Genomic DNA, 60948 nt, shown 5'->3' with positions numbered 1-60948 from the left:
CATGCCACTAAAAATGATTAAGGAATACTTTTCTATACCACTTAGATTTGAATAAAAGAGTTAAGATTAACCCACCTAATGAGGAGAGAGAGGGAGAGATGATAATTTAGAATGCGGTTATCATAGTTAAAAATCTGAAGTAATATTGTACCAGTTTGGGAATGGATTAATTTGGTTAAAAAAAGGGAGCGAAGGGATGAACATTTTAAAATACTTTAACTAGGGTATAAAACAGTCATAGAAAGGCAGATTATGCATTGATTGAATGGAGTTATCTAACTTGTACCAAGTGGTTAAGCAATTTATGTACAAAATGAATATGACTGATAATTGAGAAAATTGTGGAGGGGCTTTTGAAATGTTAAATATTTTAGCTCAAGTAAAAAAATAAATACGGCTATGTTTGGGGGCATGTTACCAGAGTATTTGTAGTATAATCAGAGATGGTTATCTAATGTGGTACTCATCTCACGGATTTGGCTATCGTTTGGGAGAAGGAGTTGGAGGGAGTCAACATTTTAGGCTGGGAATCAACCGACTCCAACTCCTTCAAAATACTCATTTGAACTCCTCTTAAAAAGAGGAGATATTGCAACTCCTTGAATCACAATGATTTTGGTGGGTTCCTAAATTCTGATGGTTTAAATTGTTTATCTCATTTGCCTCAATAAATCTTATATTCACCTTATTTTACCTCAATAAACAACAAAATTTTGCCTCAGTAATTTTTAAGTTATATATGTACGCACACATAATATATATGTACATAACGTGTGTATATATATATATACACACAATGTATTTATACATAATATAGCATATATTATATATATATAATATGCATAAATTATATGTATACATAATATATATTATGTACATATACATATATAATATATATTATACATGTATATACACATAATATATACACATACATACTCTCTCTCTCTCTATATATATATATATATAGGCTGAGTTAAGGCCTAATTTATAGGCCCTAGCCCAGCCCAAATATCATGCTACAGATTCCCAAACATGGTGACAAATCATGTGTAGTTATAAGCCTGAATCTTTGAAGGAGTTGTTTATGCTTCCAAGCAAAAAAGAGAATCCACAACTCCTAAATTCATTTCCCTTGAATTCATGTAGTTCTTGTTTCCCAAACTCCTTGCAACTTCATCTCGGGTTTGTCAAACAGAGGGTAAAGGTATTTGAAGTATTGTTTGGACAAAGGCGCAAGTGCAATTTTTTTCTAGAATAACAGTAAGAATTAAACGAATTTCAATTTTCCCAAAATAACTTTTGAAATGTCATGTCATTTTTAAAAGGTTATAAGGTCGATCAATTTTTGGAGAGAGAGATGCCAATTTACAAAAAAGCCTTATTATGATTACTCTAAAGTTTAAGTAAACTTTAGATGAAAAAAGTGCAAAACCACGTCAACTATCCTTCAAACCAAAGCAATTAAAAAACGTCAGTAGATTTCTGATCAACTAAATAGCAAAACTAGTTTTTTAGGGTTTAAAAATAAGTTTTTCTTTGGGTTTTTTCTGAATACAAAGTATTCAAATAACTACTAGTTTTTCCTACATGCCATCTAAAAAAACCTTTATTATTTGGGTGTAGGAAAACTTAATTAGATCTTGAAGCTTGTTCTTATTTTTAAGTTTTTCTACACTAAATTCTAAAATTTGAGACAACTATCATCGTTTTCAGTCTTTTTTAGCACAATTTAAAGCTCAAACCCATGACCAGTATCTTTATTCTTCGAAATTTCCAACAGTGATAAACTGAAGTCCAAGAATTTTGACTTAGATGTTGTTGTTTCTAACATTGGTCATTCAAACAACGTAATGATATTCTCCTTATTTTCCATGTTTTAGATGTTAAATAACATATTGAATAATTTTTGCTCCATCTCACTCAATTATATTATAGAAGGTGAAGATTTGGAGTTGAAATATAATTAAAAGGAGGAGGAGAAAAAAATATGAAGAAAAAGGAGCAGGAAGTGGAGAATAAATAAAAAAGAAGAAATACAAATAAGGGGAAAGGCAGGTGAATGGAAAAAATCAAGTTGCAGTTCACTGCCAACATATCATGCTTTAGAGGTTAGATGTAACGGCAGATCAGGTGGAATCACGTTGCACACTTTAGCTAACTGCTGCACCTGATCAGCCCTCCATCTTCGGTTGGGCCTCATAGCTGACAAACGCTCGTACCCCAAAGATGGAGGGCAATCAGGTGCAGTGACACACTCAAAGTGTACAACGCGATTTCTGTAAAGCCCGAAAAAATTTTTTTGTGTCCGACTCGTGTCAGACACGTGCCCGGCACGTGTCGGACACGAGTCAGGGTCTGACCCCTGTGTCGGGCCCGGATCCGGGCCGGACCCGAGCTTAACCCGGACCCGGGTTCTCGAACTCTCGAGAACCTGCGTCTTTTAAAAAGACGCAGGCGTCTCGGGCGAGGGGCAAACCCCCTCGCCCCTTCTCTCTCTTCTGCGCCGCCCCCATCACGCTCCCGCCGACGATCGGAGATGCCGGCGAGCGTTTCCGACCGACGATCCTCCCTGCGGCCTCCCGACAGTGCGAGCACTCCCCTCTTCGCCTCCCCTTTGAGTTTCGGCGACCCAGTGGCCTTCGAGCGCTGGCGACCTTAGACAGTCGACAGCCTCAGCATCCCCCTTGTTCTGCTCCCTGCGCCGGCCACCGACGGCCTTTTAGCTCCGGCAGAACCCCCCTTTTCGTTCCCTGTGTCGTGGGAGCCGCCGACGACCCCCCGAGCGTCGGTATCCTGCAAGCACAGCCACCACCTCTTCGCCTCTCACCCTTCGAGCGAGGGTTCGTCGCCATCGGTCACCCCTCTGCTATTCCTCCCTGCAGTCGCCGAGTGCCGGCGACTCGCCGCCGCTCGTCCCCTCCTTGTCTGGCCATCGGTGGTGCCAGGGACTCCGTGTGCCGGCGACAGCCTTCCGACTTCGGCAACACCACCACCCTCCGTTCGGTGACCTCAGTCGACGCCAGCCTCCGACGGCCCCGTTTGCTGCGATTTTTCGGAGGTATAACCCTCCCCTTTGTTCTCCTTTGTGCAGGGTGGATCGACAGGGGGGTTGAGCCCCCTGTCGTCACCACTTGTTGGCAGGGGGTTAAAACCCCCTTGCCTCCCTGTTTGCTGATGGTCGACAGGGGGTTGAGCCCCCTGTCGTTAACCCTTCTTGGCAGGGGGTTCCGCCCCCTGTCACTCTTTCCTTGTTCTCGGTAGGGGGCGCCCCCCCCCCCTACCTTTGTGATTGTTTCCCGGTAGGGGGCGAGCCCCCCCTGCACTCCTATCATTTTCTGGTAGGGGGGGGGGCTCCCCCTGCCCTCCGTTGATTCTCGGTAGGGGGATCAGCCCCCTGCCTCTTTTGCTTTGTCGGCAGGGGGCTCCGCTTCCCCCTGCCATCCTTGTTGTGCTGGTAGGGGGTTCCGTCCCCCTGCCATTTGTTTTGTTGACAGGGGGTCCCTCCCCCCCTGTTCCTTTTTGTGTTTGCCTGCAGGGGGCGAGGCCCCCTGCATTTGTTTTCTGGCAGGGGGCGAGCCCCCACTGCTCCCTTGTTGTTTCTGGTAAGGGGAGAGGCTCCTCCCCTGCCTTCTGTTTTTCCTCAGCAGGGGTTGAAGCCCCCTGCTCTTCTGTTGTTTCCCCTGCAGGGGGCGGAGTCCCCCTGCACCCTCTGTTGCTCTTCGGCAGGGGGGTCTGTCCCCCTACCTCCTGCATCATGCCAGTGGGGGGCGAAGCCCCCCTGCTTCCCTGTGTGCATCTTTGTTCTCTGACAAGGGGCTTTGCCCCCTTGCCTTGTTCTTGCTGCCGGCAGGGGGGGTTGCGCCCCTGTCTCGTGTTCTGACAGGGGGTGTCCCCCCCCCCCTGCCTTGTTGTGGCAGGGAGCTTCTGCTCCCTCCCCTGCCTTTCTTTGTGCTGGCAGACAAGGAGCTCCTGCTCCCTGCCTCTGTAGCTTTTGCCAAGCAGGGCTGAGGCCCCTGCCTCTGGCACCCTTGTCTGCAGGATGCAGAGTTTTTGCATCTGCCTCCTGCAGGCAAGGAGGCCTTGTTGCCTTGTGTTGCTTGTTTATTTCGGCATATGCTAACGTTCTAAGATCTCCAGGTTGAACGGTGGATCCAGCTCGCCCTCTGTGGCTCGAGCTCTTGCTTGCCTACGCTGCATGCGTACGAGGACTCGCAACCCCTTAAGGTAGGGGATTCTTGCGTGAAAGGACAATGAACTGATAAATGCTAAAATAAGAAAGATAACTAAAAGAGGATGATATATGTATACGTATGTCTTTACCTTCAAGGACGCAGTTTCACGATCCTTGTCCTCTTTACTTTCTTGCACTTTCCTTTCTGTCGCCGCCGCGCTATATGTGCCTAGGCTTTTCATTCCTGTCTTTACATTCCATGTCTTTTAACTCAAGGACGCAGTTTCACGATCCTTGTCCTCCCTACTTTCTCGCACTTTACTTTCCTGTTGCCCCGCGCTTTGCGCCTTGGCATTTACTTGCTTATGCTTGCCTTGTTCTCCAGGATGCCTGGTCCTTCTTTACGTTCTTGCACTTTACTTCTTGTTTTTACTTGTTGCTCTGCGCTTTATGCGCCATGGCTTTGCTTCTGCTTTACTCTTCATATTTTACTTTCCTGTGCTGTCGTGCTTGCTCTTGCACTTACCTTTTGTATGTATTCGTCTTTACCTTGTTGTTGCGCTTCGTGCATATGCCTTGTTCGTGCATGTATCCTATCTTTGTTGCATGCTCATTTTCTTACTTGCGCTTATTGATCTATCGAGGTGCAACCCCATGCCTCGTGAGTCGTCCTTTACACTCGCGTGGTCAGTATAGGATCTCTTACCTCACGAGTTGCTTACGTGTTTGCCTGCTTGTGCGTTACGATGATCGAGGTATGATCTCATACCTCGTGTGGAGCTTTAGCGTTCTACCCTCACGGTACGGTTTCGCCCACTGAGTCTCGTCCCTCGTTTTGCCTTTGTATTAGTATGTGCATGCGTTTGCCTCTTGTCAGCTTGCACTCCCTGCGTGCAACTTCGAATGTATAGTGTATATCGTTTCACTTGGCTTACAAGCCACGGCACGCACTTATGCACTTCAGTTCTCAAAAGACATCGTCTTAGGTGCGATCCTATTTTCAGGAATGTATAGCTTGTAGAGTGATAGCGGCCAGATCTCCCAAATCGGTGCATTCGGGATAGGTGTGTTACAACCTTAGTTCACCTATTCGATTTGACTCAGATAGCCTGGTTTAGAAGTCTGTGCACGAGTAGGGGCGGGAATCCTGGCGAGGTACTTGCGCCATCGCTAGATCGGCGCTACCTCACCTTTGATGCGAGACCTAGTTTCTAGGCTTTCTGGTTCAACCATGATTGTGGTGCCTTCCTTCGTGAAGGTATTGTTGGATCTCTTACGAAGGATCCATGTCCCTCCTCTTGTAGTTGTACCCTTAGTCACATACGATATGTTTGGGCTACAAGAGCAGAATGAGAGGTCTACAGTAACCTCTAAGCGTGTATTGACACATTAAGCTAATCCTGTTATGTTGCTTTCGCCTAATAGGCGGGTTGCTCGCAGTTGTCTAAAGGACCCGAGCACGATCAGTTGGAACTGGAATGAGTTCACTGCGGGTTTCTATAAAGTAGAAGCTTTGGGATTTCCTGCGAGAGATCCATACCCCTCTTATCGTGGTTGTATTTTTGAACAGGTACGTTGCGTACTATGATGAGTAGGATGAGAGGCCTATGTCTGCCTCGAACATACAATGGCATGTGTTTGAGATCACAAGAGTGATGTTTCTACCCTCACTGAGGATTGACCCCCCCTTTTATCGTGATTATATATGTGAATAGTTACGATGCGTACTGCTGTGAGTAAGATGTGAATTGTGTGCTTGTCTCGAACGCGCAATGGCGCGTATAACTCACCTGAATAATAATCATGCGCCTTCACAGGCAAGATGCTCGATTGGGTTGAAAGACCAGAGCATGAGAATGGGACGGCGGTTAAGAAACCCTCCGTCGTGCTCATTCGGAACGGTTCATCAAGAGAGAGGATGGATGGTACAAAACTCCGATGGACAGTCATATATGGCAATCTCGGACAAAGATCCGACCTTCCCCAGTCATCGGAGGTTAGGGGAAATCCTTTGGGCCACTTCTGCAGAAGTACGGATGCGCATCCATTGGGCCTTTGTTTGCCTTTGAGGATTTACTCTCTTGGTCACAGACCGTCCCCTTAGGAAGCGGACTCAGTCAGTCATTCGGGGTATAATAAAATACATAGCATAATGGACCCCCGAATCGATCTCGGCTGTTTCTACGTTTTGCCTTGTGCGTACCCACAACGGCCTGCTCAGTAATGAGACAAGATATAACTTATGCACATGATCTTGAGATATGCATATTGTGACATGCATTGCTTGCTTGCTTGTTAGCTCGGTAGTTAGGTATGCTACTCGTTAAGCTAGGTACGCCTGTCGAGGCGTTACCCTTGTTGGTTAAACTGCTTACGCAGTTCTGTGCTTGGTGATAACTAGCTTCTCATACTAGTTGATTGCTTATCTTGTGTAGCTTACAAATTGCTTGTGATGCAATAGCTTGTGCCTCACGATTAATGTAGCTGCTGGCCGATAGGCTGAACCATATAATGGTACTTGTATTTATTTCGAATGTTGTTATGAATACCTGTCTTTTGCAATTGCTTTTGCTTGGCTGGTGGATAGAGTTAGTTACTCTTCACCTATTATATTTGTGAGATTGCTATAGTGGTCTGTTCAAGCACTTTGATCCTTCTTGCTTTTTTACGTAGCTGTCTGCTTTACTAGAGCTTTGCTTACTCCACAACACATTTGGTTAGATCTGCTAGTCTTGCTTGTTTTTGCTTGGGCTAACGTTTATCTTACTTATTGCATCTTCTGCTCTTTCTTGTCCTTTGCACCCCTACAAGTCTGTTGTGCGACTGACCTATTTTCATGGGCAGGTGGTGAACAGGTTGAGACAGCTTGCGATGGCATGATGACGCGATGCACTCAAGGTAATGCCCTTTCCTGACGTTGCGCTCCTGGGGATACTTTTGATAGATGCGGTATAAGGTTTCTTTGAAAGCATCTCTTTTGATTATAACTCTGCATTTCTAAAACTGTATTACCAAAATGTGGTTCTTCTTTTCATTTCAATAAAATATATATTTAAACTGTAAATCGGTTTGTAAGGGGGAATCTGCTTTTGGTTGTAATGTGCCCAAGGTCTAGGGACTTGTTGTTTTGAACCTAATCTTCCGCTGAACTTCTGTTTTAAACTCTGATAAATGATCGATTTCAAAGCTTTCAACCTTTTTCATAAAAGGTTTCAAGTCCACGATTTTGGGGCGTTACAATTTCACCTGATTTTCCCTTGTTATTTCACAATTTCTTATGGTAGATTAAGGATTTATAGAATTAATAGAAAATTTATAACCTTATGCAGTGGCAGCATAAGACCTCCTATTCAACATAAGGTTTGGTTTGACCTAGACGCTGTTCACAGTCACTTAGATCATAAATCTTGTAACATATTTGGGTGCCTTTAACTGGTGGGTTCCGTAAGAGCTTGGTTGTTGGCGACTCCACTCGGGGTTTACTTCGCAGGAAGGTGAGTCCGTTAAGTGCCACCGAGGCTGCCATGTGGTAAGCGGAGTCCTGTGCCAAGCCGAAGGCCCATGTTTGAATCCCTCTGCCACGTAGGGCTTAAGAGATATCTGGTAGGGTCTGCCTAACCCTAGCTTGTCTTTTACAAACACCCCCCCCCCCCCCCCCCCAAAAAAAAAAAAAAAACCAGAAAAAAGTGAAACTATTAAGTGTCCTGGTTGTCCGTGAGGGTTCCTTATCATAAAAAAACATACTTTTGGGTGCCTTCAGAAATCTAGGTTAGGGACAAGCCAATCTAAACCAATTGGTACAAGAATCATGTCACACTTAAACAGTCCGACTGGCATGCAAAAAGCAAATTAATTTTCCAAAGTTTATGCCTGCTGCCCTTCTATTTGAAGCATAGTCACAAATATTGCTAGTTTTTTTAAAAATATCACATGTTTTAATAATATCGTGTTTTTAACCAGATATTAACATGATAAAAACACTTTTTATCTACTATTTATATTATTATATATTATATATTTGTATAAACAGATATTTTTCAGAGTTTTTTCAAGAACATGATTTGTGTCTATGATTTCAAGCTATGACACAATCAGATATTATGAAAAAATCATGGCATTTTCAAGGGCCAATATATTTATAAAAAAGTACGATAATTTCAAAATAGCACCCATTTCTTTGTTCTTTACAATTATGTGTATTTTTTTTTGTTTTATATATTTTATAGATAAAGATATTATCATGAGATTTTGCAAACTGCTATTTGTGAATTTATCACGAGATTTTCCTCACGGACAATTTTTTTTCCAAAACTGATATTTGTGACGGTTTCAAGTTCAACCACAGGAACCGATAAGTACCACGGAATCGAGTAACCCACGACCCGATTCCAGTAACCTACGACCCGATTCCACTCTGCCAATTTACCCGATCCAGTCCGACTTCCCTCCCTCACAGGCTCACAGCCACTGACCCAATCAACTCGGTAAAAGTAACGAAAAAGGAAAAAAAAACTTGAAAATTTGCAAACATTACGGAGGGCATTTTCGTAATCTTCTGTCGATAAAGAAGCGGCAAAGCAGCGCAAACTCGAAACCAGATTTGAAAAAAAAAAAAGACGGGAAATAAAAAGGGGGAGAAGAGAAGAGAAGAGGAGAGGAGGAAGAAGAAACCGCCATCACCGGTAGACGGCCATGTCGGCGTCCGGCGAGCAGCGTCCCCAACCCTCTCCTTCCAATTCCAACTCCAACAACCCGAAACCCAACCTCAACAGCCTCAATTCGGCCGCCGGCAACCCCAATTCCGCGCCGAGGGTTTTCGCTTCCCCTGCGACCCCTCCTGTCCCTTCCCCGGCCAGGGCCCCCATCGCCCAACAGCTCCTCCCGAGGATCCAGGAATCGCTCGCCGCCCACGGCTCCGTCTGCCCGTCCCTGTCATCCTCCCGTGTTCTCCCCGGCGCCGCCGGTCGATCCCCGGCCGATCAGGTCGTCACCGTCGTCAATCCCACCTTCTTCAATGGCACCCCAGCCGTCGTTGGCGTGCCCCAGGTTCGGGGGTTCGCTCCTACTTTCGTGACTGCTGCAGCCGTTGACCCTGCCGGCCGCGTCCTGAGGTCTCCTCCGCCGCATCAGCGGCAGGCGGTGCCTGTTCGAGCCGTTCCGAAGAATGCGGGCATCGCTTCTCCGAGGATCGGTGCACCTGTTGTTCACGCTAAGGTTCTGTTCTTCGCCTCAATTCCAATCGCCTTCCTTTTGTTCTTATTAAGATTATGCAAGTTTTGGTTTTCCTTTGCGGAGAACTACATGCGATGCTCTCTGAAAGACTAGAATTGCAGGATTTTGTGAAAGTTTATATCCGTATGCCTTGTATTATTTAGTGAAATCTGATCGAGGTGGTATGGGTTATTCATGATAATCTATGAAATTCATGTGGAAGATGCACATAGTGCGGTTGACATGACATCGGTCTGATGAATTGGTTTTAGTTCCTGAGTAAATCCGCGTGATCTCTTAATCACGTGGTTATCATCTGTAGTAGCTATTAGGTTCTAACTCACTTGGGGCATGCAGTGGAAAAGGAGCTTCTTGGGGGATTGGATGGAAGCGAAATGGCTGGATCCCTACACTTTTGGCAAGTCCCACCAGATTCCTCTGGTTTTTGGGGCATTTGAACTATGGGTCTTTATGAGTGAAGTTTCCTTTGCAAAGTGCACACAACATGCATTGATATAAGGAGTTCAGTTACCTCCGATTTACTATGTAATCGGAAATCACACCTAAAAGTCACACTGTAAACAAGGGAAATCCAGGTGCCTTGTGGCCTTTTAGCCTCTTCTTTGATGTTTTCTGATACATATCTATCCATATGCATTAGGAATAATGGGATCATCCCAGAGCATCCTAACTGGGTGCTGGATCGAGTGTTAAGTGATCAAAGGTTTATGCCAATGAGATGCAGCAAGTGTGGTGCCATTGATCGTATTTATGGTCATCCCCTGTTTGTTATGCTGACACTCTTATTGAAGAGCCTGGCAAGCACTGTAGGGAATGCATTTGCATGACTCCAGTCAAAATAGATGTGTTCCTATCTGTACTTTTTTGGATTTGAGCCTAACACAATGCTACATAGACCATGACAGTTGGATCTTGTGGGCATGTTCCTTTTTTCAATTAATGGGTTTGATGATGTTAAGACATGCCTTCACATCATTGTTTCTTATTGAATAATTTCATTTGTTTATTTCTCGAGTAATTCATGTTCCATAGCTGTCACAGTTCTTAATATAAAAGCACATGGAGATACTAATGAGTAATACAGACAAGTATACAATGTTAATTTCAGGGTTCAAAAACCCAACGACTAAGGACTCAACTTGGCCATGCTTGATTCGTTACTTGGCTGGGTCATGTGAAATCTCTTTATATAAAGAGGCCATTTTCTATCACATGAGAACCATCCATCTCAACATTTCTCAAAATGGACACACAACCTATATTGAGAAATGTCGAGATGGATGGCTATGAGAAGTGCCAATGCATACAATGTGAACTTTTTTATGAATACATACATGCACACACACACACAAACACACAAGAGTTACTTTTTATCATAGTTACAAACATCGGTCTTGGCTATATCTCAGCAAGCCAAATCTTGTGATAATATAGATTTATTTGATCAATCTCAGGAAAATCTTGACACTCTTATCTAAAAAAAAACAGAAATAGCAGAAATAAGAAAAGGTCATGTTTCAATAATAAAATGCATATGTACAAAATATAATAAAAGAAATAAGTAAAAAATGCAAAAGGAAAAAGCAAAAACATATTTAAGACATAGAAAATAAATAAAAAAAGTCAAAATGACTGAAAATATCATGATATTATTGCAATAGGATTAATTTTGAAAACACTGTGATATTTTACCTTTTAAAAAGCTTTTCCAAAAAAAATGAAGCAAATGCTTTCAATTTATGTGCGATATCTGTGAGGATGCTTACTATAGATATCTACATATACATATATGCTTCTATTCTTGCACAAGAAGAAAAACAATAATTATATTTTTGCATATGTATGCGTATATATCATAGTCACCTGTTTTTCTCGGAGATATTTTAAAAAGTGTTTTTTTCCCCAAAAAATCTAGGAAGCTATGAACAATAAAAAAGATAATAAATAATAGGTTTTATAGTATTTTTCTTGCAAAAATATAAAGAAACAATTAGAAAATGTTTTAAAATATAAAAGAAACAAAAATTTGTACTTAAAATATATAAAAAAATGCTTTCTGAAAATCTCGAGAAAATATTGCGATATTTTAGGTTCTGGCATGAAAATATCTGGAAAATCTCAGGAAAATATTAGCTGACCTTGAAAACCAGATAATATCATGATATTTTCAAAATATCGGCAATATCGGTGACTATAGTATATAGACATGAAAATGGGTGGGATTTATGCTGGAATCTGTTATTCTCTGTTAATAAGCAATCGAGCTTTTGCTAGTTAGCTTGTCAAATTTAATCATTAGGATTTTCATTATTATGAATAGATTTAGCATTTTTAAAGGTCTTTTGCAGTTTTCCTGTTTCCATTTTGGATACAAGGTATGGATTCAAGACTTTGAATTCTAGGTAGAAGGCAGGTTTTCTTCTTCTTCTTCTTCTTAAGCTTCCTGTTATGCCAGGTATGCATAGGCATATTTGGCAAATTTTATTGTTAAGACAATCAAAATCTTATGCTATTATTGTTTAACTTTAAGGTACTAGTCCTACTTAGGGTATTTGCCACTGTCGCACTCTCTACTTGAAAATATTTGGCCCTTTTTTGGTGTTATAGGCTTCTTAACCATCAATCCTATGATGCTGTTGCTATTCTTATGTTTACTTCCAAAACCTTCATGCTGGTTGATTTTGTATATAATGAATTGATTCCATTGACATCTTTCACCAGAACTAGCATTTACATGAGAGTATTTTTGTCAACTTCTAATTGCGTTTGAACTTCCTGATCTTTTCCTTCTGCTGACTTTTTCAACCCTTATAATTCAATTTCCATTTTATGAGATTGACTTCTTCTTATTTTGCTGTTATCAGGTTACTCCATTTTCAGCTGTTTTATCCGCATCTGATTTGAATAATTATAAAGATATGAGGTATTCTTCATTATCATATTTTTCTTTCAGGTAGTAATGACCTTTTTATGTTGACAATTTGACATTGTCTGTTGTTTCTCTCAGGGATAAGAGTGGCGAAAATGCTGTAACAGTGGTGATAAATGACAGAAAGGTAATGAAATTATCATATTTCTTTTCCAATTTCTGCAACAAACAAATTTAAATATTTGTAATTTTGTATGTTGTTTGTTTGGTCTTATAACTTGTTTCATTGTGAAGCATTCATCTTATGACTTATTTCTTGTGAAACACATTCTTTCTAGTCCATAGTTTTTGCAGCACAAAGTGGGCTTTCTATATTGCTTAATTTTTGCACTTACACCTGTTTTGTAGGTTAGATTGCTTGATGGTGCATCAACATCTCTCTATGCACTTTGTCGTTCATGGGTTCAGAATGATATGCCTCAAGAAATTCAGGTTTGCTTTGAAGTTTCGTCAAGCCACAAAATGATTCATATGCATGCTCTTCATTGTCATTAGACATGTTTGTAGAATGATGTTCACTACACACCTTTAGGCTGTTGGTACTCATCTTTTGCTACATATTTCACATTTTTGGTGCAGCAATAATATCTTGGTGTTGGAGATGCTTTGTGAATCTATATAGGATTTATGATCAAGTGAAGCTACTCTCAAGCAGCTTGAGCTGAGCTACTAGCTTACAAATTCATTTTCCGAGAACTAGTCTTTCAAGCGGATAGGAACTAGTTTTCGGCCCTGTGAGAGGACTATCCTAGCTCTTGATCCTAATAGAACAAATCTGTCAAGCTTGAGAAACTCTAGATTAAGTTGGTTCAAACTTGAGCTTGTTAATATGCTTATTTGTAGTAACTATGTGACACAATGACAAAATGATATATTGAATATATGTATGTATACAACTATTATCTGTGTGAATAGTAACAAAATTTTCAAAATGTTATAATGTTCCTATAACCTTTTCTATAAGATAATAATGAAGACAATTTATGGGTATATTCAAAATGTAGCAGTTCTCGAAAGTATCAGGAAAAGATCATGTTTTCTGCTATTTGTTCTAAAATTTTCAATTTGCTAAATTTTTTAATGTCATTTAATAACACATTGTTTTTCTTTTTTTGTACGTTCCTAGGTTTTCCCTTTCTTCTAGTGAAGATATTCTATCAAAATTCAAAAGTGATTAATTTTTACGGTCTCCTATAGGTTGTTGTACTGAGTAATTGCCATTACCAATAGTTTTTAATACATTTATGTTCAAAATGAAATTAAAATTTCATTAAAGAATAAAATTCTTCAATTATCACGATAAACTAAAATGTACTGACAAATTATGTTTCTTGCAATAAATTGGAGCTTTTTGAAAACGATACAAGCCTATGTCACATGGACTCGGCAAACTGGGTGCCACACCGGCATCGACTCGATGCGAGTGCACGTGCGGGTGCGGCACCCGGTGTGGTCAATGGGACCTTCAGTGCGGTCAACACACCCAGGGTCATTTGTGTCTAATTTTTGGACAAAAAAATGCTCTCGACTTTACTTTCGGCGAACGCAGAGAGAGAGAGAGAGAGAGAGAGAGAGAGAGAGAGAGAGAGAGAGAGAGAGAGAGAGAGAGAGGACGCGGCAGGGGGCCGCTGACCTTCTGACAAACACAGAGATAAAGGGGGAGGTGTGATCATTGCAAAAAATTTTCCTCTTGGTTCCCTCTTTTTCCTTCTCTTTTTCTTTCTAGCCTCTATTCCCTTTTTGAAGGGGAATGAAAGATAAAAAAGAACAGAGAGGAGAAAAGAAAAGAAAGAGAGAGGAACTCTTTTGCAAATGTCTCACATGATCTTAATTTTGAAAATATTTTGAAATTATTCGCCTTCGTTTTTGAAAATTTGCGAGAAAAATGGAGAGACTGGATTCGCTCGTCGGTACGAGGTTCAACCGTTCTTGGTGCCTTTACTAGGGGTAATCGAACCAAGGATCGAACTTATGCCTTTTGCTTTGCCTAAATATTGTCTAAGAATTTATTCTAAGTGTAGAATGCACAAAAATCATACTTGTGCAAATGCAAAGATGTATGCTCTTTTGAGAACAATTCAATTTTTTTTTGGGATTTTCAAGTAATTTTTGAAATAAATTTTGAAGATGCTTGAAGGAATGATTCAAAAGGTTGAAATTGATTTGAAGAAGTTAGACTTTGAATCTAACTTAGAACTTTGAGCAATGGATTTGGAAGAAGAGACTTTGAAATTCTAAGTCTCGAAATAATCAGAGTTTGAGAAATAAATCTTAGATGAACAGAAAAGGAGAATTGAAATTCGAAATTAGAATTTTGAAGTAAGAATGAAATTTCAAAGTCAAGGTGAACTTTGAATTTGGATCGATTCTCAAAAATCGATTTTGAAAATGGATCTTTGATCTTGAGTTTTAAATTCAGAACCTAAAACAAGAACTGAATTTGGAAGTTAAATTTAGACTTGGGAAAAGTGAATTTCGAAAATAGAATTGGATTTGGAATTGGAATCCGGTTTTGAAAATCAATGTGAGATTTGTAAATGGAATTGAGTTTGGAATTGAAAATCAAATTGGAAAATGAGATTGGATTTGAAAATCTGAATCCAAGATGGAATCAGATTTGAAATCTGAAATCCTAGATGGAATTGGATTTGAACTCTGGAATCCTAGATGAGGTTGGATTCGAAATCTGGAATCTAAGATGGAATTGAGTTTTAAATCTGGAATCTAATATGGAATTGGATTTGAAGTGTGGAGTCTAACATGGAATTAGAAGATGGATCTGGATTCTGGAACCCAGATAGAATTTTGGATTTTGATTCAAGAAATCCAGATAGAACTTGAAGATGAACTTGAATTTAGCACCAATCTTAATCTCAAAGTGATTTGAAGATTAAAAACTCAGAAGATTTAAAAAAGAACTTGGGGATTTGAGAACTTGAAGTGAAGAATAGAAGACTTGATTTTCGAAACCAGGAGATGAAATTCAAAACTGAACTTTGAAATTCGATTTAAATTGATTTCGAAATTGGATTTTGAATCTTGGAAATGAATCTGAAAATTCCAAAGTTTAAATTGAACTTTGAAATTTGGATATTGAAGTTTGAATTTTTGAAAATAAGATGAAATAGAAAGATGAATTGAAATTTACAGATAGGAATTGAAGATTGATTTGAGAAATGAAGAAGATTTTTGAAGAATTATTTTAAAATCACTCGGGTTTTTGAAGAAAATTTGAAATAATTTGAAAATATGATGTAATTCTATCCTAAATGATGAATGAATTGAAAAATTTTGAAAATTGAATATTGAAAAACATATTTCATTCTTTAAATGAATTAAAATAAGATTGAAGATATAATACATTTCTTACTATGGTCATAAAATGTATTATAAAATAATCTGTATTTAAATTCAGATAAAGAATAAAATACATTTTTGTGCCTTTATAGAGTTTGAAATAAAATTAACTCTCAATATATCCTGACTATGACCATTGATATATATTTTGAGTTAATTTCAAGTTAAACTCTGATAAAGGAAAAAAATTCAGAAAATATGATGATTTTTGAAAGAGATCCAGTGTGGATCCAATGTTATTCCATAAAAGATGAAAACCCTAAGTTTTGTTCACATTTTGACTATGACCATTGATATATATTTTGAGTTAATTTCAAGTTAAACTCTGATAAAAGAAGAAAATTCAGAAAATATGATGATTTTTGAAAGAGATCCAGTGTGGATCCAATGTTATTCCATAAAAGATGAAAACCCTAAGTTTTGTTCACATTTTGACTATGGCCATAAATGCAAATCGTCAACTTAGAATTTAATCACCTTTTATTAGAATGGTGCACGTGCCATTCGTGTTCCCATTCGTGAATTTTTGAAATAAAAGAGAAAATGATATGAAATAAGCATTTCTAAAAAATAAGCATGCTCATACATTCTATTGTAATACTGAAAGTAAATGATTCTCATTATCATTTAGCTATTACAACTTTTAAATTGAAATTCAAATTACAAAAGTCCCTAATTTAGGAAGGAAAAGTAGCATTTTCCACCTAATTCCTGCAAAACTCAAGTTAGTACAAGGTAGAGGTAATGAAAGATATTGTATTTACAATGCAAATGCTTATGCTTACTCCTAGTAAAGAATACATACATAATATCTAAATGACATGCCTAAACCAATGGGAAAATGCACATGTGTATTGAGTGAAATGATAGATATTGTGAAACAAGTATGAAAGGATGCCTAACAGATGCTAAGTGGTGAGGAAAGTGTTGTGGAGAAGTGCTGTACAAGGTATAAGTCAAGTGGTATGCAATGGGATGGCTACAACATGTGCAAGAAATAGAAATGATGACATGTAAATGAGCTGAAAAAAAGATTTCTGTGAAGATAAGATGGGTGTCAAGTGCAATGTAAAGATAGTGGGTAATGTGCTGAAATGTGAAGTGTATTGTAGGTAACATATATGTAGCTGTGATGAATATTACAATTAGCAGGAACATGCAAATGGTAAAAAGGGCAATGGTGAATGAAGTGCTGGGGATGTGAATGCATAGGGGAAGATGAGAGTGCAGGGGTGCTGGAGATGAGTGTAGAGAATTGTTGCTGCTGGACCCTTTTGAAGTGATTGAGGCTGGAATGAAGGGCTCAACGAGATGCATGCTGTAGGTAGTGCAGGTGGTGAAGTGGTGTGTGCAGTAAGTGGCACAATGAATGTTGTGGAAGGGGAAATGTGAATACATACACACAGGAAGTGGATGGAGGTGGTGGTTGTGCGAGTGACAGATATGTTAAGTAGTGACGGTATGTGGAGGCCAATGTGAATGAACAATGATGAATCAGATGCACAGGTGTAGTGATATTGTAATGTGAATAGTGATTGCAGAAAAGATGTTTATACGGGGAAGTATTGAGACTATGCATGTGTTAGTGAGTGTTGTGAAGTGAAAGATGATGGTGGGAGATGGAAATAAGTATGCAGCAAGGGTGACTACGGGGGATGTATAATGTGAGTGGGATAGTGTGTTGAATGGTATGGTTAGCATGTGAGGGAAGTGAAGAAGAAAACTAAAGCATGCTGTGAGTGAGGATAAGCAGGTACAACAGTGAGTGTATGCATAGGATAGTGTCCAGGGAGTGCTGTTGAGGCAGGTAGTAAGGTTGTAAGGAGGGGTGAATAAGATGTTAAGTATGCAGCAGGGAAGAGGAGGAAACATGGTGAGAATTGCAAATGTGCAGAGAGCTATTATGATGAAATATCCTAAAATAATGTCTTCACACATCAATGATTTCAAAACTATTGAAAACCCCCACTTACATGTCCTAATAACGTGATCCAAAACCTGTTTCCTGCTAAACCAATGTACAAGGATCCAGTCAATCAAACCTAAGGCCAACCTAGGTTCATAGACACACTATGCACATAAACATAAAACTAACACAAGTACAATCCATCGGTTTATCATACAGATTGAATTGTGAACCAAGCATATTGAATCATGGCCATTTGATCATATATGTTACAATACAGATATACCGATCCCAGAAATTGTGTAACTTATCAAAGTGATCATCCTGGGCTTATAATGCTGTTGGTAAGTAGCAGAATTGAAAAATATCTGAGAAAACAAAGTAAATATCACTTGACAGGCGGCATCACAAACCAGTAAGGTAATAGTTTCAGATGTTCTTTATCTGTAAAATTGGAGGAACTACTGTATTTAAACATGCCTAACAGGGTATATAACAGGGTATTAATCAGTAACTCGTGCATGTGATATATTCAAACCTAGTGAGGTCCATTTATTAACTGGTCTTGGCTTTAAAGAATGGGACTACATTTTATATCAAAGGACTGTACACATACCTTTAAGGTCCTAGCAGGAATGCACCGGCTTCAGCACTGGCTTGGCAAGGCAGTATCTCATGATGTTTCATTGCCTTAACGAATCTAATGAAAGAGAATCATGGCATGTAGTTTTTAATCTGTTAATAACCATCCGAGCTCTCTTTGCGCAGCTTCACTGTATTCTTGAGATAATCTTGACCATAGATAGCTCCAGCAGAATGGCTCAAACATGGAAGCAAAGTAGGACAAATGCCATAAAAGTAGAACTATGTGAGTTAGACGCCAACTCGGAATCTCATATTCGAAATGAAGGCAAGCGAGACTAAGAAAAGGATGCTATTGTATAAAAGCTACTTTCACGTTAATGAAGACTTCCCCTCATACTTGAGAAGGGACGCCATTCGATGCCGAATGCTGTAAATATGATGCAAATGAGTCATGTAGCAGGTAGACTATGAGACAGAAAAATGGGGAAATGATCGAAATGTTACATCCAGCAGAGGAGCGCCATACAGAGAATAAAAGAAAAAAATGTGGAATGGAACAAATCATCTAGACAATCAAAATAAATGCAAAGGATGATGGAATAAACTAAAGTAAAATGAGAAACAAAATGGATTACATCCTAAAATCCTTACAGATGCAGTAAGATACCATTCTAATGAAGGACATGTGAAGTGAGATGGATAATGTGATGCTGCTCTGAATCAAAGCATGCATATGCAGGATGAATCGACAAAACACATGCACTGCACAAAGATGATCGATGCTTCAGACCATGCGACATGGTAATCCGAATAAAATGAAACTGGCGAGACCCCTAGATGTATGGATCAACCAAATATTAAAGTGCACGTAAAATGAACAAAGAAAATGAACTAAAAGCATCTAAAATGCCACTGAATCAAAGTAAAACAGGATGTCTGTTGTAAGTTAGAAATCAGTATAAGCATGAGAAATCAAAAGGGAAAATGAGAAATCACATAGAAACAAATAAAGAAGATGAAGACAGGGGATATTGGAATATGGCCATTCCTTTTAATATCGCACATATGTGGGCCGATCTTGCTATATGTAGATCGACCCCACATGGATGCGTAGACAAACATGAAAAACTATGCTGGATCAGAGAAGATTTTCTAGAAACCTGACCATGTATTAATCTGAAATAACAACAAACGATTGCAAATAAGGAAGACACGACGACAAATCTACAGCAAAAGGAAGAGAATGAACATTGTTAAAACAGGAAATCAAGTATAAACAAGGCATCAGGGTGAACAGGAAACCAAAATCGAAATGTTGAAAGGAAATGAGAAATCGATAATATCAACGAAAAATCAAGATCAAAAGATAATAAAAAGAATGCTGAAATATTAAAATTGCTTAAACACAAAGAAATTTTAAAAGAAAGGAACAAAGCGGGTGTTGGAGTCGAATTGCTCCATTGATGTAGCAACCGATGGGTCGATCCTGCTATATGTAGGTAGATCCCACCATTTTGCCTTTGGGTAAAAGAAAGAAAACGGGAAATGAAATCAAAGCAAAGAAACGATCAAATGAGAAAAAGAAAAACAAAAACAAAATTTCACAGAGAATCAAAAAAGGGGGAGAAAGGTGACTACTTACCTGTAGTTGCTTCTAGAAGCTTAATTTACTTCCTCCGACCAGAGAGGGCCCAAAAAAAATCAGAAGAAGAGGTAAAGGAGGGGAAGAAGGATTGAGAAGAACATCTCGAGGGGTAGAAGGTGGATCATTCGAGAAGAAGGGTGGGGAGATGAAGGTGATGGAGAGAAGGAGACCTTAGGAGCGTTTCAAAGGGGGTCCTTCAATTTTTGGAAATTTTCATAAATGTGGTTTTTGGAAAAGAATTTTCAAAGAGGGGTTTTTGGTTAAAAAGGGATTTAAAAGCTATCTTTTTCCGAGTTTTTGAAAGAAAAACCCCGAAAGCATAAGGGAAACATGAGAATTTTAAAAAACGAGGTATTTGAAGTATTTTTGCAAAAACTTTTATTTTGAGTTATAAGGATTTTTAAAATGAGGTTTTTGAGAAAAGAATTTTAGAAGTAAGGTTTCAAAAAAAATGGTTCTGGGTCTGATATTTTGAGGGAATGTTGAATTTAGACCTTGAATTTGAGATCGGCTCCAGATAAAACCTCTGAGAAAATGTGAAGAAATTGATTTTTTGAAGAATAAGAGATTCAGACTCAGAATCGGATCTGGATATCAGATCTGGATCCAAGATTGGGTCAGATATAGAATTTGAATTCGAATTTCAGTGAATCCGAGAAATAAATGAAATTTTTTCAGAGATTAACCCAATTTATTCAAAAGTTGGAGATCAGGGGAAAAAAGAAAATTTTTGGATTTTTGGGAAAATTTGGGGTGTTCACAGGAGGGCACGGTAGGGAGCCGCCGGCCTCCTGCTGGCCCTTCGGCAAACAGAAGAAGGAGACGAAGAAGAGAAGAAGAAGAAGAAGAGAAGAAGAAGAGAAGAAGGGGAGAAGGAGATGCGTACCTGAGAGAGAGAGCCGACGTCGTCGGGGTTCGGTAGCACATTGGGAGCGAGAGAGAGTGCACAATCGAGAGGGAGAGGAGGAGGAGCGCAGGGGTGAGGGCTTCCCCCTTACTCTTGCGTGATTTAAAGGGCACAGGAGGACGCAAATCGAGAAACCCCAAAGGGGTTTCCCTTATCAGCAGAGGGAATAAAAATGAAGGCCCGCGACTGAGCAGACGTTAACATTTGTTTTTAAAGGGAAAACCCTTAGGGTTTTCCCTGGACTCGTTTTCGGTCCGGCTCCGGGTCCAATTTTTTTTTGTTGTAAAATCATGGGTTTTACACCTACCCTCAACGAGCAAAGCCCTCGAAGAGATGAGACAACTGACCCTGGGTGCGTTGACCACACCTAAGGTCATTTATGTCCAACTTTTGGACTTTATATATATATATATATATATATATATATTGCCGCACTCCTGCACCCAAGTTTTTTGAAAGTGCCGCACCCGCACCCATGTGACATAGATACAAACCTATAAATATGCATGAATGCATGAATGTGTAAATATGAGTTTGCAAATGATGTCCTAGACTTCTGAGTGAGTGGATTTTTTTTGGGTTTAAATGTGTCTTAGAACATTCAAGCTTAGTGATTCTTCTTGTGTTACTCATATTAATATAGTAGTCTGTCAAACCATATTTTCCAGAAGCATCACATAGGGGGGCAAGAGCTCTTCTGAAGCGGGAAGCACCACGCTTCCATCGGAGAGGGGGAAGCATGGGGAAACTTTCCATTTGTGGGAAGTACATTTCCCCCTCGCTTCTCCTCCGGTTCCCCTCTCTTCTCCTTCACTTCTTGTTGCTTCCCCCTCACTCCCTACACATTTCCTTTTTCACTTCTATATGCTTCATAATCAGTTCCAAAACATATCCCTGCATCACGCTTCATGATAATTTTAAGACTCCCTTGCTTCTGCTTCACGCTTTGTCTCTCATATCCATTTTGCGTTCTAGTTATTGTGTCAAACATTTGAAATTTTGAAGTGTTGGACAAATTAAGCTATGTTTGAAATAATCGCAAAACATGCTTGAACATCTCTCTCTCTCTTGCTGACAAAATGCTTGTAGGGATCGTAGATTCTATGGCTTGCACTTCTTCTTTGCTCCCTCATTTCATTTATTCAGTGATTTGTGCTTGTTTTTTAAGATGCCTGCTCATTATGTTCATAGTTTTGGTAAGCATGAGATCCTGATGCCATGGCCTTCCTTATTGTCCATATCCATTTTTCTATCATACGCATGTTTCTTACTACATTTTTATTTTATGCACAGCCACAATTTGGAGAAGGCTTGAAGCTTCTTCCGAGACCACTACCTACAGCCACGGTGAGCAATACCATTCCTAAAAAGGTACAAGGTGATGCTGATGAAGATGATGATTTTTCAAGCAAAAATCAGGTTTATTTCTTTGGAACATGTTTATTATATTGCAAAAGGCTGGCTTTTGATTTCTTTGTGGTTACTTACTGCAACAAAATGGAAAACATCTTGAGAATTTCAGCTATGATAGGATAGGATCATTATGTTAGGAAATGAGGCTTGCAGAAGATGTGAATCAAAAGGCCTTCCATGCATGTCAGAGTGGGAAACTAAACTACAATAATTGGACCTTGTCACATTCAGAACCATTGAAGATCTACAATATGTAGCATTTGGAGACTTGGAGTATTAACAAATATTCATGAAAGAAACACTTATTGATGAGCCTACATTTTAAATTATATTCTAGAGATAGGCTCATGTCCTAATACAAAAGTGCTAAGCTATGAGTACCTATTCAACTTTTTATGGGCTTTGATGATTTTCCTTTGGGGATCATAATAACTTCTCCTGCAATCCCCCTACCCCACCAAAAAGGGTAATGATAATATTTTGATAATTGACTGTATTCTGTTAGGTATTGATGCTGTCATCATCCATTGTTCTTGTTAAATGTTTTTTATTGTTCAGTTCTGGGAAAGTGTGGAAGATGACTTATGTTTATGAGCTATGTAACATAGGTGCGGATGCAGATATCGGAATGGGTGCGGTACTTTAAAAAAACTTGGGTGTGGGGGTGTGGGGAGGGTATATATACATTAACAATTTTAAGTTAGCATTGCTAGTGAAATAAAAATAATGATCATATCATCAATTCATCATGCATAAATTCATGCAATAAATCAAATTAACCACGAAGTACAAGTCAAGCAGATTGCATACCAATCAAACAAGTCAAGCAAAAATGAAGCAAATTATACTAACAAAAGAAGCAAAAAATGCACAATTGCATACCAAAAGTATACCATACACAATGTATATGATGATGAGGTAATGATTCTAATAAATTCGTTCTTCTTCATCAATTTCACTATAAGAAGGAAGAATAGTCTCGGTTAAGTCCATGTTTGCAATGTTGAAATCATGCTCTCCCTCCAAATTACACTCCTTTGAGTTTACATTCCAAAATTTGGATGATACTTAAAACAAAAAAATAACATTTTGTTAAAATAAAATTCATAAAAGTAGCTGGCTAAATTTAGAATAGAATTATAGAACCCAACTCAAACTTTGATTCAATTTTGTTGAACCCTCGCTGGGTTCAAGTTCTGCCGAACCCAGGCTCAGGCTGGGTTTGGTTCTGTCGAACACAGGCTTAGGTTCACGTTTTGCTGAACCCAAGCCTCGGTTCTGTTAAAATATTGATGTAATTTTATATTTCATATATATATATAATGTATGTATTTTTTCTGTTTTATCCAAAATACCTGATAAGAGTATTTTGGTCTTTTCATGATGTAATTTTATTTTATGGTTTTCTTCTTTTTTTATTTTTAATTTCTTTTTTGTATTTTTTACTTTTTTACTTTTGAGACCATTGGGGGCCCCACTTTAATAGACGTTGGGGTCCCCAACGATCACTAATATGACCGTTGGGGCTCCCCAACGTCTATGAGTGGGAGCCCCTATGGCTCCCTGTTTTTGTGCTTTTCCATCTTGTATATATAGGGGTTCTCCCCTCTATTGTTTAGTGGGGTTTTACGCTCTCTCTTAATGGAGATTAATTCTTTTTAGCCTTTTGGTTTCACCCCTTTGTGGGTTTATGAGTTTGCACTTTATGTGCGTATGGTTGCCCCTTAGTGGGTTTGTGTATTTGCTCTTTAAGTGCGTGTATTTATGGGTTCATTATCGAACCTCTTGTGTTCAAGCTCATTTTCTTACATGGTATCAAAGCAAGGTTGTGATCGAGTTGTTCTTTGGTGCATCACGAAGCGTGTTATTCAAGAAATTTTAAGAAAAATGGTGAAGTATTTGTTTTTCTCTCTTTTCATTCTTAAAGTTATTCGGTATGTATTCTTTTTTCTTAAGTATCATGCATTATGAAGAAATATCTACTTCCTTGATCATTTATATGTATATGTTTTCTTTGTCGATATGTTTTTATTAAAAATTAAATCAAAATGTGTTTTGCACATTTAGTGCTTGTGTTATTCGGTTCTTCATTGAGCTTTTGCTTTTTCGCATATCACATTACTTTTGCACATTAAGTGCTTGTGTTATTCGGTTCTTCATTGAACCTTTGCTTTTTCGTATATCACATTACATTTTATCGTATTTTTTGAAAATTTCCAATGATAATTTTTAAATCGGTGAACTTGTTTTTCGAAAAACTAGATATATGATTGCTCAAAACTTGCTTTAATGAGTCGTTAATCATGTTTATCTTTCAAGCATAATTTGATGTCAATCTCACTTGAACTTATGTGTATGGCTTTAGGAGTTTTTGTGATTATATTGTTGACCTCAAGCTTTGCATATGACTTAACCTTGTATTGATGGATATACAATTTTTTGACTCATTGCTTTTTAAAATTTATAACCGTTGGAGCTTTGAATATATATTTTATGCTTAACTTTGTTTGTAAGCATGCCTTTCATATGAATGGTAAGTCTTTAAAGAAAGTTATGTTGAGATTAAATTTTTTGTGATATATGTAGTGTAAAACTATTGATCACGTACTCTTCTACACTCTCATTGTATTTGTTGTTTCGTATTGAAGGTATGTGCTTATCCACTAAAAAGTCTTATATGTGGCTTCTTATAATATTGTGTGTTTTTCGAAAAAAATCTTGACATATATCATCTATGAAAAATTTCTTATTAAGTTTTAATTCCTTTAACAAGGTTTACCTAATGCGTCATTTCATATGAGCAATATTTGTTTGGACAAGTTTTTTTTATGACGCATGTTGATTAAGATTAGTTTTTATTAAAATGAGTAGTAAGGTATTATTATCATATGAAATATGGTTATTTTTTTGCATCTTGATACTCTTAAAGATTCTTCAATTTGATTGTCTTCAAGTGTTTGTCTCATTGTAAAATTTATGATTTTTATTAATGCTTGTTGCATAATTGTTGAATTATGAGTTTGTTCTAACCTTTTAAGTCATATGTTTTTTGATAAACTTATAAGTTTTGAATTTTTCCTCAATAAATATTTGATTTTCTAGATTTGTGCCTTAGTGCATTTTTATGTTGTAGTGCGGTTTTAACAAGTTCATAAACTTATTATCCTTTTGAGTGTGAGTTTCTCCCACTTCAATGAAAGTTATTATTCTTTTTGTATACTCTTTTTGAGTATTTTTATTGAACCTTAGTGGTTCTTGTGAGTATATGCTCTTTGTGAGCTTTCGTGGTTGTTGTGAGAAGATTGTTTGTGAGTATTTTTTGAAGATACATTTATGGATTTCCTTTTTCTTACACGATATTTTTCAAAGATTCGATTGAGAAATTAATATTTGTGAACCTTTGTGGTTCTTTTGAGATTGGTTGTGAGCTTCATTTGAAGTTCCAATTGTGGACTTCATTTCCCTTCATGGTTTTTCACATGCGATTTTTAAACTTCATAATCTTACTACCTTTATTAAGAATGCCTATATTGGCCAAAATTTGTTATCTGCTCATTCAAGATTATTGCCGTTCGACATCTTGTATTGCATAAAATTGTATCTATTATCATTTGGTGTGCATATAATTGCACTTTATATCTATCATAATTAAGGCTTGATTTGATTCTTGGATTATTCCAAATCGGTTCTTACACATGGCGTCACAAGTTATATGATGCATCAATCTTTTTTGGCCTTATTATTATTATATCAGAGATGTTAGTTGGGGTGAGTTATGTGCACCTCAGTTTAAGTCAGTTTTGATTGTCACATGTGGTTTGACTCAAACTGACGGTTGTGTGGTCTCTGATTGTGAGTGTATGGCCATTGATTTTATTTTGGATGCTTTGTATTATGAGTACCTGTGATGGATATCTATTGTTTTTGAAACCATAGTGTTTCAAAATATGTTTAAAATTGTCAATTTTATTTGTATTAGTATTTTTATTACAAGCTTTCTTACCTCGATTGTCTCTCCTTTTATGCTCCTCATCTATGTGTCACCATATGTAGACAAGAGATGTTTGTTCACACCTTTGTGTATGGTTTTTTGCCCATGGTTGGCATTGGACTCTTGCTCTAGTAGATGATACACTTGTTTTTAAGTGTCATGATATGTAGACAAGAGATGTTGGGTCACACCTTTGTGTGTGATTTGTTTTGCCCATTGGTGACTTTATACTCTTGCTCTAGTAGCTGATACACTTCTTTTGAGTGTCATTATATGTAGACAAGAGTTGTTTGTTCACACCGTTATGTGTGATGTTGGCCCATGGTTGGCTTTTGTGCTTTTGTTTTAGTCGCTGATACACTCATTTCAAGTGTCATTATATGTAGACATGATGTTTTATACACACTTTTGTGTGTGTCTTTGGCCTTTTAGTGGTATGTTATTTATGCTCTTGATCTAGTCGCTGATACACTTGATTTGTGGGTTTTGGAGGTCTAATGAGGTGATTGCTTGTAATGGATAAACTAATTTTGAATTTTGCAAATTGTCAAATGCCCGTGCTTTTTCAAATCTGTCGTCACCCAGAGCCTTAATTTGCAAACTCTATGATTAATGAGATTTTCTGACTCATGTTCTCTATGTGGAAAATGGTTGTCAACATGTTTTGTATTATGCATGGTTAATTGTATTGCACAATTTGTATCGTATCAAAGGATATATTCTTGTGTTGTCCCATAAGTGGACTTAAACTTTTGAACCCTTATGTATTTTAAAACTTTGTTTTGGTGTAAGTTTCACACATTTTTATCATGTCTTTTTAGGCATTTCTTTAGTAAAATCTCGTATGCATATGCCCATACTATTATGTACATCTATTTACTCTTGGATACTTGGGCACTTTTATTGTATCTGTGTGAAACCTCATTAGATTCCTTTGTTTTTGCTTATTTTCAAGTATAGGTTCTTGAAAATTGGTCTATATAAAACCTCTTTAATTGTATGATTCAATCATGCATAAATTGTTAGTTTTTATATGGCTTCTAATTAAATCAATGGTTTTAAGTATTTGGGCATCATTATTTCTACATATTAAATCATATGTTCTTTAATGCTCAATGTTATGATCACTTGAAAAATAAGCTGATATATCTTACTTATTTTCAAATTTTATTCGACAAATGTATCCTTTTTGTATACTTTGAGCTCCCTGATTTGTTTCTCAGGATCTTAAAGATGAGATGGAAGATTAATCTTGATATATTATGAAGACCTTTTGAAAAAGTGCTTGAGGAGGCTCACCGTTAAGATCAATTGGAGGAAGACATTTGCAAATTTCACTGATATACTATGAAGATGGCGTTTTTATTGAAGACTCTTGAAGACTTAAAATTCTTCCTCTTGTATTCTTCAAACTTTTCGTTCCCCCACACAAAGTTTGAGGGGGGGTGTTAAAATATTGATGTAATTTTATGTTTCATATATATATATATACATATATATACACATACGTATATATATATATATTTTCTGTTTTATCCAAAATACCTGATAAGGGTATTTTGGTCTTTTCACGATGTAATTTTATTTTAGGGTTTTCTTCTTTTTCTATTTTTTCCTTTTTATTTCTTTTTTGTATTTTTTACTTTTTTACTTTTGAGACCATTGGGGGCCCCACTTTAATACCCGATAAGCTTATTTTCTTACGGGTTCAACAGAGCCAAACCCTGCAAGCTTGGGTTAAGTTGAGACGAACTCAACAAGCCTTGGTTTGGTTCTTCTGATCCCAGGTTTGAGTTCAGGTTTTGCTGAACCCAGCAACCCTAGGTTCAACAGAGCCGAACCCAACAACCTTGGGTTCAGTTTTGCTGAACCCAAGAGCCCAACCTAGCATGCTTGGGTTCGACAAAGCCTGGGTTTAGGTTCTGTTGAAAGCAGTAGAACCGAACCCAACCTTGGGTTCAGCCCTTATGGCAACAAGGGGAGGAGGAGGGAGGAGAAGGAAGAAGAAGAGCAAGAAAGAGGAGAAAGAAGAACAGAGGAGGAGAGAGAGGCTTATTGGTGTCGATACTGTCTGAAGAGGAGAATGCCGCCGCTGCTGTAGGAAGAAGAGGAGTGGGATGGGGGGTGAAAGAGCGGTCGAGAAGGGGGTGGGGGGAGGTTTTCGCAATTGTTCCCTAACCCATCCAAACCACGATTTTGTGGGTTTTTTTACTTGGACCAAAATGGACTCGATCATAGTTGACCGAGTATATTTCTAGACATTTATAACCCTGGGTGCGGGTTGACCGCACTCAGTGTAGTTGATTCTTATGATAGCTGCATCGAGTGCTGCACCTGCACCCGCATTACGTCACGTGGGTGCGGAGACCCTATGGAAGAGTCCATGTGACAGTTTATGAGAGATTGTTTCATCAAATGAGGCTTTGTTCATGTTGTTTTCCTATATGCACTTATTCTAATCATTATGGCCATGTGGTTCTGTTCTAGAAGTACTTGCAAAGCGTTTGCAAATTAGATGTTAATTAACTGTCAAAGTAATCTGGTTGAAACCTTGTTAGTGAAGCCTTTATGAATATTCTAGGGAATGATCACTTCAACCTTACTGCAAGGGAGTTTGTACATATTCTTGCAAACTTTCAAGGATCTTTCTAGATGTATCTATGTGATCACAGTGCTTGTCTATTCATGTGAAACTGAGAAGGATTCAAAAACTAAATCATTAAGGTGCTTGTAGTTTTGGACAAAACTAGCAAAAGCAGTCACAAATTTCTGTTTTAATTTGAAAATGGAAGAGGAAAGTTTAAAGCTAAACATGAAAAGAAGTGCTTATGGATGTTTGCTGATGTTGGAAAACTTGTATGGAATCTTCAGCATTGTTGAAAAATCTTTACTTAACTGGAAACTAAAGGTTGCAAAAGTGTCCCCATGTTGTCACCAAGTGCATGGAATCGACGTGCTTGGCTGGTTGGAATGTTTAACATAGCCATACCTTGACGAGGACTGGCGTTACACTTGACCAAGGAGTTGGTGGATAGGAAGCTATCTGCCTTTTTTTTTTGCCAAGGGAAAACACCCATCAACGACCACACGTGCAGGCTTTTGATTGGTAAAACCTTTGAGGTCCTCCCCGCCCACTTGGGAGTACACCTAGCTTCGACCATATGGCAAGGGATGCCGCTTGTGGGTTTCAAACTCGTGACATCCCTTCACCTTGGTGATGTCCACCAATCTCCCTTACCAGATGAGTGGATCCCTTGTGGGCTATGCGTCAACGTTATCCTAGCTATTATGATTATTTTACTTTATGATTGGATTTATTGTGGTTGTTTGTTGACCGTGCTCAAGCATGACATACATATTGTTAATGACTTAATTCTTTCCAAGTATCATTGATTTATGGTTTGTTTATGCATGCATTCATGTTGACTTTTGAGCGCATCTTGTTAAGACTAAACATGTAGCTTATACATGATGTGTTTGTTAATTACTTTAGAAGGAACAATATTGTGATGCTTGCATAACACAAGGGCATTATTGTAATTGAACATATAAAAAGAATATTATTAATAGATTCAATGACTGGCCCTAAGTTTGACAAGGAGAATTTCTTTCGCTACTATTCCTCTTCTTCATAGGCAACACACTCCTAGGATGTTCTCTCTCTGGAATGCTCCCAGTAAATCAATGACATGATAGGATATTTCAAGTGATTGCATCCTTGCTAAAATTCTCAGTGTGTTCAATACTCATTCATGGAAAGGGTAAAACCCCAAATCCTGAACAATGATGGTGTTGCTTCGGACAAAGTTGCAATAGGTCGGTCATGATGGAAGTCTACTCATGGCCTGTATAGGAAGGAAAGGAAAGAAGGAAGAGAAGAAAGGAAGGAAGGGCAGGGAAGAAGGAAAGGAAAGGAAGAAAGATAAGAAAGGAAGAAGGGAAGGAAGGAAAGGAAAGAAGGAAAGGAAAAGAAGAAAGGGAACGAAGGAAAGGAAAGGAAAGAAAAGAAGGAAGAGAAGGAAATGAAAGGAAAGAAAGGAAGGATGGAAGGAAGGAAGGAAGAAAAGGAAAAGAAGAAAGGGAATGAAGGGAAGAAGAAAGGAAGGGAAGGAAATGCAAAATTTCTATTTTCTGTATTTTTACTTATTTTTTAAAATTTAATTTAATTTTTTATATATTGCTGAGATATTCTCGAGGTTTATCAACTTTTGAAAATCTCTCAGAGAAATACTCTTATCGAGAAATTACCTTTAACTATATAGGTGATTATGATATATATATATATATATTTATATATACAAAACTGAACATATTAGGCCCCATTTCTTGTTCTGCCCCATAGGTTGTAAATGTTTTATGATATATCTGAACCGTTAGATGTGTTCAACATGCTTAATTAAGTAGGAATTGACTCTTGAATCATGTTTTTTGACGAAAAAACATTTTTCTGAGCTGGGAAAAACTGGCTTCATAGCCATTGATTTTGGATCACCGAAAAAACCTGTATACAAGTCAGATTCTGGCGATCCAAAAGCCGGTTCCCACTAAACAAAACCTATAGATCACGTTTACGGTGTTAGACATGAGAAAAAATACTTAAAACTATGATTTTTGAAGAGGCCTAACGAGACCTAATGAAAAAGGGGGCCTAAGGAACACATTACTCATATATATATATTATTAGTATTATTAATATTATTAGTGTTTATGCACCTCAAGTAGGTTTAGATGATTCCATTAAGCATCAATTTTGGGAAGATTTAGATGGAGTAGTACAAGTGATATCTTATGGAGAAAAGCTTTTCATCGGCGGTGACCTTAATAGACATGTAGGCATTAGTAGGGATGGATTTGAGAGTATCCATGGAGGCTATGGTATAGGAGAAAGAAATGAAAGTGGAGAAAGGATTTTAGATTTTTGTTTGTCCTATGATATGATCTTAGCAAACACTTGGTTTAGGAAGAGGGAGTCTCACCTAGTAACATTTAAAAGTGGGGTTAATACGAGTCAGATAGATTTTTTCCTACTTAGAAAGAGAGATAGGGGTTGTTGCATCGATTGTAAGGTTATACCGGGAGAAAGTGTAGCTACACAACATAGAGTCTTAATTTTAGATCTTAGAATTAGACAATGCCGCAAAAGGGATAGACATAGGATAGATCCTAGAATTAAGTGGTGGGCACTGAAAGGAGCTAAACAAGGAATGTTTGTAGAACAGGTAGTTAAGGAAGTTGATTGGTGTCTCGAGGAGAATTCAGAATCAATGTGGAATAAGATAGCGGGTGGCATGAGAAAAGTGGCTAAGGAGGTATTGGGTGAGTCTAAAGGCGGTGCACTACTAGGTAAGGATACATCATGGTAGAACGAGGATGTCAAATTAGCTATTAAGGTTAAAAGAGAGTGTTATAGAAATCTAAGTAAGAGTCGTGATAATGAGAATTTGGAGAAGTATATGATAGCAAAGAAGGAAGCTAAAAAAGTTGTTCGAAACGCGATGGCTAAGGTATATAAGGAGGTTTATGACAAGTTGGATACCAAAGAAGGCGAGAAGGATATTTATAGGCTTGCAAAGATGAGAGATAGAAAATCGAAGGATTTGGGTATTGTTAGATGTATCAAAGATGAAACGCAAAGGGTTTTAGTCAAAGATGAGGAGATTAAGGAGAGATGGAAAGATTATTTTGATAAGCTATTTAATGATAGTCATGTTCAAGATCTTGGAGACTTCTCCATTCCTTCTCATGAGATAAATCGTGACTTCATGCGCAAGATTCAAAAGAAAGAAATTGCAGAGGCTTTGAAGAAAATGAAATCAAGAAGGGCAGTTGGCCCAGATGGTATACCTATCGAGGCTTGGAAATGCTTGGGAGAGAAAGGTTTAGAATGGTTGACAAATCTTTTTAACTTGATTTGGCGAACAAATAAGATGCCTAATGAGTGGAGGAAGAGTACTTTGGTGCCTTTATATAAGAATAAGGGTGATATACAAGATTGCACAAACTATCGTGGTATAAAACTCATGAGTCATACTATGAAACTTTGGAAGAGGGTGATTGAGTCTAGGTTGAGGAAGGTTGTCATGATATCGGAGAATCAGTTTGGTTTTATGCCTGGAAGATCAACTATGGAAGCTATACATCTTCTTAGACAACTTATTGAAAGATATAGAGAGAGGAACAAAGATTTGCATATGGTTTTTATTGATTTAGAAAAGGCATACGATAGAGTACCTAGGGACGTTCTCTGGTGGACAATGATGAAGAAAAGTGTTTCTCTCAAGTACATTAGCATAATTAAAGATATGTATGAAGGAGTAGTAACCAATGTCCGCACTTGTGGAGGGGTGACAACCAATTTTCCGATAACGGTTGGGTTACATCAAGGATCTGCTTTAAGCCCTTTCCTATTTGCGATAGTGATGGATGAGCTTACGAGATCAATTCAAGAAAATGTACCGTGGTGTATGTTGTTTGCTGATGATATTGTTTTGATTGATGAGTCTAGAGCTGGGGTTAATGCTAAGTTAGAATTATGGAGACAGACATTGGAAGCAAGAGGTTTTAAGTTGAGTAAGAGTAAGACTGAATATATGGAATGTCGGTTTAGTAAGCAACGAAGTAGTGATGGGAGTGTAGTGAAGCTTGGTGAGCAAGAAATACCGGTGAATGATTATTTCAAATATTTGGGATCCATCATTCAAAAGTATGGAGAAATTGATGGAGATGTAAATCATAGGAAAAAGGTTGGGTGGATGAAATGAAAAAGTGCAACTGGAGTGCTGTGCGATCGTAGAATGCCATTGCGGTTGAAGGAAAAGTTTTATAGGACGACTATTAGACCCGCTTTACTATATGGTACGAAATGTTGGGCTGCCAAGAGACATCATATTCAAAAAATGAGTGTAGCTGAGATGCAGATGCTTAGATGGATGTGTGGAAATACAATAAAAGATAAGATTCGGAACGAGGAGATACGTAAGAAGGTAGGTGTTGCACCCATTGAAAATAAGATGCGAGAGAATCGTTTACGGTGGTTTGGACATATTCGGCGAAGGCCTAATGATGCTCCAGTTAGAAGGTTGGAGAAATGGGAAAATATATTAGTTAAAAGAGGTCGGGGTAGGCCTAGGAAGACTTGGACAGAGATGATAGGAAAGGATATGAATGCTTTGAACCTCACCGAGGACATGGCATTGGATAGAAATGATTGGAGGAAAAAGATTCATGTGGAAGACCCAAAATGAATTTCTTTTTTGGTTCATATCGCTGACCCCAATTGTTTTGGGATGAAGGCGTAGTAGTTGTTGTTGTATATATATATATATATATATATATATATATAAAGTCTAATATTTGCTACCCTCATGGGTTAGGAACCCCTAGTGAAAAACACTGATATTTTTAAGTTTTTAATGTTTTTGCACATCTAACCCTCCAAGTGTGATCTACCTCTTTGGGTAAATAGAAATCAATGATTGAATCATCTTATTCCAATCTATACATATAAGATTTGTGGGGGTTGAAAAATCAACGGCCTTTAATGTACCAATTTTTCAACCCTCATGAAATTGTATTTTTATGTAAAAAAGATACGAGAGGGAGACAGAGAGGAGGCATAACATCGGACACACTTCTCATTGAGCAAATGTGTCCGTTCATTTTTTTTTTGTGTCCGCACTTGTGGAGGGGTGACAACCAATTTTTCTATAACGTTTGGGTTACATCAATGATCTGCTTTAAGCCCTTTCCTATTTGCTATAGTGATGGATGAACTTACGAGATCAATTCAAGAAAATGTGCCGTGGTGTATGTTGTTTGTTGATGATATTGTTTTGATTGATGAGTCTAGAACTGGGGTTAATGCTAAGTTAGAATTATGGAGACAGACATTGGAAGCAAGAGGTTTTAAGTTGAGTAAGAGTAAGACAGAATACATGGAATGTCGGTTTAGTAAGCAACGAAGTAATGATGAGAGTGTAGTGAAGCTTGGTGAGCAAGAAATATGACTGTTTCAAATATTTGGGATCTATCATTCAAAAGTATGGAGAAATTGATGGAGATCTAAATCATAGGATAAAGGTTGGGTGGATGAAATGGAAAAGTGCAACTGGAGTGTTGTGCGATCGTAGAATGCCATTGCGGTTGAAGGGAAAGTTTTATAGGACGACTATTAGGCCCGCTTTACTATATGGTACGGAATGTTGGGATGCCAAGAGACATCATATTCAAAAAATGAGTGTAGTTGAGATGCGTATGCTTAGATGGATGTGTGAAAATACAATAAATGATAAGATTCAGAACGAGAAGATACGTAAGAAGGTAGGCATTGCACCCATTGAAAATAAGATGAGAGAGAATCATTTACGGTGGTTTGGACATATTCGGCAAAGGCCTAATGATGCTCCAGTTAGAAGGATGGAGAAATGGGAAAATATATTAGTTAAAAGAGGTCGGGGTAGACCTAGGAAGACTTGGATGGAGATGATAGGAAAAGATATGAATGCTGTGAACCTCACTAAGGACATGGCATTTGATAGAAATGATTGGAGGAGAAGGATTCATGTGGAAGACCCATAATGATTTTCTTTTTTGGTTCATATCGCCGACCCCAATTGTTTTGGGATGAGGGCGTAGTTGTTGTTGTTGTGTTTATGACTTTTAGCGGCGGTAATGACCACCGCTGAAGGTCTGGGCAAAAAAGAGCATTTAGTGGCAGTCACGACCGCCGCCAAATGCTCTTTTTAACAAAAGAAATATGTTCTGCAACTTATCTTGCGAGATCAGCGGTGGAAAAGCATTCGATTTTCATCGGACACTTTGTGTTTTGACGATACACTCATCTCTCTCTCTCTCTCTCTCTCTCTCTCTCTATATATATATATATATAAGGTGGTTCTGTACCATGATACCATACCGTGGTATAAACTCTTGTTTTTTATGGATCTAACCACCAAATGGTAGATCTTTTTTTTTGCTTACCAAATGGTAGATCTAACCATGCAGATGTGTTTAGCATAGTTTGTTTGCTAAGTTAGAAGGTTTTATCATGTCTAATACATCATAGGATCCTACTTTTGAGACAGTGAAAATCATCTGCTCACAATTCCTGAAAACAAGGCAGTCTAAAAATGGTGTAAAACATCATATTTGAGTCAACTTTAACACATGAAAATGGTAAATAGAACATGTTAAGCATGATCCAAATGTTAGATTTTGCATTCGGAGCATAGATCTATGTAAATAATTGTTTACCACCGTAAGTTATGGTGGTACAGTACTACCATAGAAGCACCCTATATATATTTATTTATATTTATATTTGCTACAGTCTTTTGAACAAACAATCTAGTAGAAGACAATTTTCAAACTTTTTTTGTGTCTACATAGTTTGCTTAATAGAATATAGTTTTTAGATCACGTATGTGCAACATGTAAGCATGTTTTCCAAGGGTTTCAAAAATCAACGGTCCACAATATGCAAAATTTTCAAGAATCAAAAGATCATATTTTTACATAAAAAATATATCCAAGGTGTGTATCCAAGCAAACAATAATGCTAAATACATCTGTGAGGTCAGATTGTGTGGATGCTTTGCATCTATGATTTCTCAACTGGATTGTATGTACTGTAGATAGTATTATATATATATATATATATATATATATATATATATATATATATATATATAGTTGTGTTATAACATCCATGTGCGTATGGCAAAATCTCTTTTAATCTTTTCACATTTTATGGGGACCCATTTGGGTTTGCGTCTTTGGGATGCTAACCCAAACTTGTGTTAGTGTAACGCCCCAAAATTTCTAACTTGCAAACCTTTCAGAAGAACAGACGAGAGACTAAAAAGAGATCTCTTTAACTCAGAGATGGTTTATGAAATCAACAAAAGACTATTCTTTTTATTAATTTCAGAAAGGCAAGCTGACAACTTTGGGCGCGCTAGCTAAAAGGACCAAAACGCACAACCCATGCTACTTGTATACACTTGGAAAAACCATTTTCATTTAAGAAGTTCTCCAAATAGTACAAAATTCGGATATCCCAAGGAAAATCTGTTACAAAACACCCAAACATCAGGACGCGAGCTAAGAGCAGGAAGAAGAACGTCTTGGAGCCATCTTGCCATCGCGCCATCGTCTGTGGTGTACCTAATCATCACCTGTACCCATAGAATGAGTTAGTTTCGCGAAAAACTAATAGGTGCACAAGAGAGACTGCAGGAAACTGAATTATGTACATTTAATTCAGCAAGTTACGCAGTTTAAAACGAATATGCAGTCAAACAAGTAAGCAATGCACGAGGTAAAATAGTGCAAGCGAGTAAGTAGTGCAAGCGAGTCAGTAGTGCATGCGAATCAGTAGTGCATGTGAATCAATAGTGCAAGCGAATCAGTAGTGCATGCGAATCAGTAGTGCAAGTGAATCAATAGTGCAAGCGAATCAATAGTGCAAGCGAATCAGTAGTGCATGCAAATCAGTAGTGCAAGTGAATCAATAGTGCAAGCGAATCAGTAGTGCAAGCGAATCAGTAGTGCATGCGAATCAGTAGTGCAAGCGAGTCAGTAGTGCAAGCGAATCAGTAGCGCATGCGAGTCAGTAGTGCAAGTGAATCTCACGACTCAACGACCAGTGTGAACAAACCTTATGTTTCGATAATTACGAACCTGCAGGTACGCGCAGGCAAAACGTAGAACCAACTGAGACTAGTTCGGGCGTCTGTTATTCTATGTATTTTCAATAACCCGAATAGCTAATTGAGTTCGCTCCAAAGGGACGACTTTAGCCGAGAGAGGATTCCCCAAAGGAGGCTATGCCACAGACGCATCCAACTTCTGCAGAAGTGTTGAGCTAACTAATGTATCCCCTTTCCCCTAACTCCAATGACTGGGGAGGGCGGATCTTTGCATGTAGGGTAGTTGTTAATAACCTGTCTATTGGAGTTTGTACCGCTCTGTCTTCTCCCTTGACAGACACAAAGAAACAAATAGGTACGTTAGAGGTTGCTTAACTAACGACCCATTCTATGCTGTGGTCTTTAAACCACTCGAGCATCTTGCCTGTGAAGGCGAATGTGAGGCCATTTATGTGATTACAGCATTGTGCGTTTAGCACTGTTGAGGTCGCACGACCGTCTCATCCGATCATCGCAGTACTAGACGTGTCGTGCGCGACTATAAGTACTCTAGTATGAAGGGGGTATAGCTCCTCAATGGAAGCCTCAACATGAGTGTTTCACCAAGGTATAAAGTTTATCAACTTTACTTTATCTTTTGAAACAACAGTACCTTGTGCCAACATTATGCAAAAGCAAGAGCTTGGGCGCAGAGTGCGACGTAAGGTAAAGACGGTAAGCAGAAGTGCAACGCTAAACCTCGACGCGATGCGTGACGACAAGTAACCTGATAGAAGGTAAAGGGTAAGGATTTCAGAACCGCATCTTTGAGTGAAGTGCATACCCGTATAAATATATATATTTGTATATATATTCATTTAATGATTCCTTTTAGTTTAATTGAACTTAATTCAATTATCCAAGTCTTCCGTGCAATATTCCCCTACCTTGGAGAGTTATGAGCTCGCTGGCGTCTGCGGATGTACACGATTGACGGCTCGAGTCGCGGAGCGCGAGTGAGATCCGTCGTAGCTGCAATTATGCGATATTAATATGCAATCCAAACAAAAGCAAAAACAAGGAGAAGACTCGACTTCTCCGATAGATAGGGGCGGGCCAAATGACCCTTGATGCTAAAGAACAGGTGCAGGGGCCATCGGCCCCCACATGTTATTTTTAAAGAGACAGGGGCCTTCGGCCCCTGTTGGAAATCTTAAAAGAAAAGAGAAATAAAAGCAGGGGACCATCGGCCCCTGCTGGTAAAGTACAAAGGCAGGGGATGATGGCCCCTGCTGGAAAAGTACAAGGGCAGGGGCCGATGGCCCCTGCTGAAAATGTACAAAGGCAGGGGCCGATGGCCCTGCTGAAAATGCACAAAGGCAGGGGCCGATGGCCCCTGCTGAAACAACAAAGGCAGGGGCTGATGGCCCCTGCTGGAAAAACACAAAGGCAGGGGCCGATGGCCCCTGCTGAAAATGCACAAAGGCAAGGGCCGATGGCCCCTGCTGAAACAACAAAAAGGGTAGGCAGGGGCCCCTAACCCCCTGCCGAAACCCTCCTCACAGGCGGCAGGTGGGGTTAAAACCCCTGTCGCATGGCCCTTCCCCGTCGTAAACAACCGACGGGAAGGGCTTTGCCCCCTGTCGATGACAGGGAGAAGAGGAGAACGAGGGAGGAGAGGCAGCGAAACGAAAGAGAAGAGGGAGAGCAAGCGTACCTGGTGGTCGCCGGAGGGAACTCGCCGACAGGAAGAGGGTTGATGATGTCGGTGGCGGCGGGCTGTCGAGAGCTGCCGGCGTCGGTGGATGAGCGAGAGCGAGAGAGAGTCGGAGACACCGAGGAAGACAAGAGGGTCGGTGAGGGAGAGAGTCGGGGACGAGAGGGTAAGAGAGAGAGAACAGAGAGCGAGAGGCGGTGAGGGGGGTTTCGTAACCCTCCTCCCGCCTGCCTCGCTGTCTTTTAAAGACAGCGAGTGGCGGTGATCTGGGTCGGGTCCGGTCCGGATCCGGCCCGAATCAAACAAATTTTTTTTTTGCTGTTACAGTTAGTGTTGAAGATTTCGCAATGAATGATACTTAACATTGTTATCTATGATAGTCATGGCAATCGGAGACAAACCTGACCTAAGATCCATGGAGATTACAATACAAGGGTCCGGTTGGTCTGTCATGCATTTGATGCAACAAAGCCCATTTTACCTTGTTAGGTCCTGAAAGCCCACCTAGTCCTTTCATGGTTTTGTTGCAACAATGGCCATGACCTGTTTATTGGTCCACCCATTTGCCAATGGGAGAAAAATGGTTGGGCAAGCAGGTCGTTCAAGCGATTTCGACATATGCTTGTTGATCTATAGATTAGTAAGCCAAAAACTAATTATAAAAGTAGACTCCTATATGAGGTGGAAGAGACTAGCCAAAATTAGGTTATTGGTGGATTTATGGATGAGCGTAACATCATTAAGGGCATGCTTGCTTTTCCCTCAACGAGAATCTCCCTCACAATGGTGAGAGAACAATTCTCATTTGCCACATTTCTTACTTGCAAGCAAATGTAAGAAAATGGGCAGTGAAATTCAAAATCACATTTGGGGCCAGTTTACTCATGTGATTCTCACATTGTCCACTGTATGATTTGGAATTCTATGATTTCAAATCATGAGTTGCGAGCAAATGTGTGCTAAGATCATTATTCAGCATTTAAGGTTTAAAATATCTAAAGCGATCCAATGTGAAATTGCAAGATGCACATTAATGTTTTGTAGATTCTATGAACCCAGAGACTCGAGATTTGTTTGTTGTCTGGTTAACCTGGTGACTCTTCTGGGTTTTGTTAACTTTTACTTCATGTAAAATAATAAAAATACTATGTCACATGGGTGCGAGTGTGGGTGTAGGTGCAGGGGTGCGGCACTTTCAAAAAACTTGGGCGCGGGGGTGTGGCAAAAATATAAAAAATTATATATATATATATATATATATATATATATATATATATATATATATATATATATATATAAAGTCCAAAAGTTGGACATAAATGTGCGTTGACTGCACCCAGGATCAGGTTGACCGCATCGGGTGCGGGCGCGACACCTAGTTGGAGAGTCCCTGTGACATAGTAAAAATATCATATAAACAGAAAAATTCTGTATATTGATAGAAAATGTCAGATACCAAAATATAAGATTTCTAAGTGCATATGTAAGTTGAGTTTGGGCTTTTGGATAAAGAAAAAAATTCTTTAAATTGGCAGAAAATGTCTTTCAACAACAACAACTACGCCTTCATCCCAAAATAATTGGGGTCGGCAATATGAACCAAAAAATAAAATCATTATGGGTCTTCCACATGAATCCTTCTCCTCCAATCATTTCTATCCAATGCGATGTCCTTGGTGAGGTTCAAAGCATTCATATCCTTTCCTATCACCTCCATCCATGTCTTCCTAGGCCTACCCCGACCTCTTTTAACTAATATATTTTCCCATTTCTCCATCCTTCTAACTGGAGCATCATTAGGCCTTTGCCGAATATGTCCAAACCACCGTAAACGGTTCTCTCTCATCTTATTTTCAATGGGTGCAACGCCTACCTTCTTACGTATTTCCTCGTTCCGAATCTTATCTTTTATTGTATTTCCACACATCCATCTCAGCATACGCATCTCAGCTACACTCATTTTTTGAATATGATGTCTCTTGGCAGCCCAACATTTCGTACCATATAGTAAAGCAGACCTAATAGTCGTCCTATAAAACTTTCCCTTCAACTGCAATGGCATTCTACGATCGCACAACACTCCAATTGCACTTTTCCATTTCATCCACCCAACCTTTATCCTATGATTTACATCTCCGTCAATTTCTCCATACTTTTGAATGATAGATCCCAAATATTTGAAACAATCATCCACCAGTATTTCTTGCTCACCAAGCTTCACTACACTCTCATCATTACTTCGTTGCTTACTAAATCGACATTCCATGTATTCTGTCTTACTCTTACTCAACTTAAAACCTCTTGCTTCCAATGTCTGTCTCCATAATTCTAACTTAGCATTAACCCCGACTCTAGACTCATCAATCAAAACAATATCATCAACAAACAACATACACCACGACACATTTTCTTGAATTGATCTCGTAAGCTCATCCATCACTATAGCAAATAGGAAAGGGCTTAAAGCAGATCCTTGATATAACCCAACCGTTATAGGAAAATTGGTTGTCACCCCTCCACAAGTGCGGACATTGGTTACTACTCCTTCATACATATCTTTAATTATTTTAATGTACTTGAGAGAAACACCTTTCTTCATCATTGTCCACCAGAGAACGTCCCTAGGTACTCTATCGTATGCCTTTTCTAAATCAATAAAAACCATATGCAAATCTTTATTCCTCTCTCTATTTCTCTCGATAAGTTGTCTAAGAAGATGTATAGCTTTCATAGTTGATCTTCTAGGCATAAAACCAAATTGATTCTCCGATATCATGACAACCTTCCTCAACCTAGACTCAATCATCCTCTCCCAAAGTTTCATAGTATGACTCATGAGTTTTATACCACGATAGTTTGTGCAATCTTGTATATCACCCTTATTTTTATATAGAGGCACCAAAGTACTCTTCCTCCACTCATTAGGCATCTTATTTGTCCGCCAAATCTTGTTAAAAATATTTGTCAACCATTCTAAACCTTTCTCTCCCAAGCATTTCCAAGCCTCGATAGGAATACCATCTGGGCCAACTGCCCTTCTTGATTTCATTTTCTTCAAAGCCTCTGCAATTTCTTTCTTTTGAATCTTGCGCATGAAGTCACGATTTATCTCATGAGAAGGAATGGAGAAGTCTCCAAGATCTTGAACATGACTATCATTAAATAGCTTATCAAAATAATCTTTCCATCTCTCCTTAATCTCCTCATCTTTGACTAAAACCCTTTGCGTTTCATCTTTGATACATCTAACAATACCCAAATCCCTCGATTTCCTATCTCTCATCTTTGCAAGCCTATAAATATCCTTCTCGCCTTCTTTGGTATCCAACTTTTCATAAACCTCCTTATATACCTTATCCCTCGCGTTCCAAACTACTTTTTTAGCTTCCTTTTTTGCTATCATATACTTCTCCAAATTCTCCTTATCACAACTCTTACTTAGATTTCTATAACACTCTCTTTTAACCTTAATAGCTAATTTGGCAGAAAATGTCTTTGATGTCAAAAATCTAAACATTAAGAGAGAGAGGGAGAGGGAGAGGGAGAGGGAGAGAGAGATTGTGATACTTATTGAGCAAATGCAATATTCAACATAACAACAATATCACAAAACTGAAGCAGGAAATGTAATGACCCCAAATCGGCCCTCGAAAAATATATATATTTTTAAATAGTTATAAAACATTGCGAAAAATATCTTAGGGACCTGGGGTACATTATAGATTTAATATACACAACCCAACAATAATTTTAGACACTGAATAAATCAAATCATAAACTGAAATTTAATTTAATTCAATAGTCCTCATTTAGGGTTCACTTGGTTCTCTAATACAAAAACTCACTAACACCGTCACAACCTGTGCCACCAAATCATAATCCCTCGCTCCTTCCAGTAAGTTGGTCCCTACATCACTATGCCTCAGTACCTGAAAAAATTTCTTAAAAATGGGTAAGAACCGAAGTTCTTGTACGAGACCCTCTCGAAATCCAGCAGTAAAAGAAATTAGCATAGATTAAATCTAACATAAGTTTAAGAGTATACATAAAAAGCATATGAGGTGGTACAAAGATTTTTGCATATGTTTGTTGATCTTGAGATTAGTAAGCCAAAAACTAATTATAAAAGTAGACTCCTATATGAGGTGGAAGAGACTAGCCAAAATTATGTTATTGGTGGATCTATAACATTTATAGATGAGCGTAAGATTATTAAGGGCATGCTTGCTTTTCCCTCAATGAGATTCTCTCTCACAATGGTGAGAGAACAATTCTCATTTGCCATATTTCTTACGGGCAGGCAAATGTAAGAAAATGAGAAGTGAAATTCAAAATCGCATTTGTTGCCATTTTACTCATTATGTAATTCTCACATTGTCCACTCTATGATTTGGAATTATATGGTTTCAAATTACAAGTTGCAATCAAATGTGCACTAAGATCATTACTCAACATTTAAGGTTTAAAAATATCTAAAGCGACCCGATGTGAAATTGCAAGATGCACATTAATGTTTTATAGATTCTCTAAACCCATAAACTCGAGACTTGTTTGTTGTCTTGTTAACCTGGTGACTCTTTGGGTCTTGTTAACTTTTACTTCATGTAAAATAATAAAAATATTATATAAACAGAAAAATTCTGTATATTGATAGAAAATGTTAGACACCAACATATAAGATTTCTAAGTGCATATGTAAGCTGACTCTTGGTTGAAAATGTCTTTGACGTCAAAAATCTAAACATTATGAGAGAGAGAGAGAGAGAGAGAGAGAGAGAGAGAGAGAGCAACAATATCACAAAACTAAAGCAGTAAAATGTAACGACTCCAAACTGACTCTCGAAGAATGCAACTTTTTTTTAAATAGTTGTAAAACATTACGAAAAATATCTCAGGGACGTAGGACACATTATAGATTTAATATACACAACCCAACAATAGTTTTAGACATTGAATAAGTCAAATCAAGATCTGAAATTGAATTTAATTAATTTAATTCAATAGTCCTCATTTAGGGTTCACTTGGTTCTCTAAAACAAAAACTCTCTGACACCGTGAGAACCCGTGCTGCCATATCATAATCCCTCGCTCCCTTCAACAAGTTGGTCCCTGCTTCATTGTGCCTCAGTACCTGAAAAAGATTTTTAAAAATGGGTAATAACCGAAGTTTTCGTACAAGACCTTGTTGAAATCCAACGGTAAGAAAATTTAATATAGGTTAAATCAAACATAAGTTTAAGAAGGCTCTACAAACAATACACATTAAAAAAAAACTTGCAATCCAAGTAGTTTAATTCAAACAACCAACAATTTCATACTAAATTAAACATTTAGGGATGCATGAATCAATTAGGGATGGCAGTGGACCGGGGGAAAGCGGGGCCCCGCCCCGCCTCGCCCCGTTTGGACCGGGGATGAAGGGTATGAAACGGGGATGGAGGCGGGGGTGGAGGATAAAATGCATCCCCGCCGCGGAGGTGGGGCGGGGTGGAAGTGCACTTTTCCCCGCCCCGTCCCCGCCACGATCCCCGCCCCGACCACTTTTCCCCGCAATATCCCCGCCCCGCCCCGCCTCATCCCCGTTTGGACCGGGGATGAAGGGTATGAAACGGGGGTGGAGGATAAAATCCATCCCCGCCGCGGAGGCGGGGCGGGGGTGGAGGATAAAATTTTGAGGCGGGGCGGGGGTGGAAACCTTGTCCCCCGCCCCGCCCCACTTCCATCCCTAGAATCAATGCAACATGTACGAATAATTTTTTAAGTTCAATTATCAATATTGCTTTTGCATGCATGTCTTTCCTTACTGCACAAAATTTAATTCTCGTTTTCTTAAAACCTGCGGATACTAAAAAACGTGTAAAATTCCTAAGGTTTTAGGCAGTTTCCAGTGGTAGATTAATACACAATTTATATTTTATTAACTGGGTTCTACATATGTTCCTCGACCGACGTCAAGAATCATCACCATCAATCGTAATGTTAGGAATCTTCGCCTAATGCCGAGACAACACGAAAATCAACATCGATTGACGTCATTTTCTTGGTATACTAATAACTACAGTTGAGTCTAGCAACATCACTCGCAGGCAAAGTGGAGGAAGTTCCCTCCAATTGTGGTCAGGAACACGAACCACAAATCGAGTTCTTGGGAAAAGAAATGCACGTGGTATTTAATATCCTCACGGTCCCTTATGATTACCATCTAAGGATCCCACCCTTTCAGAGGGCCACCAAGAAAGAAACTTATTACACTGTTTGGTTTCTTTTAGCATTCTTAAAGTTATTTACACAAGAACAATTATTCAATTCATCATACATTAGTAAATTTCAGGCTCTTGCCCTATCAAATTCAACAATGTAATTAATTCCAAAAGCAATACCAAATCAGTCTTGCAATGTATTTTACAATTTATCACAGCCAACTATTAGTCTCTAAGTGGCCCAACAGTGGTTCACATATAACCACTACATAATTAAATAGCATTGCAATTCTTTCAATACAATAATCATCCATAGATGAAAACAATTTAACATTCACAGTTTACAAGACAAGATACCAAGGCATATTCATGGCTAGTGAACAAATGCAAACTTTATAAGCACAATCAGATTTATCATATTGGCCTATAATCTAAACTTTTTAAGACTGACCAATTTTAGCATTCATTAGGTTCAGATTCAGTTAACTATCCATTGAAAAAGTACAGTTCATTTTATTTTTGGGTCTGGACATTATACTAGACCCGGACTCATATTGTATAACCAAATACTATTAATACTATTATTGAAATCGTGACAACCGCAACCCTCATTCTCTTTGCTTTCTCTTTCTCACAAGGCAGGTTCTGAAGAGAAATCTCACATGGTATCAAAGCCATAACTGGGGTTCGAAGGGGCTTCCAAGAAAGGTACGACCAGAACCAGAAAGTTTTGATTTCTTACTTCTCTCGTCTTCTTCACTTTTGTTCCCCTTCTTCACTTTCGTTCCTCCAAAAAAAAAGGGGGTTCGACCAGACTTGTTTCCTGTGTCTCCTTTCTGGTGGATTCACGGCTCACGTGAAGTCCAATACCATCACGTCTAACGTGAATCCCTTAAGTATCAATTTTTTTTTCACGTAACCCTCCTGTTTCATGTGAATCTCCAAAGTTGAACTCCTCAGTCTGATCGTCTGGTATTGGAAATAAATTCGAATATTTTCCAATATTCGATTCTTCCCCTTCTCTTGGTATATCCAGATCTGATCGTGCCTTTGCACCAGATCTGGATCGCTTCCCTTCTGCGCATTCTCCTTCTTCGTCTGGGGCATTCTTTTTTTTTTTTTACAGAAGTCTTCAATTTGATCCTATTTCTATCCATTTGCCCACATCGTATTCATCTACGTTTTGCCTAAACCGCAGTCAGTCAGCATGTGGATCATCCTTATTGCATCAATCTCAAACCTAGGAAAGGAAAATTCTGACATGATTTCTTTGTTTTGGATCTGACATTCTCCGATCGACTGTTTCTTAAGGTTGCTCAGCCGAAAATAATAATAATAATAATAATAATAATAATAATAATAATAATAAAAAGGTAACCAACACTCTTATCGGGAAATAGTTTGAGCACTTAAGTTTTTCTTCTCTCCATTCCTTTCATGGATTCTCATTCTTCTCAATTGAGTTTTTCTTCGACTTTTCTCAATCAACTTGTTTCCGAAAAGCTAACCACCTCAAACTTCTTGATTTGGAAAAGACAAATCATTCCTTTTATAAGGAGCCAAGGTCTCTTAGGTCACCTGGATGGAACCACTCCAGTCCCGCTAGAATTTGTTACGAGAGAAGAGAAAGATGATAAAGGGGCAAGTTCAATTGTGTATGTCAAAAATGCAGAATATCTCAACTGGGAAAGGAAAGACCAATCAGTAGTTGCATACATCACATCTACCTTGTCTCAAGAGGTTCTTGTTGCAATTCCTGACAATTGTACAACTCTGCAACTCTGGGAGAGATTGGTTCAGACGTATTCATAAGTCTCACATGCGAGGATGATTTTCCTCAAGAGGGAATTTCAGATGCTGAAAAAGGACTCCATCACCATCATGGAATATCTAAACAAGATGAAGATTATCACAGATCAACTTGCAGTTATAGGATGTGTAGTGAGTGACAGTGATATGGTGCAACAAACTCTGAGTGAATTGGGATCCGACTATAATATGATCGTCACTTCACTATTGTGTCTGTCTGCTCTTCCTACTTTTGATGAGTTGCAAGCTAAATTGATTCAGTATGAAATGACTCTGAAGGGATCTGCTGAAGAAACCCACGTTCATACAAATTCTCAAGAAGTTTTTGCCACATGGGTGACTTATGGTCGATGAAGGGGGCGAGGGGGACAAGGGCGAAATGGACACGGAGGACGTGGATTGCTTCCCATTCCAAATATGTCGATCCATGCTCAGGGACAAAAATCTATCCCCATATGCTTTCTTTGTAACAAAAGGGGGCATATTAAGGCGAATTGTTGGCACAATCCTGAAAATAAAGGAAAGACTCCACAATCCAAACAAAAAAAAAGTCCAACAACATCAGAGACAGTGGAGAGCTTAGCGATCTGTTGATATCCGCCTTGTCAAAATTGAATTTAAAGTAGAATGATCAAGGAACTTGGTTCGTCGACTCAGGGGCAGCAACTCACGTGACTGGCGATGCAGGTAAACTTTCTAAACCTATTCTTTATTTTGGCAAAAGTAAGATTGTCACTGGAGATGGATCCTATCATTCTGTTTCTCATATTGGAAAATCTGCCATTCCCATGTCACATTCTACTCTTGAACTTTTTGATGTCCTACATGCTCCAAATATCAAGAAAAATAGTCTCTGTTTCTAAACTTGTTGATGATAATCATGCTTCAGTCGAATTCACTCCCTTCTTTGTGCATGTCAAGGACCTTCGTACAAGGGAAATATTCGCTGAAGGAAAGAGACAAGGCAATATGTACGTCTTCCAAGAAGCTCCATGTCATCTCGTCCGCTTTACTCATTTAGATTCGAAGTCTTCATTAAAGTCCTGTTATTTCCCTTCAGCAAATGTTTTTAGTATTTCTGAATGTAATAAGCTTTACTTATGGCACAGTCGGTTAGGACATTGTGGGAGTCATTTTATTGAGAAACTTGTTTCTAATAATCTCATTCCAAAAGAAAGTCTCAATGTGAATGAGAAAAGTCAGAAGTGTTCTAGTTGTCTTTTATGCAAAAGTCATGTATTGCCTTTTCATTCTGTTAATAAGAGAGCTTCAAAGCCTTTTGAGATAATATGTTATGATGTATGGGGACCTGCCCCGGTTGTCTCTGGATCTGGAAGCAGATACTACTTAATTTTTGTTGATAGCTACTCTCGATATACCTGAATATATTTCATGAAGAATAAGTCGGAAGTTTTCCTTTTGTTTCAAAACTTCCTTTCTTTAGTAAAAAATCAATTCTCTGAGTCCATCCAATTCTTTCAATGTGATGGAGGTGGGGAGTTCTCATCTAGTGACTTTATTTCTTTTCTTCAAAATAATGGAATAGGAAGAAGGGTGTCTTGTCCATACACACCTCAACAAAATGAGATTGCTGAGCGAAGACACAGACATATCGTCTAAAGTGCCATGAGTATGCTCCATGACAGTAATCTTCCCATTAATCTATGGACAAAGGCCTTTCATTCTGCCATACATGTGATAAATAGATTGCCTATGGTTGTTTTGGAAAACAAGTCTCCTCACTACTGTCTTTTTGGGGTTCATCCTAGTTATTATGATTTACGTGTCTTCGGATGTGTTTGTTATGTGCACATTGATCGGTCCCTAAGGAACAAGTTTCAGGACAAGGCTAAAAAATGTAGATTTGTGGGATATGCAGATGACTACAAAGGATATAGGTGTTATGATCCCGCCAACAGACGTATCAGAATATCAAGAAATGTTGTCTTTGATGAACAAAATTTTGATCACCAAGCTGGGACAACGAATATGTCCCCTACCACAACCGAAGTTTATTATCCTTGGATGAATTCAGATTTTTTTGCTAGTTCCGATGAAGTCCGTGCTCCAGATTGTGTGCAGTAGGATGGAGAAATGTTCGAGACTATTGGCACATCGAGAGCACAGAATGGGAAAGAAGTACCATCATCGGTATCGGGCAGATACAAGAGCATTTCCTATACTAGACAGAGAACGACAACATCCAGCCCCTTAAATCGCTCCCCAACAACTGCACCTACTTCATCTCATACTCTCGAGGTCAGAAGATCGAATCACATGCGACATCCTATTGATAGGTGGGTCAACTATAACAACTTCCCCTTGGATTTTCAGCTTTTCTTAACTGCCCTTAATAAGAAAGATGAACCTATCATGTACTATCAGGCAACCACTTCTACCAAATGGGTAGAAGCCATGAATGATGAAATGCAGGCCTTACATGAATGTGAAACTTGGGAAATTGTCCCTAGACCACCTCACAAAAACATTGTCGGATGCAAATGGGTCTACAAAATAAAGTATAAACCAGATGGAACCATTGAACGATACAAGGCAAGACTGGTGGCAAAAGGGTTCACCCAAGAAGTAGGGCAAGACTGTGATGAGACCTTTAACCGAGTGGTGAGAATGGGAACAATTCGAATCATCCTTTCTTTGGCTGTTGAACATGGATGAAAGCTAAGTCAACTTGATGTAAAAAATGCATTCTTGCATGGGGATTTGAAGGAGGAAGTCTACATGGAACAACCCCTTGGATATCTCGAGCAAAATTGTAAAACACATGTGTGTAGGCTAAAAAGAGCTATCTATGGCCTAAAACAAGCATTTCGTTCTTGGTTTGACAACTTTTCACTTGAGTTTCAAAAGCATGGATTTTCACGCTCGCTATTGGATCACTTATTGTTCATTTTTAGAAGTCAGAATGTGACCACCCTATTATTAATTTATGTTGATGATATTGTCATCACAGGAAACTTTGAAGATCATATCCAACAAGTAAAAAACCTATTGGGTCAGAGGTTCAAAATGAAAGATCTTGATGCCTTGCAGTATTTTCTTGGTGTAGAAGTCGACAGCCTGACTCATGGCTTGACTCTCACTCAACACAAGTATACGATAGATGTTCTCAGCAAGACAGGTATGAAAGACTGCAAGCCTCTAGGAACTCCAACTGTGCTCCACCAAAAACTAAGTGCTTATGATGGAGATCTGTGTGATGATCCCACCAGGTATCGCAGTCTAATAGGGATGTTACAGTATCTCACGTTCACTCGACCCGATATTGTTTATTCAGTCAATCAAGTATCTCAGTTTATGCATGCGCCACGTACTGACCATATGGAGGCGGTTAAGAGGATACTCAGATATCTGAAAGGGACCATTGGAGATGGGTTGATATACTCTCCATAGTCGTCTGGCAAGGATGTGCGTGAACTTACTGTATATTGTGATGCAGACTGGGCAGGGGACCTTGATGAACGAAGGTCTACATCAGGATATTGTGTCTTTATTGGAAGAAACTTAGTCTTTTGGAGTAGTAGAAAACAAAAGGCTGTCGCTAGATCAAGCACTGAGGCTGAGTATAGATCCATGGTTGCTGATACTGCCGAAGTCACATGGGTCAGGCATTTACTAACCGAAGTAGGCGAAACGATTTCTCGTTCTACCTTGCTGTGTGAGATTCAAAGTGCTCTCAACATGTCATTCAATCCAGTACATCACAGTCGTGCTAAGCATACTGAGATTGGCCAACATTTTGTAAGACAAAAGGTTGAAGAAAATGAGATTGAGCCTGAGTTTGTTAATACTGAGATTGACCAACATTTTGTAAGACAAAAGGTTGAAGAAAAGGATATTGAGCCTGAGTTTGTTAATACTGAAGAACAAGTTGCAGACATATTTACAAAGGGCTTGACAAAAGATCGTTTTTGGATGCTTAAAAGCAAGTTGTTCATGGTTCAAGACCATGATCAACTTGAGGGGGGGGGGGGTGAAAAAGTACGGTTCATTTTATTTTTGGGTCTGGACATTATACCAGACCCGTGTCCATGTTGTGTATAGTATCTAGGTCTGGATATTATACCAGACCCCAACCCATATTGTATAACCAAATACTATTAATACATGTTTTAGGTCACGATTTCATTATTGAAATCGTGACAGCCACAGCCCTCATTCTCTTTGCTTTCTCTTTCTCACAAGGCAGAAGAGAAATCTCACATCCATGACCAGCCGAATTTTATAATTCCAAAAGAGATCGGACTTTCGGGACAGCATAGTAAAATTTCAATTTTCCAAGACCCCTTTAAAAATCTGATTTCTAATCAATTTATCAAATGATTTACTAAGATTTAAACAAACCAATTCCATACATAAAACTATAATAAAATTTCTAAAGCATGACAATCAAAACACTAAAATTTGATTTTTGCAACATAGTAAATCACATGACTGAATTTGTGTATGCTACCTAAACTAAAATAGAAAATTAAATATGGCATGTCACCACAAATTTCAGAATGCACAGTATGCAACACTTAATACCTATATATACACACCTTTAGATGTACACACACACATATATATATATATGCTGATTGTTATATATATATATATATATATATATATATATATATCTTGGTCAATATATGTATTCTGACTTGTATATATATATGCTGGCATAGATTCAGGAAAAAATCACGGGTACATGTATTCAGCCTAATACATGCCTACACTTGTCCAGAAAAATCACTGCTGCATATACACAGTGAAATACGTGAGTGTTCCTGATTAATATATATATGTGCTGGCTGACATATATATCCTGTTTTTTATATATATATATATATATATATATACATATATATACATATATATATATATATACATATATACAGACTGATATATATACATATATATCTTGTTCGATGTTTGATGTTCGATATACATATATACCGACTGATACAAGAATCTGTCTTGAATTCACAAGATCGATTTTTGATTTCCTGAAATTTCAGAAAATACTAGAGTGGTTTTGAAAAAAAAAGAGAAATTATAACTCTGTTTCAGATGTTTTTCAAAGAACAAGATTGTTTCCAAAATTTTCAGAAATAGAGTTTCTGTTTCATAAAATAAAGGGCGCAAAGCTAAATAATCAGAATTAGGGCAGTATGTAATTTGACAACAAAGAGAAATAGTCACGAAGTTGGAGGGTCAAATTTGTAATCGTTAATAGAAAGGAATTTCCAGAAAAAAAAATACAGGGGTGACTTGGTGATCTAACACAGTAATGTTAAATTACTGAAATAATAAAGGCAATAAAAGAGATTATCAACAAAGAATTTGGGTAGTGGAGTAACTGATATATTAACAGGAGGGATTGAGGAAATAATGAAGAGCAATACGAAATTTTAGTTTAAAAATTGACGTAGTCCTTCTCGACCCTTCTTCTTCCCCTTTTTATTTTTCTTCACACACACCGGAAAATATGCTCCTGTTCTGGCTAAACGAAATTAATTAATTGATGCTTAAGCAAAACAGCAATTTAGAATTCATGTATATGCTAACAGAAAATTTTATCTTTGGTAAATACCAGATTCATATTAATTATCAGATTCACATAAACATTAGATTTGTGTGAATCTCGAATTCAAGTGGAGATCCAACAATACAACATATGGGTTTTATGAATCAGATTCAAGTAAAAATCTAAAAATCACACCTGCTGGATACATAACTGAACCGTGTGATTAGTATTTTTTCCAAATAAAAAACCAGTTGAAACGAAAAGATTGATCCATTTTAGAAAAGAAAACCCAGGTTCAGATATTGACATCAACTTAAAAAAACAGCTATAATAAATCTGAACTATATTTAGGATAAAAACGCAGGTTCAACTGAATCCTAACGACCCAAGAGAAACCTATATACAATCCAGCAAAAGTTTAGGCATGAAGAACCAAGGTCTGTGCATGAATACAAATTTTTCTTTTTCTCAAACCTACGCTGGATCTAACCCATGCCGAACTCAACATCGTTTTTGGAGAACGACCCGTACCTTGCTGATTTGAACAACAAAGAAAGAAGGAATTGTTGTTGAAGAGGAACACACTGATGCTGCAACCTCTCTCTATTCTCTTTCTCTCACCCACGGTTCAACCCCTTTTTTTTTCTGTATTCAGCCTTCTCCCTCTCTCTCAAAATCCGCATAGAGAGAGGGCTGCTATTGGATAAAGCACATGGGACTCCACTACGGGGGACGTTCCATGTGTTTCTAGAAATAGAAAGGCTTCTATTTCCTCATGGAAATAGAAGTCTTTCTATACTAGGACTCATATATATATATAGTTGTAGTAAATTAAAAAAAACTTATCTATCCCACTACAAATGGGCCTTGGCCCAAAGGGTCCTAGATCCATATCCAGATCCATCTAACATCATATGTATCTTGAGTCTCAGCCCAAAGGGTCCAAGATCCAATATTAGGATCCATATCACATCAGCCGCATATATATAATATTAAATTGATTTAAAAAATAAAAATACATTTATTTAATAATAATTATATTTATTAAAAATTTAAAATTAGGCAAAATTTGAGAGATATTACAGTAAAGCTTCGACATTAGCAAAGGAATTGCAGTCAGAATGGGATCACAAGGTCATGCACAAATATGACCGATAAAATACTATATCTTCACGATGTCAACTGTATACAACTAGAATTAAAAAGAAAAGGAAATCGGAAATTGAATGTATATGAACTGGGTAATCCAACTGGGTTGGAGAGCTCGCCATTGACTTAGGTGAGTCATCATGTCAACTCATTTTAACTGTGTCCAGAAATAATGTTTCATATCATATATATTCTTCTTCAACTAATATTATGTGGCAGCGAATATTGACATATTCCGATCTGCGTATCATGTTTGTGCCTTTAAAGAAAGTTTGACATGGATCCTCTCACAGTGTAAAGCCCAGAAATGTATTTGATACTAAGTGCTGAATGTTTAAGAAACTGTTGGAAATGGAAAAAAAAGTGAAGAAAAGAACAAGATGGAAATGATTATCTGGAACACTTTAACATGCTCTTCATACTTTTACAGGAAGCAACATGCCATTGGAAATATGTAGACATGAATATATTGTGGTATATTTATGCTAATAATATCAATTATGCAGTCATAAAGATGGGGAGGGTCTTGCGGAAGCTTTCGATTGTGCATCTTCTTCTTCAGAGAATTCCTCATCTGCATCTTCCATAGAATTTGGCTAGCCACCTGGAACCTAGCCTAGTTTCCAACCCATTGACAATCCTTGTTTGCGGTTCACCACCATAAAGAATCACATATTGAAGGCAAATTAAGTCATATCCACTTGGGAAGTATGCTAACCTATGTCACACGGACTCGGCTAGGGGGTTGACGCACCCGCGTCGACACACCCCGACACGGGTGCGGCTTCGGATACGGGGCGGACACGGTCAACCAAGTGTCGGACTCGGTCAATGCACCGGGGCCGAGTCCGTCCATATTTTGGACTCGGTCAACTTTGACCGAGTCTATTTTTGTTCATTTTAGGGCAAAAAACTAAAAAAAATAATATTTTTATATATGTTTTAAATATATGTATAGCCGAGTCTTATTATTATATATATATATATATATATAGTCGTGTCCCCTAATAGGCACAACTTTGATCGAGTCTTATTATTGTTATATATATATTTTTAAAAATATATATACATATATATAGCCGTGTCCCCGTGTCCAAAATTTTTGAAATTGCTCCGTACCCGTTCCCGCACCCATGTGACATAGATGCTAACATGGATATGATGTATTGATTTTTGTGAAAGAGTGGGCATCATGCTAAAATTCTTGTGGTTCCTGCCTATTTGCGAAAATATATGATCATTATAGGAAGTTGCACGCAGTCGATAAGAACAACACTATACCTCATATTTGGAATACTTTGTAATCTATGTAACACAAACTCTTCTAACAGGGCAGCGCACCCGCATCACACCTGCACCCATGTAGGTGCGACACTTGGACACGGCTTCCTTTGTGTCAGATGAAGTCAACTATATTGAGGTCCATTTCTGTCCAAAAGTAGATTCAGTTAACCCTAACCAAGTCTAGTTTTATCTATATTATATATATAAATACATAAATACATAAATGCACACACATACATGTAGTGTTAACTTAAAACTGTTAAAAATGATATATATATATATATATATATATATATATATATATATATATATATATATATATATATATATATATATATGCCTTCCCTGCACCCAGTACCCAAGTTTTTTTAAAGTGCCACATCGCCGCATCCGCACCCGCACTTATGTGACATAGTTTGTAATTGGATTTGGATTACTTTATAATTCTTACAGTGAAGTTGATGATCTTTCTCCTTTCTTACCTGTAATTGTGGTATCAGTCATAATGTTAGTGTGAGTACAAGTCTGTTGTGGAACTTGTTCCTGTTATCAAGGGATAAGTGGCTAAGTTGTATTTAGTTATCTACTATTTTGAGTTGCTTTCGCTTCCCTTGTATATTCAAATTTCAAATTTGTTCTTTTAATAAGTTTGGAGAGCAAAATTTTGTTTACTATAATATGATTATTGGTATGATGCTTGTCAAGTATTGGAGTTTTAGATACTTCAGCTTCAATGAATAGCTTCTCTTGGAGAATGAGGACTTCTGAATACTACAAGTCTCGTATAATAGCCATACTAAATTTTACTCTTTTTCCCGCTCTCACAGAGATTTTATAAAATTATACTGACCCCACTTTAAAGGATATGGTGATCTGTATTTCTTTAGGAATCCGGGAATTTGTTTCAAATACTCATTTTGTGATGAATCTCTTATTTCTTAATATGCTTATCTGCATTTTACAGGCAGAAGGTTCTGTTGATAATTTATCTACACGTGAGATACTGGAGATGCATATAAAGCGTGCTAAAAGAGTTAGGGCACGGTATGGATTTCATATATCCAAGGTTGATTAATTCTTTTAATTGTTTCAAGGGTTAGAATTGTTTTTGTTCATTTTGCTCAGCTTTGTAGCATTTTGATGGGTAATGATGGTTTACATCCACGACTGTGTTTCAACTGATGATGGAACCTATTTATATATACTCTCAATTTCTAGGAAGGACAATTCCCCTCTAATTCATGATCCAATTGCTGATCCTGATATCTGCATGATTTTAAGATCTTGATCTATAAATTTATGAATTAACCACAATAGAGTTGGTAAAGAACCTTTTATCCTTTTAAAATATTAAATAGTAAAATTTGAATTTTACACTTCAGGAGCTTCATAATTGTATGAGTCCATTTGATGGAAGTCAGTCTACAATCATTTTGTTGTACTCTGGGTCTCAAATGAGAATTGATTGTTTGTTTCATGTCTGATAGAAACTTGTGTTCGTATTCTGCTCGAGCTAATCTCCTTACTATGGTTCTCGTGATGTGTTTGTCAGGCCAGGAAAATCTGTCCTTGTTGACTTATTTTATTTTTTATTTTTTTGCAGATTGCGGGAGGAAAGGCTTCAACGCATCGATAGATTCAAACAGAGGCTGGCTCTCCTACTGCCCCCATCACTAGAGCAGAACAAAAATGACATAGGGGCAGGCAGCTGACACTTCCATCCTTGTGAAGTTCTTGCTCACATCTGATCATACTGAGTGCATTATTTAAAGCTACAGCCTGGTTTAAAACAATTCAAGATGAAGGGGAATAAAATAAAGCCATAAAGGTGGAACCAATCATGAAAGCTGAACATGCGATATTCCTTCACCAAGGTGTGTTTTTTGTCACCAGGAAGGTTCATTCTTTTCCAGGAAGATTTCATGCATTCCAGATCTGAAGGTATGGAGGGAGAAAGATGGATTGTTAATTGTATGTTGCCTATCTTGCTTTTCATGCTTCTGTTCCTATAATCTTAACATCTGGGCTTCTTGGCTGTGCAACTTGGTTCTATGACAGCAAATAAAGCATCAAAGACATCTAAGGTTCGGAACTTTTGGTTGGCTAGAATTGCTGATTGTTAAAAATTCTGTGTATGTATTTATTTGAGAGGAAAATTGGTTGTCTTCCGACACATCTTTCCATCTTTGACAATTACTTCTGTTTGTCCTGTTGAGCATTTTATTATTAGTTAGCCAACACATCTATTTTTATCAGTTTCTGGTGTGATCATCCACGAATGCAGACATATCCGTCCTTGTGACTCTTTCCATACCCATCCTGCTTTCTTTTCCTTTTCTGTTTGTTTTTTCCTTTTCATTATGGCACATATATCTTGTACTTTGTGGTGAGGTCTTAATTTATGAGGCAAACAGTTGGGAGTCTGATCGTAATCTTAGGTTAAAGATTTCTCTCAAAAAATAATCTTAGGTTAAAGATATCCCATGTAAGTCATATTGAGACTGACAAGAGCAATGAATTAGAGATATTTCTAGCATCTGATTTGCACTTTAGCCTTTTGATTCATCTATCGCATGTAGCCAATATGTCAGATTCGGATGAGAAGTTGGGTGAATGGTGACAATATGCAAGTGAAACTATCATGTGACCCGTCTCTCTCTCATAAAATTTCTGCAACATGCTATTTATTCTTTTGTTTTTTAGTTGAAATTGTTTTGGTGGGCCTTGACTTGGCCTTGCTCCATCTTCCTTTTCTAATTGTATCGGTCTGAAATGCTGTTCTATTTCATCCGATTTTTCCTGGGCATGCTTGGATACTAGACGAAATAATGGTTCCAAGGCTTTGTTTGGGAGTCTTGTATTGAGATTGAAACACAATTTTCATATGTTGTCAAAACATTTTTTATTAGCAAGCTGGGATTAGTATGACCCCGACTGGGCAAAAACAAAGATAAATATTGTCAAGAAATACATCATAAACAGTTAGGATCAAGGATCCAATCTGGAGGCCTGTGCTTCCAAAATTGGCTTTCCTTCAGTAGACCCATCTCAAAAATATGGTTTTTAGTGAGTAGTGATGATTGGTTAGGATTAAGTGAACAATACGTGTAATTATTTTCTTTAAAAGTGTTTCAGATGGTTTAGACAAGCTATTTATGAGCCACCCATGGCATTGTGTGTGTGTGTGTGTGTATTATGAAGGCGAACTTGATTTCTGTTTGTTTTTTCCATGTTTATCAAGGAGCAAAGGACCATAATGTGCGATGGTTTGTGGTGGGGGTTGGTAGTGTGCTGTCTGGCATCAAAGAGAGTTAAAGCCCGCCACACAAGTTTCTTTGTTAATTAATAAAGCAGAAGAGTGCTGGTCCAAGTGGGTGAGGCCAAGCCAAAAATCCATTATTATGGGAACACAACTATTTAAGAGTGGCCCTCATAACTATAAGGCGCCCTTGCTATATTTTTTTGTTTTGTTGCTTCATTAAGCAAGCTAGGGTTTGATTCGAGACCCTCGACTATTGACGATAGCGAGGCTTTACATCCATCTACTTCATTCAGCCCAATGTCACAAGGATCACGCTACTCGAGTTCAGCACGCAAGTTAATTTTTTTTTTCAATAGGACAAAAGGAGATGTATTTTTTAAAATTTTAATTAATAAAAAAGTTTTATTATTTTTTGTAAAAATATTCTGATTGAATATTATTAAAGAACACTAAAAACTATTAAAATCATTAAAATAGTGCTTGTATGTGTCAGAGTCAGTGTGACATAAGGTTCGGATCAGTCCCTCTTGCCAGATTTCTTTTGGACTAGCATTTTGCTAAGAGGGGTTCCAATGATGTGCCAAATCACCGCTTATCGATGTTTATGGCGTCACCATTCATTGTGTCCACCACCATCATTGTGCAAAGTGTGGGGGCCCAGCATGAAGGCATCACTTGATCTCTTTCAAATTTTTTCCCTATTGGTTTCTGATTTTTGTGTTGAGAAAAGTTATAGTCACAGATTAAGTCCTAGATTTTAATGGTTAAAAAAAAGAGCGCGCTATAAGTTAGAAAATTTTGCTTTTTAGGAAAAGCCAAAACAATATTGGTGTATAGATACTTGAGAATTATAAGAACAAGTGTACATAAAAATAAAAATAACAAAACATAGTTAAAAGCCACGATTTTATAGCAATATATCAGAAACAAATAAAAATCTGAATTTCTTGCAATATTATTGGGATTTCCACACCCCGTAAATGTCTTGCAGTAAGGTCAGAAGAAAGCTTTTGAACCATAGGAAATTAGCAACCAAACCGCATTATACCAAGGGGTGTCAACGGGTTGGGTTGGGTTTGATTCGGACTCATGTGAAACCAGACTTGGATCAGATTTATGGGTATGGTATCGGGTCTGGGTCTGCACTTGGGTCTAATCAGGTCTAATATAAGAGAAACCATATTCGGACCCGATAATAACTACATGAACCAGACCCTGACCATACCTGGTAAAATAATATTTTTTATCATCTGAAAAATTGCGGGTCTTAATAGAAACTTGGGTCAGGTATAAAATTTCACAAACTATACCGGGTCTATGTATTAACCAGGCCTTCAGTTTCAGACCCAGGTCCTAATCAGGTCATATTTCTCAGGGTTTGGTCCTGGTAAAACCGACCCTTTGACACCCTTAATTATACCGTAGCAACTGTAGGCTCCACATGAGCCACTTTCTATCGTGTTTCTTTTCACTGCAATTTCTCATTTTTTAAATCAATGTTGTGTGCTTGTGCTCATTTCTTTTAGTGATTCTCACCACCAATAGGGGTGTCAATGGGTCGGGTTTGATCTATCAAATCCTATAGAGTTAGGGTTTGGTGATAAATAAGGTCTGATTAGAATTCGGGTAGAACTCGAAGAGTCCGATTAAAATATGAACCCAGGTATGATTTGTGAAATTTCATCGCAGACCCAGTCCGACCCGAGTTTCGACTAAGATCCACAAATTTTCAATTTTAAAATGATAAAAAATATTATTTTTTCATGGCTCAAGTCTTGTTCATGATCTTTATAGGTTCTGGGTATGGTTTCTCTTATCATGTGTTCAAATGAACTCAAGTCTGGACCCGGTACTAGCATCTCAAATCAGTTCTGGGTCTGATTCTACTTGGGTCCTAATCAAACCCCACCGGGTTGACACCCCTACCCACCAACATCACACGCACCAATTTGGCTTTTTACACATGGAAGCTTCTCTATTCTTTCCCAAACCTTGGCAAACGTGGAATTTCAGCCTTGTTCCACGTTTAATTGCCTTGCTGAATTGGTCTCACCACAGTTGTTTTCTTGTGCGTGTGGAGGGTGGTCCAACCATGATGTCAAGATGTTTTGTTTTTTGTAAAAAGAGTGCTTCTGGAAAAGCACCATTGTGAAAAGAACTGTGAACAAACCAATGTTGTCGGTATCGGTATCGGCCTTGAATCGTTTGGCCACCGATTCAGCTGTATCGGCCAATACCGGTACTAAGTGAGTCGTTACGTGTCAATCAAACGTGACACAAGTTAAAATATTAAAATAGTATTAATAAATATTTTTTTGGTATTTTGTATATTTATTAAAAAATAACCGATTCAGCCAACACGCACCGATACTGATAACATTGGAACAAACAACTCTTGGTAGGTGCGCGAGTTGCCCCAATTGTGAAGGATAGGTGAATCGGTTTGTCAAAAAAACCCTCTGAATCGAGTAGAATCGTTTGTGAATAATGACACTTGCATTAAAAAATAAAAAAATATTAAAAATATTAAACTTATTAAAAATATTTAAAAATACCAGTTGAATCGACTCTGAATCGGCCCCATTTTTTTAATCGCCTTTGTGCTGATTCGATCTGAATAGGACGATTCAAGTTGACTCTGACAACATTTGCTTTTTCTTTTCAAACCTGTAGTTAATTTCTTGAAAATTTTAGCACCTGGCTGGCTTGTTTTTCATTTCTTTTTTTTTTCTACGGAAAAGAAAATTCAATTAAAAAACAGGACTTACAAGGCATCAAAGGTTGGGGATACATCTAGGGATGGCAGTGTACCGGGGCCCCGAGGAGGGGGACAAGGTCTCAACCCCCGTCCCGTCTCAAAATTCTGCCCTCCATCCCCACCTTTATCCTCGCACGGGTTTTGATTTTAACCTTCATCCCCGCTTCCATCTCTGTTTCATGTCCTCCATCCCTAAAGGTATTTTAGTTATTTTACTAACAAGGATCGAGGACGGGGTGGGCCGGGGCAGGAAAAAGCGAAGCCCATCCCTACATGGGTTTTGATTTTAGCCTTCATATGTCCTCCATCCCCGGTCCATTGCCATCGCTAGATACATCTTTTTTTTTTTTTCGACATAGAAGGAACCAAATTACATATTTACATGACTACAATGGGGGAACACATCCTGGGTTCATATTGGACAATTGATGGTCGTCATTAGTGGTTGCCAAAATCGCCAAAACTTTTGCTAGGGCAC

General features: G+C 38.2%; 1 protein-coding gene across 4 annotated transcripts; it reads left to right on the top strand.

Annotated features, from left to right (window-relative positions):
• The first annotated feature begins 8773 nt into the window (after positions 1-8773).
• Positions 8774-56606, top strand: LOC149816585 (uncharacterized). 4 transcript variants are annotated; one of them, XR_016427633.1, is made up of 8 exons: positions 8774-9385; positions 12268-12326; positions 12411-12459; positions 12681-12764; positions 22026-22151; positions 55415-55494; positions 56054-56391; positions 56509-56606. XR_016427633.1 is itself a non-coding variant. In XM_089987266.1 (7 exons), exons 1-7 carry the CDS (start codon positions 8864-8866, stop codon positions 56160-56162), a joined length of 981 nt encoding a protein of 326 aa, XP_089843392.1. In that variant the 5' UTR covers positions 8774-8863; the 3' UTR covers positions 56163-56606. The 4 variants fall into 4 exon arrangements, 3 of the variants coding, with proteins under 3 accessions (XP_089843392.1, XP_089843391.1, XP_089843393.1); XM_089987266.1 differs by having other exon boundaries at positions 22026-22103; positions 56054-56606; XM_089987265.1 differs by having other exon boundaries at positions 56054-56606.
• Positions 56607-60948: the final 4342 nt, after the last annotated feature.

This window comes from Nuphar pumila, chromosome 14, assembly GCF_984573655.1.
Source record: "Nuphar pumila chromosome 14, dmNupPumi1.hap1.1, whole genome shotgun sequence".
NCBI classification, from domain to species: Eukaryota; Viridiplantae; Streptophyta; class Magnoliopsida; order Nymphaeales; family Nymphaeaceae; genus Nuphar; species Nuphar pumila.
Note: the sequence above shows the minus strand (reverse complement) of the source record. Positions and strands in the feature narration are given on the sequence as shown.

What these genes read in the sequence shown, in the direction of transcription:
- LOC149816585 (XM_089987265.1), top strand. Translation starts at nt 8,864, where the DNA reads ATGTCGGCGTCCGGCGAGCAGCGTCCCCAACCCTCTCCTTCCAATTCC. An exon ending in CACCTGTTGTTCACGCTAAG is followed by an intron (nt 9,386 to 12,267) that starts GTTCTGTTCTTC and finishes TGCTGTTATCAG; the next exon opens with GTTACTCCATTTTCAGCTGT. An exon ending in ATTTTTCAAGCAAAAATCAG is followed by an intron (nt 22,152 to 55,414) that starts GTTTATTTCTTT and finishes TGCATTTTACAG; the next exon opens with GCAGAAGGTTCTGTTGATAA.